The sequence below is a fragment of the Phalangium opilio genome, unplaced genomic scaffold, assembly GCF_054372755.1.
Source record: "Phalangium opilio isolate 3A_F unplaced genomic scaffold, DU_Popi_V2 ptg000094l_1, whole genome shotgun sequence".
In the NCBI taxonomy this organism is placed as follows: Eukaryota; Metazoa; Arthropoda; class Arachnida; order Opiliones; family Phalangiidae; genus Phalangium; species Phalangium opilio.
In genome coordinates, this window is record NW_028324199.1 from 6,467,169 (window position 1) to 6,539,257 (window position 72,089).

Sequence of the window (72,089 nt, forward strand, 5' to 3'; positions counted from 1 at the left end):
CAAATTAACATAAGCGTCCCTCCACAAGATGTTTTTTATATAAGCCTATTCGCTAATATGTCTGGCAAACTGTAGTATCACCTCCCGCTGATAAAATTCTCCTGAGTCCGTTTAGTCTAATTGAATAAATTAAAGTTATAATTAAAAATGCATTGTCGAAGCTTATACAAGATATGTGTGGGAAATAACCCACTGATGAAATTTTCGGAAGTTCGTTTAATTGAATTAAATAAAAATTGCACTGACAAAGCTTAAATAACAAATTTATAGGAATTAATATTGTAAGGCCAAAGTAATTGAGTCAATTAAAAAATTAATTAGTAGCTTTATTAAGACGTGGAGGTAAAAACACAGTTTAAATTAGGCAACACGTTCAAACCTGTAGTCAAAAAAGCCCGCCAAGATATTGTATAAAAGCGCGAAGATTAGCAGCAGATTATCACAACGAAAATTTATTTTCATAATGAGCCGCACGCAAGAAACTCAGGCTTTATTTGATTCGCAACCCTCCTCTCCGGAGATTATATCTAGTCGTCTTAAACGGAAGACCCCCAAGGTCGCAAAACGCGAGCCGACGGAAGAACTCATAAACTCTGACGATGAATCTTTCGTTCAGGAGGTACTTCAGAAACATATAGTCGGCAGAAACGGCATTGAAAGCTCCTTCCGAATCAGGAAAGACGGGCAGTATTTCGAAACGAAAGTCCCTCCGCGCTTCGGTGAATTTTACGTAGACGTGGCTGTGTATAAGTTCACGGATATCAAGCACGCGCAGGCCGACAACATTTGGGATTGCACGCATAAACGCCTTAAAACGGTGTTGGAGGCAAAAAATAAAGAGGGCATCAAGCTACTCAACGCTTTCTACCGTCTGGTGGAAGCTGTAAAGAACGACGAGGAGGCAAAACAACAGCCTCCTAGCAAAGTAAGTAACTGTTTATGAGTCAATCAAACTTTATGTCAATCAAATTTTATGAGTCAAAACTTCGTTTTTATTTATTTTCTGATAGAAATTTAAAAAATGAGCAGCGATAGCAGTAGCAGTGACGCGGAAAGTAGCGGGGATGAGGGAAACACGCAGGTGAACCGGTATTATTCAATTGAACGGCAATTAAACAAAACGAGTCGCAAATGGCATTGTAAACAAATCGATTTGCGGATAGCTTTTAAACATTTGGATGAAATTCCTATGAGAGATTTTCTTCGAATTTTTCGAAAAATTCTTGACGAAGTTATCCGCAAATTAGTGACAGATAACCCCAATTACAACCGAGTCCGATTTGTTTTAAGCTCCCCAGGATTGACGACGCCGGTCAATATTAAATTTATAAAAATAGACAAATTCACTAGTAAAAGAATTGTTAGGACTATATCTAGAGTAGCGCAATCTAGTCGGGACTTTGTTTTAATGGCGAAGATTTTCAGTTTGACATTATTTTTCTAAACGTTGATGCCTATATCGGAATTTATTATAAATCCCTTAAAAATAGAACTTTGGTTAATTTGGATTATTTCGTAAAACAAAATAACCAATTTATTTTTATGGAAAATAATGATAACCTCTGTTTTGCGCGGAGTTTAGTTCTGGGTAAAGAGTTGGCCGATCGCAATTATTGCCGACAACAAAGGCAAGGTCAGCTTTATAACCAGGATAATTTTAACAAACTGAAACGCAACAGCGATATTCAAGGCAATATTGCTAAAATCCTGCATAGAAAAGCAGGTGTTCCCAAAGGCCTAGTTACTTTAGAAGATATTCAAAAATTTCAAAATTATTTAGCACCCCATTACCGGATCGTAATAGTCGATGCTGCGAATAATTTTACCGTGTATTTTAAAGGACCCCGCGCTCTTAAATTCAATTATCTATTAAAAATTGGGGATTATATCCACCCGGCAAAAACTTGGCACGGAATGATGGGTGGTTGTGTTTCTTGCGATTTATGTTTAAAATCGTTTTACAAATACGATTTGTTAAAAATGTCCCGAGGATACACAGCCCTTTATCTGTTTTCGATGCCAAAGAGAAGCTTTTCATATAGCCAACGATGACATTTTAAAACGTTGCGACAAATGCCACCGCTATTTTTTCCCCGGCCAATGTTTCGAAACTCATTTAATTAACGGGACCTGCAACAGTCAAAAACGATGTTTGGAATGCGGGCGCGTTATGGGGGAAAATCACGATTGCCATCCCAAATGCTCTCAATGTAAAATAGTTCATCCGCCAGGAGAACATTTTGTTATGCCTTTGGAAACCAAAATGAAATCCTCGCGGTTTATTTATGACGACATTGAGACTACCGTAAGAAATAATATCCACGTCCCCATTTTATTAGTTAGCGACGTACAGACTGATAATGGTTTTGAAACCAAAATTTTTTACAGCCCCCGTTGCGTTGATCAGTTATTAAATTATTTATTCAGTGTGGAACAAGTAGTTTTGCCTGGCCAAAAACGTAAGACGTATCAAGCGCGCTTCACTAACACGCAAGTCGTAGCGCATTATGCAAAAGCTTTTGATAATTTCCTTATTTTAAACGCTTTAATTCATAGGCATGTGACACCAGGCATTATATTTGATGGTAGTAAAATACTTATAATTCATCTCGAGGGATCCCAGATTAGATTTCTCGATAGTTTTAATTATATTAGTCAGCCTCTGCGTAATTTCTTAAGCATGTTTAGCCTTGGCGATGTTGCGAAAGGATTCTTTCCATTTGATTTTCATACCGAAGAAAATCTTGATTATATTGGCGCCATTCCCGACGCTTCGTACTTTAACGTTCCTCAAATGAAAGCCAATGATTATCGAGATTTTTAAACTTGGTACGCGTCGAAGGAAGATTCTATTTATAACATCAAAGAGGAGCTTATTAAATATTGTATTCAAGACGTCCGAGTTTTAAGACAAGGCGTTGAAGCTTTTAGGAAGATTTATGTGGATTTAACAAAACTATACCCTTTTTGTCTTAAAAATATTACTTTGGCTGGTGCTTTAACTACTATCTATCTTAACAACTACTATAAACCATATAGCATGGGTATTGTGCCGGCTAATGGGTACAACGCAAAATTTAATCATAGTCAGATTAGCTTAAAATATCTTGCGTGGGTAGAAAAAACGGAAAATATAAAATTGCAAACGGTTTTAAGCTATGGAGGAGAATATCGCGTCGGCCCCTATTTAGTTGATGGCTACAGTCAAACTCCCCCTAAACTTTACGATTTTCACGGTTGATATTACCATGGTTGTCCCTGCCAAAAACTCAATGTTTATAATAACCAACTCAAGGCCACCAACAGATTTCTGTACGAACGGACTCTAGATCGACAATTGGTTATTAAAGATAAAATGCCCGGCTACGAGTATACTTCTATATTCGAGTGTCAATTTGTTAAGGTTTTAAAAGAAAACGCCGAAGCTAAGGCTTTTTGCAAAAGTTTAACGTTTCGGCCTCAAATATCAGCTCGTAGCGCTCTCTATGGGGGACGAACTGAAAATTTTGTCCTTAACTGCCACGTGCAAGGCGAGGAGAAAATGTTTTACAATGATATTATTTCTTTATACCCGAAGGTTTGTCGCGATTGTCCATATCCCAGCGGCCACCCCATTATTTACAACAGAGATTTTGACAAGTCGCCAGGTTGGTATTTCGGGATTATGAGTTGTCGTCTGTTGGCCCCCCCAGATATTCACATCCCTTTAATTCCTTTTCGCAACAGGGGTAAATTAGCTTACGCGCTCTGTTGCACGTGTTTAGAATTAAGAGCGGAAATCTGCGATCACACTGTCAATGAGCGGGTTTTTGAATCAGTCTGGCCAACGGTAGAAGTTTATGCCGCTTTAGAGTATGGTTATAAGATCCTCGATATATTCGAGGTATATCACTACGACAAAAAGGAATACTTCTTCTCCCAGTACATGACTGATTTTATCGCCTTAAAGTTGAAAAATTCCGGCTTTCCCGCCCACGCACAAACGCCTCTCGAAAAAGAAGCGTATGTTGCGGATTTAAATGCCAATGAATAGCTTTCTCTGACTGTGGCGGATATTCAATCCAATCCTTCTCTTCGAAATATTGCTAAAATAAATTTAAATTCTCTCTGGGTTCGCATGGCCTTGAATACCGGGAAAATTCGTAGCATCTTTATTAACAATTATTACGAGTTGATACGTTACGCGACTGATTTTACCCTGGAATTAGTCGATTTGCGTCCGATTACTGATTCAATCGCCGTTCTATCCTACAAATCAAAAAGTGATTACGTTTCGGACTATAAACTGGGGTCGGCAATTGTGGGCAGCTCTGTTTCATGTTATGGGCGACTCGAATTGAATAAAATGCTGCTTCAATTAAACCGGGCAGCCCTGTATAAAGATACAGACTCAATAATCTACCGCCATCTACCGGGAGAATTTGATAATCCGACCGGGAACCATATTGGTTGCTGGGCTGACGAACTCGACGGCGAATATATAACTTCTTTTTGTAGTACCGGTGCAAAAAGTTACTCGTTTCGCACTAACAAAGGAAAAGAAGTCAAAAAAAATTAAAGGATTGACTTTAAATCGAGAAAATTTGGAAAAGATTGATTTCGAGACCTTTGAAAGTGTGGCGATGAACCCAGAAAAAGAAGTTATTGTGAATGTCCCCTTTAATTTTAAACGGGACAAGTACAAATTGCAGTTAGAGACCGTTAAAATGACCAAGACATTTCGTTCAACATTTGATAAGAGAGTGTTGAACAGTGACTTGCGAACCAGTAGACCATACGATTTCAAAGAGGCAGCACCTTCTTCGTCTTCTCTTAAAAACAATGAATTATGAGACAAGACGACGACATACTTTCGAAGGCTTCTGGGAATCCTGAATTCCCATCGAAGCCTTGGCCAAAGATGGTTTCTATCTTGCAGATGTAGAAACACAAACGACGCGCTGCACTTTCTGCGGCATTACACTTTATCAGTGGCGTTGCACGGATATTCCATCAAAAGAGCATCGTCGGCATAGTGTCCGATGGTGACGAAAAAGCCGGGTAACAACAGGCCACTGAGACAGTTTGCCGTCAACTTCTCAACCGAGGCGGGTATTGATGTTTGTGACAATAGTCATCTAGTCCAGTCATGCCCGCTAAACACCGAAAAGCGGTTGGGAAGCGAGGAAGTGCAGGTAAAGATCCATCTGTCGTATTTTGTCCTGTAGTGCGTGTTTACCTTCTCCCTCCCGAGTCACGCGTTAACATCGACTTGCTAAAAGCCCAAAGGTTTCGGCAGCGGATTATGGACTTTGAAAAGATTTTTTTTAAAAAGAAAACAATATTGTTTAGTATTTTTGCTTATAGTTTTTGTGTTACTTTTTTAGTGTGTTTTGTTTTAAAATTTAATATAAGGTTTAATTTTTGTTTATATATAGTGTTTTGTGTTTATTTTTTAAAGTTTTTTATAGTGTGTTTTTTTTTTTAAATTTAATATAGGGTTTATTTTTCGTTTATATAGTGTTTTTGTGTTTATTTTTTAAATTTTTTATACTGTGTTTATTTTTTGTTTGGTTTTAATATTAGGCTTATTTCTGTGTCAGTTTTTTGTTTATATATAATATTATCTATAAATATATATAAATAGCGTAAAATTAATAAACAAATCATTATCAAACATGGATTCGAAAGTGTCAGTCTCGCATTCTTTGAAATTTCAAACACTTGCGCAATTTTTAATTGCTGGACCTACACAAGCTGGTAAAAGCTGTCTTTTGAGCAGTTTATTGCAAAATCACGAGCTTATGTTCGACCCTCCTCATAAAAATATTATTTATTGCTACGCCGCCTGGCAGCCAAACTACGAAAAATTGAAACAATTGATTCCGGGAATTCAGTTTATTCAGGGTTTGCCACACCCCGATCCAGATTTTTGAGAAACTTATCGCGATTCCTACCTGATACTGGACGATTTAGCTAGTCAATTATTTAAGCAAGCCCATATTGCCGATTTAGTTTGCGTGACGTCGCATCATTTAGGGTATACAGTAATTATTATTATTCAACAACTTTTTCCCAAGGGTAGCCAGTCGCGAATAATTTCCCAAAATTCTTCCTATTCTATAATAATGAAAAATCCTCGAGATGTCGCTTCTATTAGGTATCTAGCCCAACAGATTAGTCCCGATAACCCGAAGCGTATTACGGACGCGTACAGATTAGCCAATAGAGAACCGTATAGTTATTTGCTAATTGATTTAAAACAAGAAACTCCGGAAAACTTACGGTTAAGATCTCGAGTTCTACCTCACGAAGCGCCTATGTATGTTTATGTCGATTAAATATAATTGTCATTTGAATAATGGCACCGCGTGTTAAACGTCGATCAGGAAAACGCTCTCGCCTCGTAGTAGCGCGTCCCTCGGCAAAATTTGCCAAATTTGTCCCTTATTTACAGAGTTTGCGTCAAACTAGCTGTAAACAACGGCGAACACTCTTAACAATAGTAGCGCGCCTCAATTAAAAAGTATTCAGACAATTCAGGAAATACTTCCGAATGATTTTAAAATTCAAATAAGGTTCAGATTTAAAGGATAATTTTAAATAAGGACGTCCTACCAATCGCGTAACCCTCTGCCTTTTTATAATTAGTAGAAGAATCGATAAAAAACCACTTGATTTTCTACTTCACCCTCCCTTTAACAACCGTGGCCGTTCCAGTAAACAATCTACCCTTTAGAGATCCAGCGTTCATGGGCTGAAGAAGTCACGCCCCGCTCACGTCAAGAAAGACTTCCTTGAGAGGAGCTCGAGATTTCTAACTGTGTTAGGAAAGGGGGAAAAATTTAACCCCCTATCCATGGAGCTAGAAGGAGTTTTTATCCCAGCAGAGACGTACGCTATACCAGCCATTGTAATTGTTCACTTCCTAGTCTAATTTAATATATATATATTATTATATATATATATATATATATATATATATATATATATATATATATATATATATATCTGCTATATATCAGTACATTTTGTTTTAAAACCGTCCGTCAAAGTTAATAACCATATATCAAGGCATTCTTTAAATCGGCAAAACTTTTGACAAAATACGCGTAAATATCCTCCTGGTCGTGAATCCATCCATTTTCATTCTCAAATTGAGGTAGCGCTTCCCGCTGATTTCGTTCAACTCGATCTCCGAAATTTGTGTCAAATTCCGAGCAGCTTTGAGAGTGGCAAATTTGCTTTCGACACTCGATGTTGTCGCAGGCGGAAGTGACGTCAAACAAAATAGTGGCGAGGTCGTTTAATATTAATTCACGCATTCGACAGACAGCTATCCCTTTAGCCTTGAGAGTCTCGTCGATGAGCGGCTTTAAATTGAGCAAAGTCTGCCAGCCTGTTTTGTCAAGGCTGAATCCTTCGCTGTTACTAAAGTTGAGAAAATAACGACTGCCACTGCCTCTTCTAAAGTAGCGAAGATCAATTAGACGCTTTTCTTTGGAATTAACGAAGCATTCCAGCTTGATGCGCTCTTTAACGGGTAGCCAGATATGATAGCGGGGTATTTTCCCGTCAAAAAATGACGTAATTTCATTTTGAAACCGAAACAAGGCGTCCCAAGCGTTAGGCTTTAATATAGTTTTTGTAGGCTTATCCGATCTTTGAATTAAAATTTTAGGTTCGATAGACTCAACAATGCAAATGTCGAGCTTCGGTGTGACGGTGTGAACTTGATGCATAGTGACGAGCGACTGATATTGTATTTTAAAGTTTTAGTCTTTTATACGTTGGGGTGATTATAAATAATTTCTCTATTTTTAGATATAATTAATTGATTGTTTGGAAATTCGGCCATGACAATGCACGTGACGTTTTCGGCTAGCTTAGCGCTAAATCTTAATGATAACCTCAAGTTACCAGTCTGGGGCATGGAATTTAGACCTAAAGACGCGAGATGTTCTCTACTCAAATCGAAAACGACGATAAAAAACCTTTCTTATATAAATCGTAAGAAATAATATTCCCTCGATCAAGACCCAATATCTCAAGCCCCTCGAATAAGGAATTGTAACATCTAACGTATTGATCGTCGGCAAAATTAGGCGTAAAAGTTATATCCGGATAATTTTGAGAGTTTAAAGAAAAATGCATGAAATCGAGATTGAAATGTTGGAGGTCCAGGGGGTTGGAAGTTGCTTCCCCCACAAAATTACTATAAGTATCGAAAGCGACAACAGTTCGCGATGGTAATTGCCCGGTAAACAAGCTGTCCCTAATGAAATCTTGCGTTCCGGCGGTTATTAAGAAATTTTTCATAACAATAGAATTTACTTCGTAGCGAGCGATACCCCGAATTTAACATCTGCGCGTGAGCTAATTGCAATTCGGGATTAACCTCAATCTCACGCGTAAACAAGGTGCATTCCGTTAAATCAATCTTATAATTTTTACCCGCCTCATTGTGAATAATGGCGAAATCCGAGGAGCTTCAATGAAGTCTAATACGAACCTCGATATTATCTAGTATGAATTTGGGTGTTTTAAACAAGTCCAGAAATAATTCGCTAATTACATCGCACGTCTTTGATTTTGCTACGCGTTTACTGCGACGGCCGATACCATTATCTTCTTTATTGATATTGGCGTTTTCGAGAGCCGTGGCCGGATCGATAATATTATCCAAATAATATAACATAGAAGTTAACCAGGAATTGGCCGCCGTTTGCCCATAATTTAAAAGTATTTTAAAATAGGCCATTTATGGGAACATATTATTAGGTTGCTGGACGGCGACGCCATTTAGAAATAATTCTACTTATAAATAGCGAGGCAATTATTAAATTTGTCACCGAAACTTTCTTTTCCGCCTCTGGAACAACCGTGCCGTCGCTATAAAACACGCGAAATTTTGTTCTTAAAAGAGTTTTAGTGAAATCATGATAATTGTTAGAGGGAGGAATGATAAATTCCACATATTTAGCATTTGTTAGCGGGGCAATTGAATCATGAGCGGTTGTTTTAGTCCCGACAATATTATTGTTCACCACCGGCTTTTCAAATACTTCAAAATCGGAGAGAACACTTTCGTAGGTCGACATGTTTAGTCTAGAAAATCGCGTTTAGTGCGTCGCTTAAGACGTCTGTTCGGGCTTGTTATAGCAGTCCTCTTTCGTTTTCGGCCCGTCCCACTCTGAGTATTGACAAACCGATCCACGCCTTTATGTAGTAGAGAATTTATAGATTGTTTTACGTTTCTTTTAATCGATTCTCGAAGTGATATTCCGGGGTTTTGGGCATCGCTAATGACTCTGCTTGTTAATCCAACTGCTTCGAACGCTAAAGTACTAATGGCCAGCCTAATAAAGGGTGTAATTTTGCGCAGTAAAGAATTGAAAATACCGCCGACACTGAAACGATCGCCGGATTGGAAAACGTTCGCGTGTAAAGCAGGAAGTATATCTATTAGGTACCATCGCTCAAGTTCTATTGACGTCTACGCCTAAAAAACAGTTTAATATATACTTTGCCTAAATTAAACGGGATATTTTCCCCGTAATCCGATTTTAGTTCAATTTCAATTTCTTGTATATTGTTAATTGAAACTGGATAAAAATCGATATTATTAAATATTTCTTCATTCTCCTCGTCTAGAAGCGAGAAAGCCGGCATTTTTATGAAGCGTAAAAGAGGGGCTTGACCACCACCCACTACTTGTTGACGGATAATATTGGTATGTCAGTGCGATTTTAATTTAATTCAATTAAACGAACTTCCGAAAATTTGATCCCTGGGTTATTTCTCACAGAGATCTTGTGTAAGCTTTGGCAATGCATTTTTAATTATAACCTTAATTTATTCAATTAAACTAGACGAACTCACGAGAATTTTATCAGCGGGAGGTGATACTACAGTTCGCCAGACACATTATCGAATAAGCTTATATAAAAAGCACACCTTGTAGAAGTAAGCTTATGTTAATTTGGCTAGATTTGTTTAGCGCCGAAAAATGTGTTAATTAGCTTCTTAATTGTCTCAATTAATTTGACCTCTCTATTAATTCCTACAAATTTATTATTTGGGCTTTGACAGTGCAATTTTAATTTAATTTATTCAATAAAACGAATTTAATTCAATTAAACGAACTTCCGAATATTTGATCAGTGGGTTATTTCCCACAAAGATCTTGTATAAGCTTCGACAATGCATTTTTAATTATAACCTTAATTTATTCCATTAGACTAAACGGACTCACGAGAATTTCATCAGCGGAAGGTGATACTACAGTTTGCCAGACACATTAGCGAATAGGGTTATATAAAAAACATCTTATGGAAGTAAGCTTATGTTAATTTGCCTAGATTTGTCTAGCGTCAAAAATGTATGGTAATTTATTTCTTAATTGTCTCTATTACTTTGGCCTCTTTATTCAAGATATTAATTTCTACATATTTATCTCTTAAGCTTTGATAGTGCAAAATTAAGTGGTGTTAATTTTAGAGTGTGTTTGTACGCGCTTCTTTTTTTGCATGCGGAGACCGCATAGAACGATTACAGACAAAGCTTTTAATATTTTAATTAAGCTTACTATTAAAGGTCAGTTTTTTGGATAGATGAATATCATTTGCTATTACTTACCGGTGGAAGTGGCGGTAATTAATTTATTTTTTCTAATTTTTGTATTTTTGACGCATGTGATACATTTTTCTAATATATTTTTTAGACCCTCGCCCCGACAAGCCGCGGTACCGGTGGATCCAAATCCACCGGTATTTAATTGTAAATTTTGTATATATATATTTTTGTTTTATAATTTAAATTGATTATATTTTTAGTTTTAGTATATTTTAATTTTAGTATATTTTTATTTTTTCTTTATCAATTTATATATTTATATGTTATATGTTTTTTGTATATATCTATCATATTTGTCTTAATATTAAAAAAAATGTTTTTATTTATTCATATTTAGTTGTTTTATTTAAAAAACTTCACCCTACAATGAACGGCTTATATCTATATAAAGCTCCCTTAAAAGACCCGATACAATAATCTCTAAATTTTTAATACGCAAGCTCCACCTCATATTACAAAATTTTTGTTTTTATTGAATTTTGACTTACATCGCTGAAGGCTTATCTCGAAGAAGGTTTTTTCCCATCTTAGCTATGGGGAAAGAAATCTTTTTCTCCGAAAACTTATTTCTAGCGGCGAAGCGCAAACAAAATTGGCGGGACACTTTAAACAACAACATTCTGTAGACGGGCGAGCCTAGGCTGGCAAGCAAACGGTCAGAAAATTGGCAAGCGGATGGACACGAAATCAACTGGTAAACGGTGAATAGACGCAAAATCGGCTTGCGGATGGACAACATAACGGCTGGCTAATGGACACGATATCGGCTGGCGAATGGACACGATATCGGCTAGGGAAATGGACACGATATCGGCTGGGGAAATGGACACGATATTGTATGCCAAAATAGACACGATATCGGCTGGCGAATTGACACGATATCGGCTGGTGAATGGACACGATATCGGCTGGGGAAATGGACACGATATCGGCTGGGGAAATGGATACGATATCGGCTGGGGAAATGGACACGATATCGGCTGGGGAAATGGACACGATATCGGCTGGGGAAATGGACACGATATTGTATGGCAAAATAGACACGATATCGGCTGGCAAATGGACACGATATCGGCTGGTAATTGGACGGTTCCAAACCATTCGATCGAAAAATTAATTCAGAGGCCCCATTCGACCGAACTCCCGCACTTTTGGCGACTTTCGTAATGTGGTAAATAGCTTCAAATGACTGCACTTAACGAAAGTGTTCATTGCTATTTAATCCCCGATAATAACAGAGGAGCAAAGAAATGTTTTAGAACGATTTGATGGCTTATCTAAATATAAGGGAAAGATGAAATTAGCCATAATCCGTGTAATTTTCTTTGATATTATTGTAAAATCATGCTTATATAGATAAATTTATATTTAAATCTGGGTAAATTATCATGTTACAGTTAGTTGTTGAGATATAATGGATTTTTAAAGAAAGTTTTGCTTGTAGTTCAAATTTACATCAGCAGAATCGTGGAACTTTAGTGAAGAATAGGTTTCGTTATTATTTGGATTTTCTAAACCTTTATTTCAGTCGAAATCCTCCCCTTTAGGCCGTTCACGTAGAGTGTGGGAGTCGTGATCACTTGACGAGCATCCCGCTATCCATTGGCATTAAAGGAAACTACACATTTCCGTAAACTTTTATCATTTAAATAAAATAACATTGACGTCTTTGAACTGGTTTCTTCAACACTTTTCGAACAAAATTGGGCCCGTCCGGGATTCGAACCCGGGACCTCGCGCACCCGAAGCGCGAATCATGAAAATAAACCAACGGGCCGATGTGAGATGCTAAATTACTTTTGGTCTTAACCAATTGACGTCTTTGAACTGGTTTCTTCAACACTTTTGGAACAAAATTCGGCTCGTCCGGGATTCGAACCCGGGACCTCGCGCAACCGAAGCGCGAATCATAAACCTAGACCAACGGGCCGATGTAAGATGCTAAATTACTTTTGATCTTAACCAATTGACGTCTTTGAACTGGTTTCTTCAACACTTTTGGAACAAAATTGGGCCCGTCCGGGATTCGAACCCGGGACCTCGCGCACCCGAAGTGCGAATCACACCCCTAGACCAACGGGCCGATGTAAGATGCTAAATTACTTTTGATATTAACCAATTGACGTCTTTGAACTGGTTTCTTCAACACTTTTGGAACAAAATTGGGCCCGTCCGGGATTCGAACCCGGGACCTCGCGCACCCGAAGCGCGAATCATACCCCTAGACCAACGGGCCGATGTAATAAGATGCTAAATTACTTTTGATCTTAAGCAATTGACGTCTTTGAACTGGTTTCTTCAACACTTTTGGAACAAAATTCGGCTCGTCCGGGATTCGAACCCGGGACCTCGCGCAACCGAAGCGCGAATCATAAACCTAGACCAACGGGCCGATGTAAGATGCTAAATTACTTTTGATCTTAACCAATTGACGTCTTTGAACTGGTTTCTTCAACACTTTTGGAACAAAATTGGGCCCGTCCGGGATTCGAACCCGGGACCTCGCGCACCCGAAGCGCGAATCATACCCCTAGACCAACGGGCCGATGTAATAAGATGCTAAATTACTTTTGATCTTAAGCAATTGACGTCTTTGAACTGGTTTCTTCAACACTTTTGGAACAAAATTCGGCTCGTCCGGGATTCGAACCCGGGACCTCGCGCAACCGAAGCGCGAATCATAAACCTAGACCAACGGGCCGATGTAAGATGCTAAATTACTTTTGATCTTAACCAATTGACGTCTTTGAACTGGTTTCTTCAACACTTTTGGAACAAAATTGGGCCCGTCCGGGATTCGAACCCGGGACCTCGCGCACCCGAAGCGCGAATCATACCCCTAGACCAACGGGCCGATGTAATAAGATGCTAAATTACTTTTGATCTTAAGCAATTGACGTCTTTGAACTGGTTTCTTCAACACTTTTGGAACAAAATTGGGCCCGTCCGGGATTCGAACCCGGGATCTCGCGCACCCGAAGCGCGAATCATACCCCTAGACCAACGGGCCGATGTAAGATGCTAAATTACTTTTGATCTTAACCAATTGACGTCTTTGAACTGGTTTCTGTAATGCCGTTGAAACAAAATTGCACCCGTCCGGGATTTGAGCCCGGAACCTCGCGCACCCGAAGCGCGAATCATACCCCTAGACCAACGAACCCATGTAAGATGCTAAATTACTTTTGATCTTAATCAATTGACGTCTTTGAACTGGTTTCTTCAACACTTTTCGAACAAAATTGGGCCCGTCCGGGATTCGAACCCGGGACCTCGCGCACCCGAAGCGCGAATCATACCCCTAGACCAACGGGCCGATGTAAGATGCTAAATTACTTTTGATCTTAACCAATTGACGTCTTTGAACTGGTTTCTTCAACACTTTTGGAACAAAATTGGGCCCGTCCGGGATTCGAACCCGGGACCTCGCGCACCCGAAGCGCGAATCATACCCTTAGACCAACGGGCCGATGTAAGATGCTAAATTACTTTTGATCTTAACCAATTGACGTCTTTGAACTGGTTTCTTCAACACTATTGGAACAAAATTGGGCCCGTCCGGGATTCGAACCCGGGACCTCGCGCAACTGAAGCGCGAATTATAAACCTAGACCAACGGGCCGATGTAAGATGCAAAATTACTTTTTATCTTAACCAATTGACGTCTTTGAACTGGTTTCTTCAACACTTTTGGAACAAAATTGGGCCCGTCCGGGATTCGAACCCGGGACCTCGCACACCCGAAGCACGAATCACACCCCTAGACCAACCGGCCGATGTAAGATGCTAAATTACTTTTGATCTTAACCAATTGACGTCTTTGAACTGGTTTCTTTAATGCCGTTGGAACAAAATTGGGCCCGTCCGGGATTCGAACCCGGGACCTCGCGCACCCGAAGAGCGAATCATACCCCTAGACCAACGGGCCGATGTAAGATGCTATATTACGTTTGATCTTAACCAATTGACGTCTTTGAACTGGTTTCTGTAATGCCATTGAAACAAAATTGCACCCGTCCGGGATTTGAGCCCGGAACCTCGCGCACCCGAAGCGCGAATCATACCCCTTGACCAACGGGCCGATGTAAGATGCTAAATTACTTTTGATCTTAACCAATTGACGTCTTTGAACTGGTTTCTTCAACACGTTTGGAACAAAATTGGGCCCGTCCGGGATTCGAACCCGGGACCTCGCGCAACTGAAGCGCGAATCATAAACCTAGACCAACGGGCCGATGTAAGATGCTAAATTACTTTTGATCTTAACCAATTGACGTCTTTGAACTGGTTTCTTCAACACTTTTGGAAGAAAATTTGGCCCGACCGGGATTCGAACCCGGGACCTCGCGCACCCGAAGCACGAATCACACCCCTAGACCAACGGGCCGATGTAAGATGCCAAATTACTCTTGATCTTAACCAATTGACGTCTTTGAACTGGTTTCTTTAATGCCGTTGGAACAAAATTGGGCCCGTCCCGGATTCTAACCCGTGACTTCGCGCACCCGAAGCGCGAATCATACCCCTAGACCAACGGGCCGATGTAAGATGCTATATTACTTTTGATCTTAACCAATTGACGTCTTTGAACTGGTTTCTGTAATGCCATTGAAACAAAATTGCACCCGTCCGGGATTTGAGCCCGGAACCTCGCGCATCCGAAGCGCGAATCATACCCCTTGACCAACGGGCCGATGTAAGATGCTAAATTACTTTTGATCTTAACCAATTGACGTCTTTGAACTGGTTTCTTCAACACTTTTCGAACAAAATTGGGCCCGTTCGGGATTCGAACCCGGGATCTCGAGCACCCGAAGCGCGAATCATACCCCTAGACCAAAGGGCCAGTAAAACAATAGAAACTATACCATCATTTTAACCAATTGAACAAATTATAATTGAGCCGAACTGTTTGCTAAACTGCCTTTAAAGATGTTCAGGAAATTAAGACAAAATGTATACTTAATCTCAACGTTACATCAAAATAAAAACAATCTTTGTAGATCTACACTTATAAAAACACATCATAGAAAAACTGTACCCCCCCCCCAACCCCCAAATAAAAACGTTCCCAAGAGAAGACTATCTTGCACCAATGTCTTCTGGGAAGACGATACTTACCGTCCATGTCTTTTCCGATCCTAATCTAGTAGGCCTAACTACACTGGGGCCACTATTGTATTGCCCTTGAAGACCTCCCTGGTATAAAAACATCTTTAAAATTCCTTACACAAACAGGCCCCCCCTAGTACGTCAGTGGTTATTGTAATTTAGCGCAGTTAGATAGGCATTTTTCTGGGAAAACAGAGACAACTGACGTCGGTTGAGTCTGAGACAGTGGCTCGTGTAATTATGTATATGAAGGCGCCGGTGTTTTCCAAGTATACACAGATAAATATCTAACGATTTTATTTACAAAGTTGTTATTCGCGGTTTAAGAGAAATTTGCTTGTACTTTCTTGGAATGCAATTATGTCTAGTTATGACTTAATCTACTTTAGTTTTCAATCTTAAGTAAATATTAACTCTGAATAAGTTGAAACAGAAGTGGTATGATACTAGAAGTATTGAGCTAACCAAATTCTTCACTCGGCATTAGTGAATATTCTTGATAACACAAGAGTGGTTGGCCCTCTAGTAGCGGTTTCTGAATTTCCCCTCCAAAACGTGAGACGCTCGCGGTGGTAGACGGCCGAACTAGATTCAAGGAGCCGGGTCCGTGTTCTGCGGCTTTAGGTTGAGGGGAAGGGGGTCGGAAATGTTTTTGGAACTCGACCAATTTTTCTCTCTCTAGTTTTAGCGCGTGGGAAGCGGCATAAAATCCTCAAATTTGTTCACTAGTGCCAGGATCTATTACCAATGCTAGAGCCCTTCACTTCTAGTCTCATACCACTTCTGGTATTATTTATTTTAAATGTATCTAGCAGGGTCCTATAATTCCTATAAATCCTATATTTTTGAACCTGTAAATTAAGGGGGATGTTAATTCTTTGGGAAATCGATTTTGAGTCGAAAATGTTCTATACTTCTATCGCCTCCATTTTGTTTACCACAAGGGACAATGCTGTTTTCGAGTTAAGATTTTTGTTGGAGTATTTTACGGATGACCCCTTAAATTTAATTAAGAAACTGATTTAAACAAAGATTTCTAATTTAATTTAATTAAGGGGTCATCCCTAAAACACTGAGTCAAATCATAACTAGAAAACAGTGTCCCTTGTGGTAAACAAAATTAATTTCGATAGAAGTATAGAACATTTTCGACTCAAAATCGATAATTTCCCAAAGAACAAACACCCCCCTTAATTTATGGCACCAGACTTATCAAATTTAAAACTATTATTGTTTATGTTTACAAAAATATACAAATAAATTTATAAGAGAGTTATTTCTAAGGTCTTATTGCAGAAAAGGTGCCCTTTACTCAAGGTCCTTAAAATCGCAAAGCTCTATTTAGGTTAGCTTGTAAAGCGGTTTGTAGAGAGGAAAATTTTCAAAATCGTCGGGGGGCAAGAAAACGGTGTATTTCCTGCCGCGTGACGCGCTTGGTTACGGATTTTCGAAGAACAAGGAGTCGCTTTGAAAAACCTAAATCCGATGACAGTCCAGCTTCTTTGGAGTCGCAGTAACGGCAATCACGGGAGAGAAGCCAGGAAGTTCGGGAACTTCAACTTTAGTAACGTGAGCGGCGGCAGTTATCCCTAACGGCTTGAGCAGAGGGTTATTTATTGTGAGTAAGTTGAAATTGCTTCTTAAATTTTCTTGCAATAAACCTGTAATAATATCTAATGGGTATATTTCTAGATGCGAATCAGATCATGTGCTAATCAAATTCATCTTCAAGTTCCTTCAACATTCGGAGTGTTTCTGACAAAAAAAACAAAGGCTTAACCCATCCGGATTGGATTCAAATTGCGACGGATTCGGCTAAGGCTTCTCGTGGCTTCGCTTAACTTTTATTGGAAGGTGATCAAAATGCCTCTTAAATGCGCCGTTCTTGAATGTAAAAACAACTTCGTGTCAACCAGAAATCAAGATGTTTCATATCATAGATTCCCTTCTGATAATATTATCAGACAATCTTGGTTAAGTAAGTGCAACTTACTAATAAATGAGAGAAGCAATTTCAACGTAAAATATGCCAGAATATGTTCGCATCATTTTACTATTTATGATTATGAAAGAGACTTCAGAGCTGAACTTATGAATACTAAGCCAAAGAAAACATTATTAAAATCGGCCATTCCGACGGTTAATTTACCAAGTTCAGGGGTTTTGCCAGTTTGTCAACCCATGGGGAGAGTATCGAGAGACACTTCCCGCAAGGTTTCGAGAAACAGTATGGCCTATGTTAATTGCCGTTTGCTACAGGGTAAAAGTGATACATGTTTTGATATTGAACATGAAGAAATTTCTAATGAAGAAATCCTTAAAAAACGCAATAATTCACCTGAAACGTCATTCAACAGTTCCTCCTTACAAACTCAAGTACCTAACTTGCCAGACACAAATAGAGGAAATAAATTGGGAAGCTGTGATACTACAAAGAAAAACTGTGATTCTACAGAATCAGTTTCTAAGTCACTTAACCATGATAGTATTATTGAAAATTCTCAAATATCATCCATGAACAATAACTGTGATACTACTTCTACTCCAGTTAAAGGCTTTAAGCATTTTTCTAGAGTTAATCTATTTCATAATGGTTCTCCCGTTATCACCTCTAAAACCCATGTTCTAAATACAAGCCCACTATTGGATGTAACCTTAAATAGTTCAATTGTGTCAGTCAGTGAATGTTTTACAAAATCTTCAGGCGTAAAATCACAAGAGTCTCTCGATTTCAATTCACAAGGGGCATCTGGCTTAACAGAGGCACAAACATTTGCTTCTGATCGTCCATTAGGTTCTATTCCAAAAGAAGGATCTCAAATTAAGAGTAAATTTAACAATCACGAATTAGTCAATACTTTTTTAAGTAGAAAATGCACACGTTGCCCTAAAAACACTTTTCATTCGAGAAGGAATTGCCCTTGCAGAATTAGGGAGGTTTTAGAGAATGAGAAATTAAGAGCTGGCCTCAAGAAACGAGACAAATGGGTCAGTAAAATTTGTCATAGGTTAAAAAAGAAAGATAGTAAACTAAAAGATATTAGCGTTAGTTTTAAAATTGGAAAAATTGAAAACCGTTCAATTAGAAAAGACAATAAGAGACTTACAAAAAGAGTATTAGAATTAGAAAAATTAATGAACGAATATGAAGCAATTCTTGCAAAGGTTTACAGCGAGAGCCAAACTAATATTTTAAAAGGGAAAAAGAAAGTTAGATGGAGCAAAAAGGACTTAGCCAACGCAATTGCCTTGAGGTATTTGAGTAAAAGGGCTTATGTTTACCTACGAGAAAAGCAAAAGCTCCCTTTACCCCACTTGTCTACTCTTAGACGTTATGCGGCAAAATTAGATCTAAGGCAGGGTTTGCTCCATGACGTCCTTAATATAATGAAATCAAATGCAACCCACATGGCAAAATTAGAAAAATTGGTAGTTTTAACTTTCGATGAGGTGCACGTTAAGTCAGTAATGGAGTATGATGTTAAAGAAGACCAAGTTATTGGTCCACATAGCCAATTACAAGTCATCATGGCCCGTGGTCTGTTTCACAGTTGGAAGCAACCAATTTATTTAGGGCTAGACCAGAAAATGACCAAAGCTATTCTATCATCAGCAATTATTGAACTTGAAAAATCAGGATTCACGTTAGTAGCTTGCGTAAACGATATGGGTGGAGGCAACCAAGGTCTTTGGAGAGAACTTGGAATTTCTGTTAATAAAACCTGGTTCACTAATCTAGCTTTACCTACTAACCCTGATGGACTTGATGACGTCATCTATTGCTTTGCTGATGCCCCACATCTTCTTAAGTTGATCAGAAACTGGTTCCTTGATACTGGTTTTATGTTTGATAATAAAACCATAAGCAAGGACCCTGTGGTGGAAATATTTAAGAAAGACTCTGGAGAAATTAGAGCTTTACCAAAATTGACGAAACTTCATTTCGATTGTATAAAAACCCAGCGCCAAAACGTAAAGCTAGCAGCTCAACTACTGTCCCATAGCGTGGCCACAGCTGTTAAGAGAATGGGTTTGGAAAAGACCAATGGCACAGCAGAATTTATTGAAACAGTGAATCAGTGGTTTGACGTCATGAATAGCTACGTAAAGGAGAGTACTCCAGTTACTAAGAGTGGTTATGGTATTAGTTTTGAGGAGCAGAATGAAGTTTTGGATAAAATGACAGATATGATGAAAAAATCAATGTGTGTAGGAAAGAAGACTTTACAAATTTTCCAAAAAGGTGTTATCATATCAAATAAGTCTCTTCAGAGCCTGTGGTATGACCTACACAATAAGTACGGGGTTAAATACATCCTCACACATAGGTTAAACCAAGACTGCCTTGAGAATTTTTTCTCGCAACTTCGAAGTAGAGGCGGCCTAGATGACCATCCTACTCCATTAAATGCAATTTGCAGAATTAGAGTGATAATTTTAGGTAAAAATCCAGGAATAGTCCAGTCTAATACTAATACCATATCGCAATTATCTGATGAGTATTTCGTAACCAATGTGCTAAAGATTTCAGAGATAAGAATTGACGATAATGACATAGATTTAAATGAATACATTGATGATACGTTAGATACGGTTTCTCCAGTATGTAATTTGATTATCCCAACCAGTTCACCACAGAAAAAATATCCTAGGTCAGGTGTTTGTACTGTTCTAAAGGACCTCCCAGTTAGTAATAACTTTATTTTGAAATCTGGTAATAGCAATTTTTTCTCTAATCAAAAGATTGTTTTGATATCCCCCAATAAGAATCTGGAGAATGTCAGTGTTTTGACTTCTCACGTAGAGGGAGGAATGCAATATCTTGCAGGGTGGGTTGCAAATAAGTTTTTAGCTAAATACCCAAATATTGATCTCAAATGTCAAACTGATTCTGTGATAGACCACGACTATGGTATTCCCTCTTGGGTAGCCCATTTAAGTTATGGAGCAATTGTAGCTCCTTCTAACCAATTTTTAAAAGATACCAAATTATTTGAACACTATTTTTGCCAATATCATAAAGGTGAACAGGATTCAAAATTGCTCTTTCTAAGAAAAAGCAAGTGTGTTGTGAATGATCTTACAGATCAAATATGTCTCAAGATCTCACTATATCCTAGGGATATTATATTTTGTTATATCAAAATGCGAACCTTGATTAGGATGAAATATATCAATATGAGTACAACCAATGAAGCTCAGGAAAGGCAGAAAAATAAAAAAATTAAAAAGCTCACTAAATAATTGTGTTTATAAGGTTTTGCTTATCAAAATGTCTTGGTTAAAAAACTATATCTCATTTAAAAAAACTAAATATATCATTAAAAATAACTAAATATCTCATTAAAAGACTAAAGACCTCATTAAAATATTCCTAAATTTGTGAAAAAATATTTCTAAATTGTTAAAAAATTAAATTTTCTCTTGTTAAATACTTTTTATATTAAATTTGTCATTAAAATATTCCTCAATTTGTGAAGAAATATTTCTAAATTCAATTGTTAAGAAAAATTAGTTTCTCTTGTTAAAAACTTCTTATATTAAATAAGTCATTAAAATGTTCCTCAATTTGTGAATAAATATTTATATTTTAAAATTGTCAAAAAATTAAAGTTTCTCTTGCTAAAAACTATTATATTAAATAAAATGTTCCCTAATTTGCGAATAAATATTTCTTAATTGTTAAAAAATTAAAGTTTCTTTTGTTAAAATTTTTTTATATTAAATTGGTCATTAAAATGTTCCTCAATTTGTGAATAAATATTTATAAATGGTCCAAAAAATTAAAGTTTCTCTTGTTAAAAACTTTATATTAAATAAAATGTTCCCTAATTTGCGAATAAATATTTCTTAATTGTTAAAAAATTAAAGTTTCTTTTGTTGAAATTTTTTTATATTAAATTGGTCATTAAAATGTTCCTTAATTTTTCAAAGTGTTAAATTATTTTATACTATAAATACCGTAAAACAATTATAGCTAACGTCTTAACTTTATCTCGGCTAACGGAGTTCAGAGACAGACGAAATTGCTAATATGAATAAGCCTCCCCGAAATCGTACAGCTCGTAACCAAATACGTCATTCCCAGAGGCGCGAGAGCGAACTAAGAGATTTCGAAAACTGGTCTTACTCGTTGGGCGAAAGAGCCCCCGTTGCCCTTTACTATATATTCTGTATAGGTTATTTATTTCAAAGGAAGCTCAAGGCAAAGGCTTATCTTAGGATAAATCTATTGGTCGAAAACCCCAAAAAGGAAGGAAAGACTACAGGCCCAAGTTAGTCGAATGAAAGAAGGGTTGTAATCGAAAAGGGCTTTTATTTGTAGCTGGGAATTAGCGCGGGGCTAATTGGTGTCATGGTAGATCGACGGATTACGTTAAGGAGGGAAGGACAGCACAAAGGAAAGAGATAAGAGAACCGTGGTGCATGCTTGTACAATGTTATATTAAAATTCCCAATCCCGCTAAGGATTAAGTCAGCTAGCTCATGGACGTGGAATAGGAGACCAACTCATGATTGACAATTCTATATACCTCTATTCTTATATATACTTGTAATTGACCATGTTGGACACGGGTAAGGAGGTTTAAGAATAAAACTGAAAGAATAATAGTAATAAATTAGGATTAGACTAAGTAGGCCAGGACGAAAATAGAAATAAAAGCCAAACGAACAATTTTAATTTCATTAGTAGTTATTAATTATACTCCATATGAATAATTATGATAATACAAAATTAACAATAAACAATAAGATGACGACTCTTTGGCTATATTGCAGCGTTGAATGTTTACTAGTACTTCACAGATATTACTGATAATGCAAAATTAACAATAAGGACTAGCAGCATCGCTTCAGAGTTATAGAAATAATTTCCTGGAATACTTCAATTTATATTTTGTAAACAAGTCTTCAATGCAAATTGAAAAGTCGAAAGCCAACGAATATATTTACTTCAAAAGGCTCTAGGTCTACTCCGGAACCCATAAAGTGCCTGAGAACATGTGATATATTTCAAGCCTGCACCTTAGGGCATTACAGTGTGCTCCAAAAGGGGGGGGGGGTAATTATATAGAATCGAAGTACAGTGGAATGGTTCTAAGGGAAATCAATCACGGATCTGTTGAACAATTGAAGAAACCCTGAGATCTCAATGGACACTACAATTAACCCATTATCTTTTAACGTTCTTATGACATATTTGGGTTCTTGTTATAACAGTAATCAATAGCTTTCTTCCACTAAGTTTCTTTGTTTCTTCCGTAGAGAAAGTTCGAGGGGCTAATCACTCTCCGCGTCTCTGCACACCAATTAAGGCGTATGTAATGGAACTTAGGAATTATTTTAGTGACATTGCCCTCGACAAAGACATCCCGTCACGTAGCGCAGTCTTAACAAAGTTCAATTAGTTATTTCGGGAGATAATACATCTAGGAAATCCACGGATATAAAAATAAAACCCACGCGTTGAGAGAGTCGAGTAATAATTAGAAAGCATTGCCACTAATTAACTCATAGAGGGTGAAGTAAGATTTTCTTAGGCTATACTGTCTTAATAAGGGACGAACTCAACTTTCTCGACTTTCAATTCTAAGAAGATTTAAACATTAAATTACATAGTTTATTACTCATCCGAAACTTCATAATTGTTTTCGCTAATTTATTTTTATTAACTTGGTTATTAATTTCAAAAATATATACAGGGTGTTTCTGATAAGTCTGGTGATGATGGCATAAATTAAGGGAGATGTTTGTTCTTTGGGAAATCGATATTGAGTCGAAAATGTTCTGTACTTCTATCTCCATTCATTTTGCCACAAGGCCTGTTCTCGAGTTATGATTTGATGGGTGTTTTAGGGATGACCCCTTCATTAAATTAAATTAGAAATCGTTGCCTAAATCAGTTTCTTAATTAAATTTAAGGGGTCATCCGTAAAATACTGTGGAAAATCTTAACTCGAAAACAGAGTGTCCCTTGTGGCAGCAAAATGGAGGCGATAGAAGTATAGAACATTTTAGACTCACAATCGATCGATTTCCCAAAGAACAAACATCCCCCTTAATTTATGCCACCAGACTTATCAGAATGGAATATTTTCACACATTTTTTGTTAGGATCTTATTTAAAATTAAACTGTTTGGAAGACCAGACTTAATTTAAAATTTAAGTCCATTAGACTCACGTAATTTTTGAATCTTAAGATTAACATTTTTTGATCAATAGACCAAATTTAGACTTTAATTTTAAGTCAAACCTTAACCTATAACATTAAACTACACTTTCGATTTCGAAGCACTTTTACTATCGCTAAGTAAGCGATTAGACCAATGCAACGAAACCATATAGAAACTATAGATCCATGCAATTACCAATGGTGCCACTAAACCCCTAGCAATTTTTTCTTTAATATTCTACAGTATATTAAATAATGAAACTTAATCTGAAAATTCCGCTCCATTATTCCCATTATTAAAATTTAATCAAAGCGTTAAATTTATTTTCTTTGTTTAAAAAACGCTCTCACTTGTTTTCTGAATTTTTCCGCTTAAAATTTAAGTCTCTTGTATTTTTTTAATAGCGAACTGATTTCCTGATTAATGACTTTGCTTAACTTGAGCGAAAGAAAGGAAAAGTTTTTAATATTATTCTCAAAACTATCCGCGCAATTAAACGCGTAGAGAATCGTCGTAGCTCACCTTTTACTGTTTTATTAACTTGTCGTGGGTTGAATTTCAAGATTGAATTTTAATCAAGTTATCTTGGAAGTAAAGGTTTTTTTTAATGTTGCAGGGTTTCTTATGATTTGAGTTTTCTATCTGAGGATAGGCCTAAATACATAATTTTCACGAATGAAGTACTGAATTTGGTTTAATCCGTTTTAGGCCATTTGAAGTAAGATCGAAGTTTGTTGTTAGAAGTACGTGTCCCTGATAAGGCTCAACTGTTTTATATTCAATTGGAAGAAATAGGCTTGACAAAGTTCTATTTTTTCTAACTTTCCTGTTTTTTGGCCGTTTTTCTTATATTTCAAGGATAAACTTCCAATATTTTCCTTTATTTCAAGGATAAATTTTCTATATTTTCCTTTATTTCAAGGATAAATTTCCTATATTTTCCTTTATTTCAAGGACAAATGTCCTATATTTTAATTTATTTCAAGGAGAAATTTCCTATATTTTCCTTTATTTCAAGGAGAAATGTCCTATATTTTCCTTTATTTCAAGGAGAAATTTCATATATTTTCCTTTATTTCAAGGATAAATTTCCTATATTTTCCTTTATTTCAAGGACAAATGTCCTATATTTTCCTTTATTTCAAGGACAAATTTCCTTTATTTTCCTTTATTTCAAGGAGAAATTTCCTATATTTTCCTTTATTTCAAGGATAAATTTCCTATATTTTCCTTTATTTCAAGGATAAATTTCCTATATTTTCCTTTATTTCAAGGATAAATTTCCTATATTTTCCTTTATTTCAAGGATAAATTTCCTATATTTTCCTTTATTTCAAGGATAAATTTCCTGTACTTTCCTTTATTTCAAGGATAAATTTCCTATATTTTACTTTATTTCTAGGATTAATTTTCTGTACTTTCATTTATTTCTAGGATTAATTTCCTGTATTTTCCTAAATTTCAAGGATGAAATTCCTGTAACTTCCTATATTTCAAGAACAAATTTCCTATAATGTCCTATATTTCAAGGACAAATTTCCTGTACCTTCCTATATTTCAAGGATAAATTTCCTATATTTTCTTAAATGAAATTTAGTGGTAAATTTTCAGTGGTCACCCTACCCTGTATGTGGGGTTATTTTCTTTTTAACGTTGACTTGCTCCAAATGTTGTACATAAAGCTCAGCTTTTTCCTTTTGACGTCTACTGTTCTTTCCAGACAGACCGAAAAATATGAGTCGTATATATCCTCGTCTGCTCTGAAAATATGTAACGATTATTGTACCCTTTTTCACCTTAGTTCTTTCGACCGAATGGCTGCTGCTAGATAAGGACCCGCTTCCTTTAAATCAGTACCACCATAAGTTTATAATATATGTTTCCATGATAAGTATGACACTACCTATAGTTCGTAATGCTAGAGACTTTAAATACAGCAGAACGACAGACGAGAATTGAAGTACCACTCGGTGGGTTAATTAATTTTGCAGGACTTCCATCTAGCTCCTATTTAGTCTGCATTACTAATTAGGCCTTTGATGCCAGCGCCTCATTCACCAGGCGTACGTCGCTTTACCTCGAATCTATGACCTACCTTAATCACTTCAAAATTACAAGCTCCAGTTCTAAGTTACCAGTGACAAACTTATGGCCAACATATCTTATGAACTTATGGTATACCACGTTCAGAATCAAAAAAGCGAAAAAATTCTCTCTTTCTCTCTTAAAACAAAAGTACGAGAAACAAGATTAAACTTTTCACCAAAATTCTGACACTGAATTCTAACTGTTTTTCTCTATCGCATATCGCAATAATTACACCTAATTTTCAGCCAATTATATATTACTAGCTTTGTTAAAAAGTTTTTACTGCTTCCCGGGTAATTTTCCTAAGCCTTGGTTGTGTTAAATTAAAATTCGGGTTTATACTCTCATTTAAAAGCCCGGTTTTCTCTACTTCAGTATAATTTAGCCCAAATTTCAGCATAAGTTCATTACAACTGTTTAAATAAGTTTGCCACTGCTTACTAAGAGACCGAAGTGACGTAGGTGGAACGTCATAGATTCTTGTAAAGCGACGCCTGGTGAGGCGCTGTCAAAGGCTTAGCTGGTGTGTAGAGACAGAACATTGATGTCAACAAAGACTTATTTAATCAAGATATGGATGGCTTAAAACAATACGGACCATCCAAATTTGGTGCAGGACTGATAACATTCAAGCCTAATCTAACGTCTATGCATCCTCATACACCCAATCAATGTTCCGTCTTAACCCTAATATTAAGCAGACGATACTGCAACCCCACCGCGTTTTTGAAAAGGATCCATTTATACAGCGTTTCAGATAAAATTGCTAAGCCTCGGTCGGGTTTATATTTAATTTAAGATACTGTACATTTTTATTAACCTAAATGAATTCTTGAATTCAATCAACGTTAATGAGAACATAAAGTGCAAACACATACAAAAAAGAAATGCTTTTTGGGTTTAGAGATTTTTAAAGGTATACTATAGGTACAAAAAATCCTTTTAAAAATGGGAATAAATAATTTTTGAGCTCGTTTTAAAAGGTGTTTGCTAAGACTTTTCCGCGCGTAAAAGGCACTTACCTTTTAGGCTTGGAGAGTTGTGAGATGGAGGCGATGGAGGAGTAACGTTCGCGGGCCTTGTACGGCATTGAAACTCTCCCAGAGTACCTCGCGCAGGCCCCTACCTTTAGTCGGGATTGTCATGTGCTGACCCCTAGCGCCATTTAAAAATAGAAGCTAGTTCTCATGAATGCTGGGAGGACTTTGTTACCGTTCCCAAGATGGCGGTACAGATGCTACGTTATAGGTATGGAGATTACTACTCCATTTCACCAGTCTCCTCTAAGCCTTAGGTATGCTGCCAAAGTCCTGCTTTCCATTTTTTCACCTAAAAATAAAGTAACTAAAAAGTTTGACATTCTGATGTAGAAGCTTCAAACAACGGCACATGCTCAGCTTTACTTTTAGATATAGTTACTTGTCAATGGGGAAAAGGCTTAACATACATAAATATATTCGGTATATATAGTTTTGTGCATGTAGTTCCAGTACATTATTTAAAGGGGATGTGTAAGAAAATTAAATCAGCAACTATGAAACTGATTTTATCTTAGTGTAATTGTTGTAGTGTTTTCCAAAAAGGGATTATAATTATAGGACCGAAGTAATGTGGGATGGTTCTATGGGAAATCATAAATTTTGAGTCGAAAATGTTCTATACTTCTGTTCCATGACCAGCCTATTTGCCCCCACAAGGGATGTATGCACCCCTTAACACAAGTTACGAGGGACTGCGAGGGTTTTACGGATGGCCCCTTATTTAACTTCTATCGTCATTTTGCTTTTGCCCCAAATGGTTGTAGAGAATTTTAGGGATGACCCCTTAATTAAAGTAGCATTGTGTACTGTGTGGGAGATTCTGAATGGAAAATTTTAACTGGTTATACAATTTATTGATTTAAAGATAGGCTTAGAATATTATTAAATTAAATATTCATAGATGAATAAATTAAATTATTGCTTAAGACCACAAAATTCACCCTCCCTTTCAAGTCAAAGATTCTCCCCCCTTTTCAAAGTTTAACATATCCCGAACCGACGCCACCAATTTCTTACATACAGGGTGTTTATGTTAAGTCTGCCTCATATGAATAGACCCAGCCAACAAATCTTTTGAATTTTATTTCGAGCTCGGGTTTTTAGGCGAGAAAGGGATAACCTGATTGGCTTGATTTTGCCATGCGCAGAAGTCTTGGAAATAGCACAGGTCCACAGGTCAAAAACCAGTTTATTAATTGCTCGGACCAGTTTTTTTATTCAAAATCCGTGGGTTACTGGTCCTTGGGACCAGTTTATTAATTGAGAATTTTTATGAAAATTCAGGAGGGACCAGTTTAAAAATTCTAGACATTATAAATTTCTACTCCATGAATATAGTCTCCTAGCCTTGACATTTTCTAATTCTTTCCTTCCTTGCTACAACCACTGCCCACTCGATCACGCTTTGGCTTCACACGCTTTGCTATAGATTATAGAAGCCCCTCCACACAATGTTTTTCCTATGTAAAAGCGCGTGTTGGTAATTTTGAGCTTTTTCGCTCGAAAAATCCCAGGAGCCAGCTTTTAACATGACCGGCTATGGGAGGAACACCGTTATTTTGCCCTAATTTTGAAACTATTGGTGCAAACCTCTCGAAATTTTAAAGAGATGTGAAAAAACAACGTTTGCTATGTTTTGGAAATTTTGAAAAGTTTCCCTTCTTTTTTTTGTATAAATATTAGAACGAAAATTAGCCCTACTTAAAGGGCTTGGTCTTGGAACGGTTTAATAAGTTTTTCCGTTTCACTTGTTCGAATCTCTTGAAATTTTAGTGAGAGGCACATTGAACGGTTTTAAGTTATGATGCAAAGTTTCGAAGTTTTCAAAGAAACAATTCACTTCCAAAAAATTCATTAAAATTGTGCTTGTGCATAATCCTACAACCTATTTAGTCGCTTAGGGAAATTTTAGGAAAAGGACTATCCGTTTTAAAAGTTCGAAATTTTCCACAATAATTTAAAAACTTTAAATATGCCTTTCACTAAAATTTCAAGAGACTCGAACCAGTGAAGCTGAAAGAAACAAATTTAAACTGTTTGAGACTAAGCCATTAAAATATGGTTCATTTTCGTTTTAATGTTGTTACAAAAAGCTTTGTAAGAGAAAAACTTTGCAAAAAATACCAAACATTATTTTGCAAATCTCATTAAAATTTCAAGAGATTTCAACCAGTATTTTCAAAATTAGGACGGAAATGTTAAGAGTTAACTCTGATTTTTGACATAATTTTGCATCTATAGCCCAATCGAATGGGCTGTGCGTCAACGAAATACTCCCTTAATTTTTCAATAGGATTAGTAAAAAATAAATTAGGGATAGGGTCACTGGTCCCAAGGACCAGTTTAATATTGTAGACGCTGGGGGTCACTGGTCCCGAGGACTAGTTTCAAAAAAATCCTTATTTCCAAGACTGCGCAGAACCCGTTTTACCCCAAGAGTCCGACTCTAATCCAATCAGAAAAATAAGAGATTTATTTTCTTCGCTCAACGACAGATGGTACTAGAGTAAACTTTGTTAGTCACGTGATCCTATCCCTTAGATGGAGACTATACCAAGCCAACTTCTTTATTTCTTGGTTGGGACTGTTATTTGGGTCAAACTTAGTAGGGGAAGTGCCAGCAAGGAACATGCATGGGATCTACAAGTTCATATGAACTCCCAAACACTAGCTGAAACAAGGAATTATTATATAAAAAGGACTTGGTTTGCCCAAGCCTAAAAAACAAAACGATAAGAGTTATTTCCAGTTGACTGAAGCGCGGATATTTTATTTTTCTATATAATTTTAAAGACAATCTGTATTTTACTACTCTTTAATTCAATCTCCTGATTTTACTGGTAATGGATTTATTTCCTATAAATTAATTGAAATAAAATATCTTATCTCAGATTTTTCAACAACAATTCCATTTTCGTAAAAATTTTATCATGAAAAATCTGAGATAAGTAATATTTTATTTCAATTAATTTATAGGAAATAAATCCATTACCAGTAAAATCAGGAGATTGAATTAAAGAGTAGTAAAATACAGATTGTCTTTAAAATTATATAGAAAAATAAAATATCCGCGCTTCAGTCAACTGGAAATAACTCTTATCGTTTTGTTTTTTAGGCTTGGGCAAACCAAGTCCTTTTTTATATAATATCTGTTCCTTCAGTCTTTATTTGTATTAATCTATTATAAAATAATATTTGCCTGAAATGCGAAATTTTTCTCTTCTAGGACGAGGTTAAAAATGGCTCTACAGTTCTACTAATTCTTATATGATACGGCTCACAATTCTTTTTAGAACCCGAGCTTTATAGTCAACTTCAAAACAAACCTGCCACGATTTTAAACTATCAAAGCCGTATCTTTTACAGTCCACTTTGTGATTGCAATTATCCATGACATTGCGTGCACTGCCCTTGTACGTTTACAGTGATTGGCACCGTGGACAGTTATTTTAATTAAAATACCTAGGCAGGGGAGTGCCAACATGAGCCAAAATTTTCCACTGGAGCGGGGGCAAAATGGCTGCCTAATGTTAAAGTCCCATAGAGTTGAACATTTGAGCGGGGGCTATCGCCCCCGCTGCCCCCGTAGTTGGCACGCCCTTGTACCTAGGCCACAGGTCCAGTTTTAAAAATATCCTTATTTCCAACACTGATCCATCTATCCTTCCAGCTTTTACAATCAACCATTGCATAGACTCACTCAATAGTCTGCCTAAGCAGGGATTTATAATAGAAGCTTACGCTTCCTGGATATTTCACTCACCTTAAAACGCGCACAACATTTATTCCTCGTCTGAAATAGTACCAGCCTGGCACGCGCGTTTGTGACGTAGAATTTGAGGCAAATTCAGAGGGGGGTTGAAGTATTTCACGTGATCGAGTTCTAATTTTGAATAGCGCGCGCGCACGCGCGCCAAAAGAAACATTTTGCCTCAATTTCTACGTCATCAGCCCCCCCCCAGTCCCCACCCGCGCGAATTTTTGTGACATAAATGTGTTTAAAATCAAAATGCCTTACTGAAGGCTACAGGGAAATATCCATGAAGCGTAAGCTTCTATTATAAATCCATGGCCTAAGTAAGGCAACTTAAGCCTTGGTCGAAACTAACATCTAAAATATAAATTAAAAAGGTATCTTAAGTATAGAATTTCAACCGTGACACATAATTAAACGAAAATTAGACCCGCCAGAGAAGTTTTTAATAAATATAGTGTTATATTTATTGAAAAATATCAAGATAAAGTTTCAAGGCGGTGAAATGGCAAATTAGCGTCGTCTACTGTAGAGTAACGAACAATTAGCGTCGTCTGCTGTAGAATAATCTTTTGAGGTACTTACATTTTTAATTAAATTAACATACTTAGACTTAATTAAATTTGATGAAACTTGAAAAAGGCACACCTTGAATAGTTACTTGTTAATTTAAAAGTATTCCGAAAGCTAACTTCCATGTAGTTTTTAAATGATTCGATGTACAGGAGCACCAAAAACCCCATGTTATTCCTATGGGAAAATCGGCGAAAATCTGTGCATTTTCATTTAACATTACGGGAGGGTGTGGGATCTTATCTAGAAGGGCCTACCGGCCCTCTAGAATAGTCACTCATGTTAAGGACAGACAAACTTATCAGTAACACCCTGTATAATGTTTTAAGTTTTACAATGTGTTATGTCTATTAAATCGCCTATAAAAACATATTTTCCATGATGTATTAAAAAACGACTTTAATCTTTAAACGATAAGATAAGAAATTGTTTATGTTTAAATACGAGTAGTTTTAATCGGATCGTCTCATACGTCGACCGCCATGTAACTTTTGCAACCAATGTAAATAAACACTGTTAAGTTTTTATTCCCGACCACATTCAATACGGAAGATCAAGCATACATAACAATGGCGACGGAGGCATTTTACACTTTACGTTAAAGAGCAGCGCTACCAGACAACAACAAGACATTTCTACTGAACACCGCTACGACACCTCTACCTCGCAAGACATGGCAGTCGTCTACGGCAGGTTAGAGATCTTTGACAGCAGAGTCGAATCATGGACCCAGTATGCTGAGCGCCTCGATGCATATTTCAAAGTTAACTCCATTACCGACAACGATAAACAGCGAGCGATACTACAAACGGTATTGGATCCCAATACGTATGCTCTACTACGGAATCTGATCCGACCACTCACGATCCCAGACAAGACCTATGCTGACTTGGTGACAGTGCTGAAACAACACTTCGATCCGAAACCTTCAAAAATAATGGAGCGATTCCATTTCAACAACCGGAACCGAAAACAAGGGGAGTCCGTGGCAATCTACGTTTCCGAGCTCAGAAAACTGTCTGAACATTGCAGTTTCGGTACAAACCTCAACGAAATGATCCGAGACAGGCTCGTATGTGGAATCAATGATGAAACCATGCAAAGAAGATTACTTACCGAGGATGACACTCTCACTCTGGAAGCCGCTACCCGCATTGTTCATACAATGGAAACCGCCACGCATAACACTCAACGTATTCAGAATGGAGAGAATCAGTCTGACACGTCCGCGAACTACGTCTCAAATCGAGACTCGGAATACGAAGTTGCCACACGACGAAAGCCTTTGAGAAGAGCAGATCGATCACAGTCTATGCCCAAGTTTGTTCCTAGTGCCAGACAATGCAATAGATGCACGTCTAAAAATCACAAAAGTCACGAATGCCCGTTCCTTGAAGAAGCATGTTACAAGTGTGAGAAAATTGGTCACATTGCCAAGGCCTGCCAATCAACAGCTGCCGAGAAACCGAATAAAGCGTACGGTGTAAACTCTAGACTTCAATCCCGAACACACCATATCGATCAAGACCAGCCAGTAGCACGGCAGTATGATTTCCCGGTCAACAATATCACAACTGAGAGCACAGACCCAGACACAAGCACACCACCACCCGATGTAATTACGTGTCAGATTAATGGAATTAACTTGAACTTCGAGGTTGACACAGGTTCCGGTCATACGATGATCAGAGAAGACGAATTTTGCCGAATTCCCAACACTGGAAAACTCGAGCAATTTAAGAAAAGTATACGTTCATACACTGGCGAGACAGTAGACGTCCTTGGAACAACGACAGTATTGGCTACGTTTAAGTCAAAGGAAGCCGAATTACCAGTCCTTGTCGTCAGGAGTCAAGGTCCCAATCTGTGTGGCAGAAAATGGCTACATTCTACGTTGAAGATATTGCCGTCTCTCAACGAGTTCGGGGTCAATCATATGAGTCCGACCAACATGCGACTAGACACCATTTTGAAGAAACATGATCACGTGTTCACGCCAGGACTGGGAAGACTGAAAAATGTACAAGCTCATCTTCATATCAAGCCTGATGCAATTCCAAAATACTGCAAAGCTCGAACAGTACCATATTCCATGACCGAAAAAGTGGAAGCTGAGCTGCAAAGAATGGAGAAAGAGGACATCATCGAAAGCATTCCGTTTTCTAAATACGCATCTCCAATTGTTCCAGTTGTGAAGCCAAATGGGAGCATTCGAATTTGTGCTGATTTCAGCTCAACGTCTAATCCAGCTATCAATACCGAAGTCTATCCGCTGCCAAGAGCCCAAGATATATTCTCCAGACTGGCAGGATGCAAATATTTCACGAAGATCGACTTAAAAGAAGCTTATAATCAGATTGAATTGGACAAGGAATCAAGAGAAATCACAGTGATCAATACATCGAAAGGGCTATACCAGTACAAGAGGTTACCATTTGGACTGTCATCGTCCTCCGCCATATTTCAGCGCCTTATGGAGATGGTTGTACAAGACATGGACAAAGTAATGCCGTTCCAAGATGACATCTTACTTGGCGCGAAAACGGAAAACGATCACTTACAACAAATAGACAAATTCCTCACCATCATAGGGACTAACGGATTAAAAGTACGACGAGAGAAATGCCACTTCTTTGTGTCTGAAGTAGAGTTCCTCGGTCATCGCCTGGACGCAGGACTTCATCCATTGAACAGTAAAATGGAAGAGATTATGCAAGCCCCAGAACCGGAAAACGTCGAGACCTTACGCTCTTTCTTGGGAATGATTAATTATTATGGTCGTTTTCTACCGAACCACGCATCAAATCTGGCGCCATTGCATAAACTCTTACGGAAAGACACCAAATGAACCTGGGAGAAGGAACAGAAAGATGCATTCCATCAAGCGAAGCTGGCCATGAAAACGTCCAAGATGCTGGTACATTATGATATGAACAAAGAAGTCTATCTATCATGCGACGCATCGCCCTACGGCCTTGGAGGGGTCATATCACACATGATAGAAGATTCAAGCGGCAAGCTGGAAGAACGGCCGATTTCTTTCGCTTCGAGGAGTTTAACTGCAGCGGAAAGGAACTATTCACAACTAGAACGAGAAGTCCTCGCCATTATTTTTTCCGTTACGAAGTTCAGGGATTACCTTTACGGGAAGAAATTTACATTGACCACGGACCATCAGCCACTAATATCGCTATTTTCACCAGAGAAACCAATACCACCGATGGCCGCAGCTCGTATACAACGTTGGGCACTTTTACTATCAGCCTTTCAATACGAGATCAAGTTCCGAAAGGGATCAGCGAACCAAAATGCTGACGCTTTGAGCAGACTACCTTTACCGATCACAACCACCAAGACCCCAGTACCAGCGGAATACGTATTACTTATGCAAGAAGTTGACCGGAGTCCTATAACCAGCATCAAATTGGAGGAACTAACAACCCAGGATCCGATCTTAAGCAAGGTTTTGCGATATATGCGCCAAGGATTTCCTACTACTAAGCTGGACTCAGATTTGGAAGTATATAAACGAAGACAAATGGAGCTCTCAAACTTCGACAACCTTCTCTTCATGGGAAACAGGCTCATCATACCAAAATCATGCCAGGGAGATTTCTTGCGAGAGCTGCACAACACTCACCAAGGGATAGTTCAAATGAAATCGTTGGCTCGCTCAAGGTTATGGTGGTCTAAAATCGATCAAGATATAGAGACAACAGTCAAACAATGCAACATATGCCAAGAAAATGCATCAATGCCTGCAGTGAAGTTCCAACCTTGGCCGGAAGTCCACCAACCCTGGGAAAGAGTTCACGCGGACTTTGCAGGACCAATTGAAGGCAGATATCTTCTCATCATAGTCGATGCCTACACTAAATGGATGGAGGTCAATATCACTCGATCAACTTCAACAGACGCCGTCACTACTTGTTTAAGAGACCATATTGCTCGCTTTGGAATCATGCGAACGCTAGTGACCGACAATGGGTCCTGTTTTACTAGCAATGAATTCCACAATTTTGTCACATCGAATGGAATTACTCATCTAACCTCTGCTCCATACCATCCCCAATCTAATGGACAAGCTGAAAGGAGTGTTCGAATTATCAAGACTGGACTGAAGAAACTCGATGGAGAGATCACGGACGAAATTAAAATCGTGAATGCCGGCCTAAATCAATTTCACTCTGGGAGTTTGGAGACACGCCTTGCACGTATCCTATTAAATTACCGAAGGACCCCACTCATTTCTGGAAAATCGCCTGCCGAGTTAATGCTTGGAAGAAATATCATAACACGGTTAGATCTATGTCATCCGAACTTCAAATCTACTTCGAACATAGCCGACGAAATCAACAAGAACACAGCATCACGGACTAATAATCCAACAACCTTAAAGTTTACTATTAATGATGCAGTCTATCTCAGGAATTTCGGGAGAGGAACGAAATGGAAATCTGGTGTTATTAAGAGACATATTGGAAAAATGATGTATGAAGTAGCAACAGAAAACGGAAATGTACGGAGACACCAAAATCAATTGCGCCCACAACTGAAGTCGTCATCCGGAGACGATAAAATAGCAGAGATCAGACCGACCACAGATCCCTTCAATTGGATGTTAAAAGCCAATGAGACCCCAGATCCAGTTGCGTCTCCAGCAATTCATTCAGCGTCTGTCATTCCTCGGACGACTAGACAATCCATGCACCCATCAGCCGTCAATGCAGACAATCTGAAGCCCAACCATCATTCCAATCGAACATTAGATCCTAAACCAAATGATAAACAAGAAGAGGCAGAGTCAGCTACGTCCAAACAGCATCCAGGAAGATGTGAAATACCAACACCCACAATCTTGCAAGAGGTCAATCCTATGTCGAGAGAACGACCTAGAAGAACTTGTCGACCACCGGAAAGATACACTGAAATGCCTAATGCCCTATATAAGTCATAACGCCATAAAAACATTAAGGGGAGAGTAATTGTTATGTCTATTAAATCGCCTATAAAAACATATTTTCCATGATGTATTAAAAAACGACTTTAATCTTTAAACGATAAGATAAGAAATTGTTTATGTATAAATACGAGTAGTTTTAATCGGATCGTCTCATACGTCGACCGCCATGTAACTTTTGCAACCAATGTAAATAAACACTGTTAAGTTTTTATTCCCGACCACATTCAATACGGAAGATCAAGCATACATAACACAATGGGAGGAAAATCCCTTGTTTTTCGCTTCAGTTTTTAAGATTTCTACCCTCAGCTCGCTCTCAGGGTCTGAAGGCTCGTCCTTAAGCCGCCCTCAATGTCCTAGCTTTCTCTTTTCAAACAGGTTTTTAAAGGGTTCTTTTGGTTTCCTCGTGAGTTGTGGGTAGCCTAGAAAGAAGTAACGACAAGGCCATAAACCCTGTCTCTTCTGTGTCTTCTTATATGTCAAATTCTCGTTCTGTCTCGTTTCCCGCGAGACTAAACTGTTACAGTGATGGATTTACGCGCCGAGTTTCGCGTGGTGTCTTGGCGCCATTTTGAAAGAGATATAAACGTACCCACACGTGTACTGTAGGAGTGAAACGGATATGCATAGCATTAAGACATTGCAAAGTTACTTATAAGTAAGAATTTGAGTATCCACAATTAATTAACGCTAGCTTTGGCTAATTTGCTTAATTCAGGGAGCGTAGCGGTCCTATAATTCCTATAAAATCCTATACTTTTTAACCTGTCCTATATTATCACCTTTAATTTCGTGAAAGGTCAGACTATAATATCAGCTATATTTTTCGACTTAGTTTGGGATGTTTTCGTTTATAGTTTAGCATCAAATTTATATCAAAATTTAGTTAGCTCTTTTATAAACGAGATCACATTTGACTAGACATGTCCGAAATTGCTTCAAAGGCTCGCTCAGAATTTTTTGTATACTATATTTTAATTTTAATTAAGTTTCTCTGAATTTTCAAAGTAAAATCCAATTTATTATTTTTTGATATTTTTCTACATATATAAGGTAGCCCCTGTATGTTATCTTCCTCGTGAACACTGGTGTGCTGCGTGATAAACATTTTTACAGGGGCCATAGGTTTAACATGGGGGTATTTTCCCCTAAACTGTATCTTTGCCCTAAATCTCGTACCATAGAAACAACATTACGCGGGAACGTGGCGTGGGAACCTTTTTCTGCCAGAGAGAAACATTTCTGGAACACGCGTGGGCCGAGAAAGCTTGGGGGCGCTTGATAAGACCGTCCTGTCCGACTTTTAATTTCCCTTTTTTTATATATATATTTCTTAAACTATACTACATCTGTATATAGAATAATCCCAACTTTAATGATCCCAAGAAGAAAGCTAAGGCCTAGACTGTTTCAAATAAATCAAGTATTATCCGTAATAGGCCTAGTGAACCAAATAGTAAATAATTGAGACCTGAGGTGAAGTAAACTATGGGTTTTGATTTTCGTGTCCGTATTGAAAGGACATTAATGGTTCACGTTTAAATAATCAGGTTTAGATTTTATAATAGAAGAAAGCATCATGGTAATAATTAAATAAGTGAAAGGGCTAATCGTAATCGGGTTATAGCTTCGGAGTTTTTATTCTTGTTATGGTGCGCATTAACTTTCAGTGCGTCTAACCACAAGTCAGCTTTTCTGATATTTAACGTTAATACTCATTTTGGCAAGAATATCGTTGAGGTGAAACGAGACATAGTGTTTATACTGTGAACCAGTTGTGAATGTAGCTATGAGAATATAGGTTTAACAATTGAAGCGTAGACAATTAGGCCTTTTCAAACACATAATGTTTATATCTCTCCAAAATTTATAAACTTCATTTCCTGTTTTTTCCCCCATTTACTGATTTCCATGTGTCTAAGACATATCTTTATTGGATGTAAATGTCGTCTGCTTTACTGTGTATTCGCTATGCTTGGAATACTGCTTTAATAATTCGTAAATTTTTACTTCAAAAAAAAACTAATTCTATATCTAGGTTAATAAGTTTGTAGTAGTAGTCGACCTGTTGACTCGGAGAGGTAATATTTTGGTTTTTCCAACTTGTTTGAAACTTTAAGTGGACAAAATGAATTGGCTGAAGTTCGGATATTCCAATTTCAACAAGAAAACATCTTAGTTTTTATTAAAAATATTACATTTAAAATGTTTTTGACCTACTTCCAAATTTCATGAAAGCAAAAACCATAGATATAATTGTTTTATTTATGCTCTAGAGTGGCTAATAGGCCTTTAGCCGATTCGATAAATAAGCGTTCACGATGTGGCAAAAAGGGGAAAGAAATCAGGTTTACTTGGGAGGTAATGGAAATAGTGCAGACACCGGTTAGGTAGCACCTACCTATAAGTTAAGTTCGCCGATTTGTCTTATTCCCCCAAAATTCGTAGGCCAGAAACTAGGTTTACAGGATTGCGCCACACTCGCGACGTTTTCGAAGATAGTTTGTATTCTGCAATTTCAACCTTAGGTATATTTGTTTTGCAATTGGGCATTGTTTCATTCCAAGACTTCACCAGGTTTCTTTTGGGTGACTTCTTGGGTTATTAGGTCGAAGCATAACCTCCTGGATCACGCGACTCGCGGACGCAGGCTGCTCGCGCTATAGAAGCCCGCTTAAAGAATTATTTTCCTATGTTAAAGCGCGTATCGAGGATTTTCGCTCGAAAAATCGAGAATTTTAAGCCGAAAATCCAATCCGTCAGCTTTTAACATGGCCGTCTATGGGGGAAACCATGTTTTGGACAAAACTTTATTAGTACGCGCCATCTACTCATTAGTAACGTTCGTGCAAATTTTCAGCCTTCTAGGGCAAGCGGTTTGGGCTTGGGATTATCAGTCAGTCAGGACTTTGATTTATACAGTGTGGAAGAGATCAGAGCAACACCTACCTTTGTGGAAAACCCCCAAAACCCCTGACGGACTACTTCACTGCAGTACATTTTCGATCTCGTATACAGGGTGTGACATGTGTCATTGTATGCAAATGAGAACCTGCAACAAGTACCATAGTGAATATCGTTTAATGATACGCACTTTGAAACGTTAAAGACCTACGATTAAGCTTAGGAACTAAGGCATCACACTACAAATTAAAGGGCTGTTTGGTAAACCCATCAGCGTAAATGTTCGATGTGCCTACCGTCGTGGTGTAGGCACTCTTCAAGACGATTGTCCATTTTTTACGTTTTGTAGCATTTGAAGAGTGATTCCTTATCTAGTAGGCCAAAGCATAAGGGTTCACTTTATGCTTTCGCCTACTTAGATAAGGAATCCATACGAGGTTACGAAGGTCAGAATTATCCGCGGCACTGAGAATTTGGCACATTATTCAATCAAACGTACGCGTCGTTACTAGCAGCTTAGTTCGTATAAACGTTGTAAGTACTGTGTCGTAGACGAATGGCAGCCTACTCCAACCGAGAAAAATTGGACATGACGTTTATTTTGGGTGAATGTCGCGGTAACGTTCAACAAGCGGCATTGCTTTATGCCGAACGCTTCCCACACCGAAGAAGGCCGGTTCGAAGAACCTTCACGAACGTTAGAGACAACCTACGAGATTTCGGGAGTTTCGTCGTGCAAGACCGTCAACGTAGAAGATACCGTATAATTGGTAATCATGAGAGGGAAGTCGACATTCTAGCACGTTTTGAAGCCAATCCTCATACTAGTAGTAGAGCGGTCGGAGAAGAGGTTGATCTAAGCCATTCAACCGTTCTTGCCATTTTACATCGGCATCACTACCGGCCCTATCATATCCACCTCCATCAAGCCTTAACGGACGATGACTACCTAAGACGTCAAGACTTCTGTCTCACCATGCGCGAGCTAATTGAAGCCGATCCATTGTTCTTAAGAAAGGTTCTTTTTTCTGATGAGGCGACATTTCACAGGGATGGTACGGTAAACCGACATAACTTACATTACTGGACCCAACGAAATCCATACTGGTTACATTACCATCAAATTCGATGGAAGATAAATGTTTGGTGTGGCATTCTGGGGAACAGAATCATCGGACCTTTCTTCTTCGAGAACAACATTACTGGTGACAGGTATTTGCACTTCCTGCGCCACGAGTTTAGTGATGCGATAGACGCATTACCATTAGCAGTGATGCGGGACCTATGGTTCCAGCAGGATGGTGCGCCACCACATTGGGCGGTCAATGTTCGCCAATGGCTAACTGAGCACTTTCCAAACCGTTGGATCGGTAGAGGTGGACCAATTCTGTGGCCAGCAAGATCCCCTGACCTAACCCCACTTGATTTCTTCTTATGGGGATATGTTAAGGGGGAGGTGTATGCAACAGAACCTTCAAATGTAGACGACTTGAAGGCCAGTATTCGAAGCGCAATTGAACGAATTACTCCTCAAATGCTAGAAAACGTAATACAAGGCATGGACAATCGTCTTGAAGAGTGCCTACACCACGACGGTAGGCACATCGAACATTTACGCTGATGGGTTTACCAAACAGCCCTTTAATTTGTAGTGTGATGCCTTAGTTCCTAAGCTTAATCGTAGGTCTTGAACGTTTCAAAGTGCGTATCATTAAACGATATTCACTATGATACTTGTTGCACGTTCTCATTTGCATACAATGACACATGTCACACCCTGTATACGAGATCGAAAATGTACTGCAGTGAAGTAGTCCGTCAGGGTTTTGGGGGTTTTCCACAAAGGTAGGTGTTGCTCTGATCTCTTCCACACTGTATAGATATAGATTGAGCTGAGAAACAAGATTATCTTAAATATTAAAATAAATACATAATTAATATTATATATTTTCCTCGTTAATAATTCACCTTATTGCGCGTTACATCGTTTTAAGAAAGAACAATAGCAAAATGTTGAGCTACGAGACTTCAATTGAAGTTGAAAATGCAGCTTATGCCTGTTGTTTCGCCATACAGAATTCGGTAGTATATGAGGGTTTAGAATCCCATAGATGTCTAAGAACAGCGAAATTGCTTGAACCTTTTAGGAATTACAGAGTGACCATCTCTTCGGCATTTGAAGTCAACTGCATAATAAAACATCTATTTAAAAAAACTGCGTCATAACACAACAAATATTCAAATTATATAAAAAGGACTTGGTTTGCCCAAGCCTAAAAAACAAAATGATAAGAGTTTCTCCATTTGACTGAAGGGCGGATATTTTTTTTTCTATATAATTTTAAAGACAATCCGTATTTTACTACTCTTTAGAATTTAATTCAATCTCCTGATTTTACTGGTAATGGATTTATTTCCTATAAATTAATTGAAATAAAAAATTACTTATCTCAGATTTTTCAACAACAATTCCATTTTCCTAAAACATTTTATCATGAAATTTATTTTTTTTCAAGGAAGAAGTGGTTTAAATTTCAAATAATTCTCTCATTAAAAACATATTATAAGCGGTCTATTCGACTACAAAAGTGAGGACTTTTATAACCTTTAATATAGGGTTTTGTTTCTTCTTTATGCACAGGCACAATTATTGGATGGTTTAGGGAAGATTTTAGAAGTGTTGGTTGAGTTGCATAAAGCAACGCAGGGTAGCTTAGTTATTTCATCATAATGGTGAAACAAAAAGAGTAAAGCACACATGAATTTAACTATCGACTTTGTAACAATTCTTTTTTTTTGGTGAGGGGTGAAAGATTTCAAGAAATTTAACGTTAATTTTTATTTTCAGGAGAACTGGGTTAAGTACAGTTGAATAGTCATGTAATCCGACAGATCAATTTTTCTATATTCATTAACCTCGAGGTACGAAATTGAAAAATTCGTGTTTCGTTAAAAACGGTATGAAAACTTCTTGTGTTTAAAAGCTTTTGAGAAAAAAATCTTCAGAAATTAGAAAAACAATGTGTCAATTAGATTACATTTATACGATATCCCTTGAAGAATAAATTTCATGATAAAATGTTTTAGGAAAATGGAATTGTTGTTGAAAAATCTGGGATAAGTAATTTTTTATTTCAATTAATTTATAGGAGATAAATCCATTACCAGTAAAATCATGAGACTGAATTGAAATCTAAAGAGTAAAAATACGGATTGTCTATAAAATTATATGGAAAAAAATATCCGCGCTTCAGTCAACTGGAAAAACTCTTATCATTTTGTTTTTTTAGACTTAGGCAAACCAAGACTTTTTTATAATATTTGTTCCTTCAGTCTTAATTTGTATTAATCTCTTATAAAAATAATTTTATGCTTGTCAAACGTCATTCATTCGAGGTTCCAGTAAGACGTTCGTGAGCATATTGGCTCGTACTGAGTGCCTGGCATTATTTTATGGCAAAGTTTAAATGACTTGGGAGGCGAGTGGTAAATAATTTCACCATTGGTGTGCGAGTGGTAACATAATTCGCCTTTGGTAGGCGGGTGGTGACTTTCTAGACCATTGCAGGCGCTTGGTAACTTAAGTCATCATTGGTAGGCGGGTTTTAACTTTATTGACCATTGACAGGCGGCTGGTATTGTAATTCACCATTGGTAGTCGTTTGGTAACTTAATATAATATGAAAGGGTTATTTGTCAACTTAACTTGAGAGCACGCACCAGAAGGAAAATTTGCAAAATAGCTTTGAGCTAGCTACAATCAATAGTTTCATAATTTAAAAGCATTCCAAACCTTAACTTTAGAAAGAACCAATGTTTTATTTTAATCAAAATTAGGTTAGTTGTCAACATATTCCTACTCGCTTTGCAGTTTATGAGCTCTTCCATGGTGATACCATACTTTTTAATAGGTATACTTTAGTGACATGTTACAATGAAGTTCAACGACAAGTTCATAATACTCATTACCCTTTAAACGTTTAATGGATTTTTCTTGTCTAGGAACTTCTAAAGACTGAGTGGCAGATTCCAGCTATAGCCTTATAAATCACGCGACTCGAACGTAGGCAGCGATTTAACAATAGCCACGTCCGAATTTTCAGGCTGTCTGCCTAGTCACGTCATTTATGGGTCCATGGCCCTGCGGAACGATATAGCAGTGCCCTCAAGTTCACAAAATCAATAGAAGAATTCAAAAAACGTGTTTCGAAAACCAAATAATTTGGTCAAAAGACTAATAAAAACATTCATTTTTTAGTCTTTTTATTCGCTACAGAATAGTCAGTTTTTCGAAGCTCATTATTTGGTATTCTAAGATTTTGAAAACGGGCACTCTCTCACAAAAACCGAATTTACACCATTAGTGCACAGTTTTTCTTCATTTAGGATTGTTTTATTAGGGAAATAGTTTATTCCCAATTTTCAAACATTGCTACCACTCTAACACCAGGTAATACTTGACTAAAGAGATTTATTTGAACCTCTTTTTCTTCAAATCTTTAGAAAAACCAACGCAACATGAAAACAAAAAGACGATGCTATATTTTTTCAAAGTTATTCCGTCTTTAAGTTCTTTTAGTTTGTCTAAAATTTAGTCCTTGGATTTTTAACATATTGGTATGAGAACTGATGCAAGTTTACGTGTCCCGCTATTGCCAGTCTAGCTTCAATGAAGGCAGATCTCACGGTTAGCGTTCTGAAAATTTATAAGAGACCTCATCATCTAGGCTACCATCGACAGCTATTTGATAGTTACATCCTTTTAGGAAATAATCGGCAATGGATGTAGTGAGTTGGCATCGAGTGTGCTGGTGCTCTTGTGGAAAAAACTTCCAAATAGTAGCAGGCATTTGACGCTGGAAATCTGAGGAACTTCGTTTGTCCTGGAAAAAATATTCCATTACATTTTCCACATTATTTTCATTTTGCATAGATTTTTAAAATACTTAGATATCTGATCCCCATTTTATATATTTTCTGGAAAAACTATGGAACGTTTTAGCATAAATGGAATTTTTAATGGATTTTGTTCACGGGTGTTCCAATAACACCGTACAAAGACATACTAAGTGCGGAACATTGTTTGGATAATTTGTCTAACATCCATCTTACTGTAACCACATAAATTGATTGCAAATCTAGGATTTTAGGAAAAAAAATTAATTAATCGTTATATTTCCATCATTAACACTTTGCTTTCTACTTGATTACATGCTACAAATGAAGATCAAACCCACATTTGGCGCGATAAAACAATTTTTAGAGCAATATCTAAACGTCGTACAAAAATAATCGCAAATTTGCAAACAAAGTCTTCTCTTCTGGGTCTACCCTTTTAATTTTATCAATCGTCTTTGGAATGATAATATAGTCTAAGATATAATAGACCATTTCATTATATTGACATGGGGGAAGAGAACTCTACAGGGCGAAGGGGTCCGTCAAGAAGCGCCGCTAGAGGCCATGCGTGTTATTTAGCTCCATCTGGCAAGTCCTCTAGGCGAGTCAGAAGAAACCCCTCCGCCCCAGCGCGTTGGTTTATCCGCAAGTAATTACAAGAATGGTCTATTGACAGAAAGTCGAAAAAACTAGATTCACCTGAAAATATGCAGATGGGGCCAGCAATCTTGGACCATGTGCTACAAACTCTGGCGCACTTGTTTAAATCTCTGGCCCCTAAATTTTGGAATATTTTCTCTATAACAGGTGCGTTGGAGGAAAGGAATGATCCAACCCATTTATCCACCACAGGAAGATTATCTTTCTCCTGTTACGTCCCTTGTGGGGGTTTTACTGAATATCTAAAGGTCTCATGTAGCTGGTTCGTAATCAGTAGCCGCGTAGTTGTTATAAGCGAATAAACAGACTTATTTTGATGAAACGAAAAAAAAATTATTTATTCATAAACGGAAATAATAAAAAAAAAACACTTTACTAAGTAATAAACGCCAAAGGGAGGTTAAACTGATTTTTAACATATTGCGGTGATAGCGAGCGTTTTAGGGTTACCGAACGTATTGCGGTGGTAGCGAGGGTTTTAGGGTTAACGTTCGGCTAAAGCGAGTGGCCGAAGGGGTTACTAGCGAAAAATCAGACTAGGGGGTCCGAAAGCGAAGCGTGTATCCTTAGCGAGATACCAAAAAACTACTGACTCTTTTTTCTCCTCGAGTCCTAGCTCTCTTCTTTTCTCAGGGTGGTCTGAAAGGCTTAGGTAGAAAGGGGCATAGGTAAGCTTACAGTGCAGTTTCGGGGGGTGTTTGGTGACGTCTTTTTACACGTTTCAGTGACGTCTTGGGTTTTTTGGGCTCTTTGGCGTAAACAACGTAGTCTTACAAATTTTTGAGTATAGAGAAAATGAAATTGGCAGAAGGCCATAACTAAAAGTTTAAACTAAAAAAGGTTCATAATGTGAAGTTGCGATTTCACAGGCTCCCCCGCGATTGAACTTTTGTTCAATCCAAAAAAGTCACTTATTGTTTTTCTGTGTTAAATTTATAAACGATATAGAAGCTGAATAGGTCTTCTAAGCTTGGTTCCACCAGATAGTCTCACCATACATGCTCGAACATTTCCGTCGCGTCCCGGAAATACTTCGTCTATTACACCTAGATCCCGGGTGAGACGAGGCTTCTTTTCTTCCCCGATGAGGACTACGTCTCCGGGTTTAATTGGCATTGAAGGGTTGTTTTTTGTTCTATGATGGGCTGATCTGAGTTGCAGAAGGTATTCTGCTCTCCAGCGTTTCCATAATCCATCGATTATGGTTTGGCGATAACGTAGGCGTCGTGTCAGCTCCTTTCTACTTGCGGGAAGTTCGTTGATTTTAGGAATTGTTCGGGACGGTAGACTGGTCATCCTTGCGCCTAGGAGGAAATGGTTTGGGGTAATCGGTGCTGGCTCGTGGACATCCTCAGAGGTGAACGTGATTGGACGGGAGTTAATGCAGGCTTCCGCTTCCGTTAGAGTTGTGGCAATTTCGTCAAAGGATAGTTTAGCTCGTCCCATGGTTTTGCGTAAAGCGCTTTTGACTGATCCGACTAACCTCTCCCAAAATCCGCCCCACCATGCGGCGCGATCAGCGATGAATGTCCAGTGAATTTGTTGATTAGCGAAGTACCGCGAAATTTGAGGGCTAGCTAAGTTTTTCCATAAGTCATTAAGTTCCGTATTAGCGTTATCTGAGTAGAGGTGTTTTATCATACCACGACCCGAAACGAATCTTCGAAAGGCAAGTAGGAAAGTATCTGTAGTCATATCGGGCACGAGCTCCAGATGCACAGCTCGCGTGACGGCGCAGGTGAAGAGCGCGACGTAACATTTTTTCTCTTCTCGCGTGAAGAGTGGACCGGCGAAATCCAGCCCGCAACTTTCAAAAGCGGGTGTTTCGGTAGATCGAAACTCCGGTAGAGGGGCCATTACCGCGTCCGATGCTCGTACTTTGAAGTAATGGCAAATGTTGCCATTTTTAATTACTGAGCTAACGTATGCACGTGACTTGGTCACGCAGAACTTTTCCCGCAAAGCGGCGGTTGTTATTATTACTCCGGCGTGCATAACCTTTTCATGCGCGTTGATTACGAGAAGCTTTGTGAAAGGGTGTTTCGGCGCGAGAACCCAGCGGTGACGTTCCGCGTACGTCAGACCGCTTCCTTTCAAGCGTCCGTTTACCCGTAAAAGTCCGTCCGAGTCTTAGTACGGATGTAGAGTTAAGATTTTAGAATCATTTTGAATCTTCTGTTCTTTAGCGAGTAGCTCTACTTCCTGTTGAAACTGATCTTTCTGGGTATGGCGAATCCAGTAGATTTCGGCTTGGAGAATATCATTAGCGGTTAGTTCTCCGCTGCGTCTTTGGTCTTTGAATCTCAAGTTCTGCTGGTAGCGTAGAATCAAGGCCGTGAGACGATAGAGCTTTGTCAAAGAGTTGAAAGCGTTGAGGTTTATCGGCGATTCTCTTGGCGGGCTCGTCACAGACAATGTGAGTGTGGTGGTTCGTAACTCGTCTAGGACGGGTTCGAAATCAAGTTCTGAGGGGGGATCGGTCTTTGAGCAGGTTTCAGTTTCGGTAAGCCAGCGTGGCCCATGCCACCAGAAGGAATCCTTGGCTTGTTCAGCCATGTTGCTTCCACGCGTTGGACGGTCAGCGGGATTTTCCGATCCTTTGCAATGATGCCAAAGTATGGGGTCAGAAACTGATTTGATTTCTCTTACGCGATTAGAGACGAATGGCTTCCAGCGGTCGGCCCTTCCTTTTATCCACCCCAGAGCGATTTTAGAGTCGCTCCACATCAAGGTCTTCTTGGGTTTGATTTCCAATTGAATCATCAGATGTTTGACCAGCTGCGCGGCAAGAAGGGCTCCCATTAATTCGAGGCGAGGGAGCGTCAGCTTTTTAAGGGAGCTACTCGTGATTTTGACGTTACGAGTGTAGAAGCGTAGTGTCCCTCCTTGTTACGGTATTTGAAATACACTACGGCAGCGTAGGCCTTCGGGCTAGCGTCAGAAAAGCAATGTAGTTCCAGGCTTTCTGGATCGAGATCGACGGCTTCGTTAAAGTAGTGACGAGGAATGGCAATTTCCTGAAGATTTCTTAACTCGCAGCACCAGTCTTCAAAAATTCCGTTTTCTTCATCCGGGAGCTCCTCGTCCCAGGAGAGCCCCTTTTCCCAAAGTTGTTGGAAAAGTATCTTGGCTCGTACCGTGAAGGGCGAAATGAAGCCAAGCGGGTCAAAAACTTTTGCTACTGATTTCAGGACCCATCTTTTTGTGTTCTTCCGATCCTTAATGAAATCAAGCAGATCGTCAATGACAAAAGTAAATACGTCATTTACATTGTCCCAAGCGAGTCCAAGAATTTTGGTGGGTGCAAATGAAGTTTTAAGAGCGGGTGGCTTCGTTGTTAAGTTTTTAGCGGTCAAAATTTCTTTTAGCTGGGGCGAATTAGTCTGCCATTTTGTCAGCGTCATGCTAGCTTCTTTTAATAGTGTTATCGTGTTGGTGATTAGATCAAGAGCCTCCTTTTCTGAGTCTGCATTAGAAACCAGGTCGTCTACGTACATAGAATCGTTTAGTAGTTGACTTGCTTCAGGGTAGGTTTCTTTGTACTTCTGGGCATGTAAGCGGATGGTTGCGGCCAATAAAAAGGGACTTGAAGTTGCCCCGAAGGGTACTCGTGTCATTCGATAGATGCTGAGATCTTGAGGTGCGTACGGGTCATCGACATTTACCCACAAAAACCGTAGCGCGTCTCGATCCTCTGGTTGAATCTCTATTTGCAGGAAGGCTTTAGTAATGTCGGCAGTAAAGGCTACTTTCTTTTCGCGGAAGCGCAGTAAAATGTCCAATAACTCGGGGTTCAGATTGGGTCCTGCTTCTAGGCAGGAGTTGAGGCTTGATACTCCGAGAGCGTGTGATGACGCGTCGTTGACTATGCGTGTTCGGGTCGAGGTGCTAGCTTCTCTCGTGACGGAGCGGTGCGGGAAGTAATAAAGCGGGTAGCCAGTTTTCTGTGAAGGATCTACTCGTTCAGCGACTCCGGTGTCGAGTTGCTCTTTGATGATTGCGTTGTATTCTTGGAACCTAACGGGATCTCCTCGAAGTTTGTTAAGTAGATTTAGGATGCGTTTTTTCGCGACGGAAAAATTGTCTCCTAGCTGATGATCTCCTGACTTGAATGGTAACGCAACAGTATAGCGGCCGTTATTGAAACTTGTTGTTTTTGAGAACTTTCCGAGTATTTGTTTTCCCCTTTATTCATCCTCGTCGGAGTCTTTGATTCCAAAGGATTCAAGTTCCCAGAACTTGCGGAGCTGGTCGGAAACGGCGTCTTCTTCAGGGATAACGGTTGTGTGTACGTGCATGATAGTGATAGCATTAAGCCCAACACCAAGCGAAGCGACGGAAGCGGGTCCCTGAAGAGTCCCACCAAAAACTGTATCCATAGCGATGAGCGTGGGGCTTAACCTCTCTACTTTGCCGCTCGCAACAGCCCAGAGGTAGTTTGCTCCTATTAGAACCTCGATAGCGTAAGGTTCTTGAGTTCCAACTTCTACGGTAGCCGTGTCAGCCATCAGCAGATTCCTTTTTTGAAACTCTTCCGTGATCTCCATTCCAGGCACTGAGAAAACCGCTCCGCAGATAGTGGGCGTTTCGTAGGCTTCAAAGAGAACCTTACTCTCGTAATTGTGACGGCTCACGAGTTCTAGTTGTACTCTTCGTCTCAGTACTCTTTGCGGCGTTGAGTTTCCAAAATTATTTGTCTCCAGTACGTCTTCACTGATAATTGGTAGATTTAGCGCTCGCGAAACGCTTTCCTTTATAAAGGTCACGTGACTCCCCGTGTCAAGGAGACATCGGACATTTTTTCCTTCTTCTTGGTTTGGACGTTTAGCAGTGGCTACAGCCGTGTGAAGGAAAACGTATGTCGAATCTTGTTTGGAGACACCAGCGGTCATTTGTGCTACTTGATTAACTGCTTCTGAGCTCGCTGGATTAGGGGCGGTGCGTTGGTCCTCGAGTTGGTCGCAAATGCTAGAGTGATGGCGTCCTTGACATTTTTTGCATGTTTGAAAGCGGGACATGCAATTTCTCGACGGGTGATTTTCCCGTAAACAGACGAAACAGCGTTTCCGTCTGAGTAGAACATCTTTCTTTTCAGGTACAGTTAGTTTAGTACATTGCGTGGTGGTATGCTCGCTTTGGGAGCAGTAAAGGCAAACCCTCTGTAGCGGTTTTGTCTTGCGATTATCTCGTTGGCGGTCTTCTTTCTTGAACTGCGTGTTTTCGATCAGATTCTGGCGCGGCTGATCTTGTGAGTGCTGAAGCACGTTCCCGGCTGGATATTTCTCGTTGTAAAAAATCCATTAGCTCGCTGATTTGTAGGGAATTAGCGTATTGCCGGCTAAAAGCGAGGGTAATATCTTCAGGGAGACATTGAGTGATTATAGGGCAGAGTAAACTTCCGTACGTTTGAACAACGATTAGCAGATCTTCCAGGCTTCTAATGTGAGTCATGCAGGTGTCATACAGTCTCCTTAATCCTTGAACGTCGTTAGATTTCTTTACCGCGGGAAGATGAAGTAGAGCGAACATGTGTTCATTTACAATAACTTCTTGTCGGCCAAACCGGTCTTGAAGGTTAATTATAGCGGAGTCGTAATTAGCGTCGGAAAGGCTTAAACCTTTCAATGAGAGTAAAGCTTCACCTTCTAGATATGATCGTAAGTAGGTGAATTTGTCAGTTTTTGACAGGGTCGGGTTGTTGTGAATGGCGCTTTGGTAATGTGCCCAGAAGTCTTTCCATTCCTCTATTAATCCCGAATAGCGGCGAATTTCCAATTTGGGAAGTCTAACGGTAGGAGTGGCGCCGTGTTGGAACGATGCTGTAGAAGCGTTACCGACTTGAGCTTGAGAGATGACTGACGTGTTAACTAGCCCCGTAGACTGTAGATTTTGGGGATTCGTAGCTACTGTAGGCGCGTTTGTTGCTCCGGTACCTGTATACGGTGAGCTTACCGTTGAAGATGAGGAACTTTGCGTCGATGTACTTGGGATAAGCGTAGTTAAGGCCGCCGCTGCGGCTGACGCGATTGCAGTTTGTTTGTTTAAATCTATAGCTTGGCGACCTCTAGCTTGGGTTACTATTAAATCGTCAATGTAATCGAGCGATTGCTGATGGTCTTTTTCGAGTTCATCTGCTGCGGTGAACAGCGGTTCCATAGCCTCATTGATATTTACAAGTACAAGTTCCTTACTTTGTAGAACATCCAGATATGCTTGTACAGCGGCGAAATCTGGATCTTGTTTCTTTAGTTCCACTTCCAAATTGTTTTTGGCGCGTGTTGCCGATTGTTTCGTCGCAGTCCGTTTAGCTTTGAGTCGTGTAAGCTGATCCATCGCGAAAGTCTTTGTACTGCGCGTCACTAATTAATTCCCGGGTTTCGGCACCAAAATGTTACGTCCCTTGTGGGGGTTTTACTGAATATCTAAAGGTCTCATGTAGCTGGTTCGTAATCAGTAGCCGCGTAGTTGTTATAAGCGAATAAACAGACTTATTTTGATGAAACGAAAAAAAACTTATTTATTGATAAACGGAAATAATTAAAAAAAAACACTTTACTAAGTTATAAACGCCAAAGGGAGGTTAAACTGATTTTTAACATATTGCGGTGATAGCGAGCGTTTTAGGGTTAGCGAACGTATTGCGGTGGTAGCGAGGGTTTTAGGGTTAACGTTCGGCTAAAGCGAGTGGCCGAAGGGGTTACTAGCGAAAAATCAGACTAGGGGGTCCGAAAGCGAAGCGTGTATCCTTAGCGAGATACCAAAAAACTACTGACTCTTTTTTCTCCTCGAGTCCTAGCTATCTTCTTTTTTTCAGGGTGGTCTGAAAGGCTTAGGTAGAAAGGGGCATAGGTAAGCTTACAGTGCAGTTTCGGGGGGTGTTTGGTGACGTGTTTCTACACGTTTCAGTGACGTCTTGGGTTTTTTGGGCTCTTTGGCGTAAACAACGTAGTCTTACAAATTTTTGAGTATAGAGAAAATGAAATTGGCAGAAGGCCATAACTAAAGGTGGCAGAAGGCCATAACTAAAAGTTTAAACTAAAAAAGGTTCATAATGTGAAGTTGCGATTTCACATCTCCTACTTTGTTTCTCTTTTCAAACTTTTATCTTCATCAGATGAAGTTGACACCACTTTGTCAGAATTTAATGATTTTACTGCATAACTGATATCATTTTCTACGTCTGCTGAACTTTCAATTGGTGATGGGTAATGGCAATCAAAAATGTCTAGATTAGAATCTGTTGTAGTAGACGTAAGGGTAGAATATTACATAACATAAAAAACTATGTTAAAAAGAAAAAGTGATAAAACACTAAATAACAAGGTATATAAATAAATAGATTGATAAGGTCATCCGTGTCCTCGAGTTACTGAGCAAAATTCACACACTGATCTTATAACCCAGTTCAATGATCAGTTTGATTTTGAAAGTTTTATGGACTTCAATTTTTATGACGGCTTTAAATTAGGGATTTAAAAAAGGTATTCAGAAATAGCAAATGAGTTTTTGTCAATTATTAATTTTATTTGGTCAATTGAACACGATTTAAAAATATTAAAGAAACGTTTTTCATTCTAACTAATTTGTCAATGCTTAGTTTTACTGATCAGTTTGTTCAAAAGTCTATTATAATTTGAGTAAAACAGAAGCGAATAATAGAAGTCAACAAAGCCCCATAGACTGCATTGTGAATGCGTATTCCTCATAAATGGAAAGAGAGACAGTATTTTTAAGGACCCGTTTTTAGCACCCCTTCTAGAAAACGTTCGGAATGGAAACGCAACCTGGTGGTGTTGAATAAAACTACACAAAATAGCGCTCTCCCGTAATGAGAGTTCCTCTCAGTCCGCGTCCAATTTTGATTTAAGTATCATTAAAGAGATGAAAGACAATTCAACACAGAATAATTTATACTTAATTAATAAACAGAGTATGAAAAGTAAGTCAGTATCTTGTGAATTGAAAGAAACTATTGACTTAAGTGACAAAAAAGTCCTAAATCGTGTTAAGCCTTTGCAAATAAAAAACAATATGCTGAAAAATCAACCCAGTGCTGTACAATTTTGCCAAATATACCTCCTAAAAAATCAGAAGTACAGCAGAAAAAACCAAAAACAGCGGAAAAATCATCAAGTGCTTCCATCTTATCGAAAAGCAAATACAGCGCCTTTGCGCTTCGTGACGTTTTGAGGGCCAGTAAGACGTTTCCCCAAGTTCCCCAACTACAGTTTCGAAAACAGCGTTAACTTCAAAATGTCACGTTTAAATACAACAACCTTTTACGTCACTGTGACATCTCGAGCCCATCAAGTAAACATCAAAAAACAGCGATTTCCTTGAGATTTTCGTTACTGAACGTACCCAAGGTTCTTCAGCTAGGAAATGAGGAGGTTCCAAAATTAGATAATGAAAATAAGACACTAACAGAGATTGTTGCTACGGAAAAGATAATCACACTCAATAATAATGAGAATGACGATGAACCTTTGCAAAATATTGCTAATAATGCTAATGGGGTACATCCAAATCAAAATGTGGAACTAAGAAAAGCATTGGACACCATTTCTGGTCGTTTAGGCCATGCACTCTGCCCTGGCGTTAATGAAATGAAACTTAAAAATGAGAGTCAAATGGGGCATTATGTTCCTCCTAAAAGTTTAAAATCTATTTCGTATCCCTTTCAACGTTACCAATCCGTAAGGTGCGAGGCATATCATCCGTATTATTTGAAAAAAATCCTGAAAAACTGAAAATGAAACAGGCAAATTTTGCGCAACATTAACTAATGAAATTAGTAAAGCCAAAAAACGGAAGGCTACTGAGACCCTAACCAGAAAATATAAACGGCAACGCATAGCTAGTAACTATCTCAATGAAGTTTCTAACACCTAAAAGTAAAGCAAGACACTTGGGAAAAATACAGAAATCAAGGTTTGAAATGAAACGGAAAATATCGAAGCTTGTAAAGCAAATTGAAATGAGACAAATTGTGCTTTACAATCCATTATCAAATGAGATGTCTAACATCGTCAAAACCATTAATGATGAATTTCCAGGAGAACTGGAGAAAACATTTGAGTCCACTGAAGGCTTCACTAAGAAGCTTTTGAAGGAATTGTGGACAAGGGATTCAAACCTAAAGCACTTAGAGGATCAAAGAGATTTCCTTGTTGATCAGGCTGATTCATTAAAAACCAAGAAGAAAAGAAAATGGAATGCAATTACTCTACGAATCGCTCTCGCAGTTTATTGCCGAAGTCCAGCGGCTTATAAGGCATTAAGAGGTTTCAACATTTTGAATCTTCCTTGCGAGGCAACACTAAAAGCAAAATCTAAGAAATTGAACCTCAATCCTGGAATTCAAGAACAGTTTCTGGCACAAGTACAGTTGAAATATCAAAGTTTTAAAGAAGAAAAAGAACGGATGAATGAACGTGTTCCAATGGGTGATGAAATTTTAGTTATGGATGAGGTGAAAGTCATAGACAAAATTATGTGGAATTCAAAAAACGACGAATTTGTTGGCTACGCCATGAACGAGGATGATTACGCGCAGCTCACTGACATTTATAAAGGTGTTGCTCCAATAACCCCATCGCCAACGCAGTACATCTTGCAATTTCTCTGGCGTGATTTGACATCCAGTTATGACATAATTGGACCTTACTTCACCTCCTACCCACTTCAACAAAAGTCCTTGGTAACTAGTTTATATGAAACAATCGAAGCTTTTCATGCATATGGATTCAAGACTATGGGCATTGTATGCGATGGAGCAAGCGAAAATTTAGCGTTATATAAAGTTACCATCGGTTTATCTGGATCTTTTGGGTTTGAATTTAAGGATGGAAAGTACAACTTCGATATCCAACCCACGTTTGAGAACCCCTTTTCAGAAGACTCGAGAAAAATACACTGGATAATCTGTCCGTCGCACCAGCTAAAGAACATGATTGGCCAGCTATTTGCGTCAAGAGCGGATGGGCCGAAGGAATTCTGCCGTAATAATATTCAATTTGGGTGGCGTCAGTTAGAAGAAGTCCGAGAAAGGGATAAAGAGAGAACGAAGGTGGGGCAATTACGTAGAGCTACGTACTTGGAAGATAGCTACCTCGTAAGAGACGCGTGGACCAAGTTAAATGTTGCACCATCAAAGGTTATGCAGCAAGATGAGTTCTTTGTGAATTGTATGAATACGCCATAGGAGAGAAGGGATCAAAGAAAGTAGAGAACAATCCATGGAGGCTTACAAGTTCTTAAGAGCCTGTAATCAGCTATTTGAATATGGTTTTTTGGCCAAGAAAATTATTGACAGTGAGGCGTCTGAAGTTAAGAAATCAATCTATATGGGATACAGTTATTTTGAAGAATGGATTTTGGAAATACTTTCAGATAGGCCTGATTATAATTTCAAAAGCCCTCGTCAAGAAAGATTTCTCTCTTGGCAAACTTGGGATTTATTAAGAATTTCAGTTTTTGGTCTCAAATACTTGGTGAAGGACTTTTTCCTAAGGTATCCCACTCACTTCTTATCACCAATCAGAATTAATGGCAGTTCCATCGAAAGCTTATTTTCTCAAATAAAATATGCAACTGCAGGAAAAGTGACTTCTTTAAATTACATTTCTGGACTGAAGTCTACCCTAGTTCGCAAGAATGTGCATGGAAGCCACCGTGGAAACAAAGATTATAGGGATCAAATGTTATACATTAGAGAATATGAATTGTAATTTGAAGTTTCGCTATACAGGGTGTTTCTGGAAAGTCTGGCACAAATTAACAGGCATGTTCCTTCAGTCAAAAGGAGTCCGAAATGTCCTATGACGTTTTGGGGTAAAGCGCTCCGTTGCGACGTTATAGGCTCTCAAAAGTAGGCCGAAAAACAAGGAGATCTTGCAGAATTATAGCACTAGTATTATGGTTTTGACCCAATTGTTTTCGATTATTGAACATAAGGCAATGATCGAAATAAGTTCAAACCTAATGGAAGACCGTGAACGTGTTAAACGGCCAAAAGCGTTAATCCCTTTGTTTTTATTAATGATTGTAATTAAAGGTAAGGAAAGTAGCTCAGATATCGGTTACTTGTTTGTTCAGATGTACTGGTAACTGACCAGTCTTTTATTCTTTATTTCAATTAGACGCATTACTTTTACAATAATTCGAATGAACCCCTTAAATTTTACCATAATTCGAATGAACCCCTTAAATTTTACAATAATTCGAATGAACCCCTTAAATTTTACCATAATTCGAATGAACCCCTTAAATTTTACAATAATTCGAATGAACCCCTTAAATTTTACAATAATTCGAATGAACCCCTTAAATTTTACAATAATTCGAATGAACCCCTTAAATTTTACAATAATTCGAATGAACCCCTTAAATTTTACAATAATTCGAATGAACCCCTTAAATTTTACAATAAATCGAATCGATTCCATTAATTTTACCATCATTTGAATCGAACCCATTTATTTTACCATCATTTGAATCGAACCCATTACTTTTACAATAATTCGAATCGAACCCATTACTTTTACAATAATTCGAATCGAACCCCATTACTTTTACAATAATTCGAATCGAACCCCATTACTTTTACAATAATTCGAATGAAACCCAATTACATTGTTCTACAAAAATTGTTCAAAATGGGCACCATCAACGTTAAAGAAAAGTTGCGCGCGTTGTTTGAAAGATTCACGAACACGTTCGAAAACCCCTGGCGTGTTACGGATGCTATCACATCCATCAATTATCCTTTGTCGTAAGTCTTCGACATCGCGAACTTCACTTAGGTATACCAAGTCCTTGAGATGGCTCCAAAGAAAAAATCGCATGGGTTGAGATGGGGAGATCTTGCTGGCCACGCAACAGAAAGATCCTTTATATTACCCTTACTCCAGACATTGGCAGAAAATTCTACCACCCAGGCTAATGCAGTAGCCCAAAATGTAGCGATAAATAAAGCTATAGCTACTAGTTTGGATAAGTTAGTTAGGGATCTACCCAGCTTAATAAATAGAAGTTCAATTCCTCAGACGGCAAAAGTCCCAATTGAACCGCCAGAAAGGTTAGCTTTCATGGGATCTTCTAGCGATAACGCCTCAGAGTTTTTAGCTGCTTTTGAGGAGTATGCAAAATTTCACAAGCTATCAAATGAAGACAAGTTAGCGGCATTGCCTCTCCTTTTACGAGGGCATGCCTTGTATTGGTACAGGGATTTACTTCGTCAGTATGACGATATTTGCAACTCAGACCCTGCCCATCCTCATTTAGCTTGGAAGACATTTAAAAGGCATTTTAAAGCTCAGTTTAGAGACTCCGACGCTGATTCTAAACTCAAAATAGAGATTTCCCAAAGGAGTCAGAGAGATAAGGAATCAGTAGAGGATTTCTTCGGGGATGTAATGAAGTTAAACTTAGGGATGACCCATCCTCTTACCGAAAAGGAGTTTGTTCCAATTATAAAAAGCAATTTGAAAGACGAACTTAGAACTCCCCTTCTCTTTTTGCAATTCACTACAATGGAACAGTTAAGGAATTCCAGTAAAACAATTGAGAAGGATATTGAAGTTAGGAAAAGGAATTCCGGGAAAAGAGGAAATCTCCCCCTCAACCTAAGGCAACTGCAAGGGCTGAGTCCCCTTGCCCAGCTAACAGGGGCTCCTCCCATAGTCATTGTTCTCCCGGGCATTGTCAAAGCCCTAGTAATCCTCCTGCTTCTCCTCAATGGGAATATCCCTTACAACCGTTGGACTCTAGAGCCAAAGATAGGGCTAACAACTCCTATAGAGGTCAAAGATCCTTTACTAGGAATAATAATCAGAGATCAAAATCTCCGGGTCGTCAATTAGCTTTAGCCTACCCATCTACACGTGTTATAACATGCTTTAAATGCCAAAAACCAGGTCATCTAGCACCCGACTGTCAAGAGAAAAAGATTAGCAAGTCGGGGGAAGCCCAGACGGAAGAGGTCTCTCGTGGTCCCTCTCCCGGTGCCCAATACACAACAGCAAACGAATACGCGGACGACAACGCCTTAGTTGGCGCCGACCAAGACTTACATAAATTGATTACTCAAGTGGAATCGGATCATGCGAACTTAAAAAAGGCCTTAATCCAGAAAGGTCTAGTCCTTAACGAATCTAAAACCATATTACTCTTTAAATTTAATTGTTTGGTATTATTTTTAGTACTTAAGCCGTTGGATCATACTCTGTAAATATCGGTATCGGTAACCCGGTAAAGGGTTAAGCCTGGTATCTGCCATCTCTATTTAAACAGTTTAAAACCGCGTGCTTTTTTAAATTTTCGGAAAAGCTCGATTTTTGGCAGCCCTTACGCGGGAAAGGGGATGGTTACTTAAACAAGACAGTCCGGTATGCATCACGCGCGCACCTACCTCGACGCACAGCAGAGGAGCCAGACGTCACATGATCCGTTAAGTAGGAAATTCAAAAGGGTTAGAGTTAGAAGGTCACACCGGCTTCCTGAATGTCCGTAGATTGGGTAGGATTTTACTTTTCCTATCTAACCAAACCAACACTGGTTTCTGATTAATTAGACTACGTGGAGTTCTAAAAAATAGTGAAAAAAATTCTAAACCCGCCGAAATTGGACATGTGCGACAAATTCAACATAAAAATGCGCGAAGAAAGCCGACAGAAAGTTGAATGCTTTGAATGCGAAGACAAACTCGTTGATTACGACAAAAAATTACCAAAAACATTGTCAGGAGACTCAAAATGTTAGACAATGAGCCGTCAAAAACTGGAGGTCTAGAGAGCAAGCTGTATCTCTGCGTTGGATCTCGAGCAATGGTTAGGAGAAACATCAATATAACGGGATTCCAAAAGAACGAGCGTGGGAACATCATTGGTATCCGGGTCGGAGTAGATCGGGAACAAACGACGAGAACAATAAGCCCGACTTTGTAGTCGAGTAAATGAGCGTCAATATCTTGCTAATGACCAATTTATCCGTGAAACGAACGCAGTTCCCCTTTATTTTGGCATACGCCATTACTATTCGCAAAAGCCAGGGAATGAGTTTAAAATTCGCTATTCTGGATTTGGGATCAAATTTATTTGGAACTGGCATGGCATACGTTGCTCTATCGCGAGTAACTTCCTTGGCCGGTCTCCATCTCTTGCAGTTAGACCCGAATAAAATTATGGCAGATGGACGAGCCATTGCGGAGTATAACAGGCTGCGTCAAAAACACAGACCTGATCTTCCATTTATAGAAATAGTGGGGTCGGAAGCAAAGAGAGGTACAAAAAGGCCAACGTCGAAGAGCATTCTAGAAGGTGAAGGAGAGCGATCTGATGAAACGGCAAAAGAAAGACCAAATAAAAAGATTAGACTAGGTCTTCAGAGTGTAGACATTTCTCTTTATCAAAACTGGCAGTTTGAGATAACTTAATATTTCCTGAAATATTCCTAACTTACAATGGTTGCAGGACACTGTATCTCTAGAACCTTCATTCCAAAAAGATTATAGAGTGCTGTCAGTTGTGACGTTGGATCCAAGATTAAACGTCATGAGTCTACCTTTAGCAATGGGCGGCCAAAACAGTTACCGTTTTTTCTTTATGGAAAAACAGCATGGGTGACGTCACACCGGCGCTTCTGACAGCACTCTATAGTCCTTGATGGGTGGCTGCCAAAGTAGAAAATAGACTTACCCGGGAGTAATCGAAAGGGGATACTAAAAGGCTAGCTGAAATTCTCATCGCTGCTGCTCGGGTTCGGGTCCACTTCCATTTTCTCGTCGCTGCTGCTCGGCCTCTCATCGCTTCTCGGGCTCTTGTGTACCTTTTTCGTATTTTTTTTTCGCATTTTCTTCTTTTTTCATTTTTGCCACTTTTTTAAAAAATAAAACTTCATTCACGTTAGGAATCCGCGATAAGTTTAAATAAGTATTTAACTCACATTTTTTTTCTGGGCAACTACGGGCGAAATGCCCCGCTTTTTTGCAATTTGAACACATTTTATCTTCTGGCCGAATTCGCCCCGTACGAGGTGGTCCTCGCCCTTCCCCTTCTCGCGCTCCACCTCCAAAAATATTGATATTTACCTGGCACCAAAGATGGCACCCTTGAAAATTCATCTCTGGCTCCATTTGTCTAAGCCTAAATCAATAAAGGAAATTATTTTGAAGTAAAACATACAATTTTGGAAAAGGGGGAAATTTATTCAGTTGATTTAACTTGATAATAACAAAAACAGGCGCACATTTATCCGCTCAAATAAAAACTTGAAGGTCTTACCTTTTCTGAAAAATTTTGTTGGCTTTTTTGGAATATTTGTTGATTTTGCTGCATAAATTTTGTTACCTTTCTGGAAAATTCTGAGATATAAGTGAGGCCTAACAATTTTTAATCACGCGCGATTTGAAAACGCGCTCCTATTATCACGTGACAAAATGTAAAGGCAACGTTGTAACATGGCTGCCAGATTCCTTGGAGTTTCTACTCCTTGGATCTGGCAGGGTATATATCCCTCCATGTTACAGGCTCCTCCTCCCTACTTTACTTTAGTGATATCACCAGTCTGGGAAATAAGGATATTTTTTAAACTGGTCCTTGAGACCAGTGACCCCCCCTAGTCCCCGAAATAATTAACTGGTCTCCGGACTGGTCCCAGCCTTTGTTCTCCTACAGATTTGCAATTAATAAACTGGTCCTCAGGACCAGTAACCCCCACTTCTTGAATTAAAAAACTAGTCCAAGCAATTAATAAACTGGTTTTGGACCAGAGGAAGTGTGCTATTTCCCAGACTGGATATCACTGCTATCAAAAGCGCAGTCGTCAGTTATCTCTCAATGAGAAATGTTTTGTAATTAGTTGGTCAAGAACTGTAAAGTGTACGGGTTAAGGCGGGATCTTTATCCCTTTGTTATTTACTTCAATAAAAGTTAGAAGATTTATTTCTTCTATTTTTGGATGAAAAAGTAAGTTGTCTTAATTCTTTTTATGGCCCTCGGGAGAATCCCTCTTTATTTTAATTAATTACTACCGAGGGTTACATAAATGGCGCCCGAACAGGGACTCGAATTGACGTTGAATTGAAATGACTAGGCCTTAAGCCTCGGTCTGTCCCGTAGATTAAATTGTTTACCATTGTCGTTATATCCGCCCCCCACGTGAAGTTAAGCCTTGGCTCTTCACGTTGGTTGGTAATTAAGGATAATTATTTTAATCTTAATTAATCATTACTAATTTAAATAATAAATTAAAATAAAATTATCCTTATGATTAATGTATCGAATTAAAGATAACTTACATTGGTTATTTTGTATAATCTTAATTAAATTTAACTAACTGGTATATTGGTAAACTTAACCTTAATTATGGCCTACTCGGACGATAAACAATCATGGAGATCACCTCAAACATCTGAGGATGAGGAGGACGATTCTACCTTACATAGAAGGGAGGATAATACGAAGGAAGATCTGTTTGCCTCCATGGGAGACGATGCCGACACGCTAGCACCGCCAGAAACAGATAATCCTTTGGAGGGTTTAAACCGGATTCTTCGCATCGAAGAAGAGAAGAATGAAGAAGACACTAATTCGAGAAAGAGGACGGCCGCCTCTTCAGTATTGGGATTTTCTCCCTATCAACTCTTCCCTCATAAGAGCATTCCTGCTCCCCAGGGAAGTTCAACTCCCTCAAATTTCCCTCCTCAAACTGGGATTGATTCCCTTGTTCCTCCCAAATCAGCCTAAAGTTAGTTTTACAACCACATTACCTAATCCAAGAGTTAGAACTATCGGAACCCAAATGTCTCCTTCTCGACACGTCCCTCGATTGGGACCAGACACGACTGACGAGGAATTAAGATTAAAGATCCTTTATATTACCCTTACTCCAGACATTGGCAGAAAATTCTACCACCCAGGCTAATGCAGTAGCCCAAAATGTAGCGATAAATAAAGCTATAGCTACTAGTTTGGAAAACCGCTGGAGGATCTGAGAATAAGGCGAAAGCGTCTGGTTCAGATTCCGCAGGTAGATCTGGTACTTCTTCCGAGGGAACATAAGAGGATCCATCATCATCCTTGGATGAAGATGAGGTTGAGGAAGAGGTTTCTCCAGACGACTCAGTTTGTGCTTCTTGGTCTCTCAACAGTCGTTGTCTTCTTTCTCGTCGAGTGTCACGACGTTCGTCACCAGTACTGACTCCAGCGTCCTGAAGTATAGGTACGGACTGTGACGTTGTAGAACTTGACGTTGAAGATGACTGGCTTCCGCCCGGTTGGCAGACATCTTTGTTTGACTAATACAGCTTTAAATGAGCGATATTCTCGATCCCTTTCTTTTCTCCAGTCTCTGGGTCTTCTAACTGATATCGCAATCGGTCGATCTTCTTTGCGATTTTGTAGGGACCATCCCACTTGGGACATAACTTAGCGGCGACGTCACGTGCCGCTTGAGACAAGGGATGCGTCTCCTTCCAGACAAGCGCACCAACGGGAAATTCAATTCCTACCCGCCTTTGATCGTAGTAGCGTTTCTGGTTTGCTTGCGCTTTCTTGGCAAGTTCTTTAGACAAAGCAAGTTGCTTCGCTAAAGCTGAGAGCGATGCGGACCTTTCAACAAAGTCCGCTACTGGCATACCCACGTCCAAGTCCCAGGGAAATATCGGTTCCCTACCCATGTTTAGGTAGAAAAGAGTTCTTCCTGTTGTGGTGTGTGTAGTCGAGTTGATGGCGAACTGAATAAATGGCAAGTTCTCGTCCCATCTTCGGTGATCTCGACCAACGAACATTGAAATAATTTCGCCCAGAACTCTGTTTGTGCGTTCCACGATGTTACTCTGTGGATGATACGGAGTGATGTATAGTGGTTTGACTTTGAACATCTTGAGAATGTCCTTCCAAAGTTGAGAAACGAATTGTGTCCCGTTGTCGCTCACGATGGCTTTCGGACATCCGTAGCGAACTATCACGGAGACGAGTTTCTTCGCACACGTTCTGGCGGTGATGTTCTTAATTGGGTACAGTTCGACAAATTTGGTAGCATAGTCCGTAAAAACCAGGAGGTATTTATTATGGTGACGGCTTCTTGGTAGAGGGCCCATTATGTCCACTCCCAGCAAATCAAAAGGCTCAGAAATGGCCGTAGGCTGCATGAGACCTGGACGTTTTCTATTGCGGGCCTTGTGCATCTGACACAAAGGACATCCGCGGACGTACTCGGTAACGTCCTGCCGGAACGATGGCCACCAGTATCTGGCCCGAACGTTATCGAAGGTACGATCTCGACCTCGATGTCCAGATAGAGGGTGGTCATGGAACAAGCGGATGGCGTCCCGCCGGAACCGCTGTGGCAAATAGATTTTTGCGGGTTGTCTACCATAGGCCTTTCGATATAAGACATCGTTCTTTAGTTCGTAGTACCGATGTCGTTGAGGATTATCTCCTGATAACTGGACTATGATGTCATTGGTGGCATGTTCATCTTGTTGGGCTTTTCGTACTTCTTCCAGCGTGAAAGAGTGGTACAATACGTGATTGGCGGGAGGAGCAAATCCGCTACTGGTTGAGGACGAAGTCGACGTCATTGAAGAGGATTCCGCTGGACTAGAATCTTCTGACGAGGACGGTGAAGTCATGTCTTCCAAAGACATGGCTAATAGCGAGACAGGCGCTCTTGATAATGCGTCCGCAACCTTGTTCTCAACTCCCTTCTTGTGTATGATCTTGAAGTCATACGTCTGCAGGTACATTGCCCAACGAACAAGTCGAGAATTTGGTTCTTTCAGGGTGAACAACCACTGGAGAGCTTTGTGATCGGTGATCACAGTGAACGGTATGTTCTCCAAGTATGGCCGGAACTTTCCAACTCCCCAATAGATGGCAAGACATTCCTTTTCCGTCGTGGTATATCTTCTCTGGACGTCGGTCAGCTGTTTACTGGCATAGGCAATAGGTACCTCGACGTCATCTTGGATTTGTGACAGGAAAGCTCCAAGCCCGGCGTCGCTAGCATCCGTTGTCAGGATACACGGCAACTTAGGGTTGTAAGCCGCTAAAGGAGGCGCCATACAGATCGCATCCTTGATGGCCTGGAACGCTTCCTGCTGTTCTTTCTTCCACCGGAACGGAACGTCCTTTTTCTTGAGATGGATTAATGAGGCACCGATCTTTGAATACTGCGGGATGAATCGTGAGTGCCATCCCGCCATGCCCAGAAATCTTTCTTTCACGTTCTTTGGGACGGGAAAGTCTACTATCGCCTTAGTCTTGGAGGGATCAATATGAATCCCTCGTTCATTAACTATATGCCCTAACACGGTCGCTTCGCTTTGCGCAAAGCGACATTTCTTTGTCTGAAGCGTAAATCCTGCTTCAGACAGTCGGTGAAAGACATATTCCAAGGCTTGCAAATGGTCTGCCCAAGTACTGGATGGAATGACGATGTCGTCCAGATAGACACAGATGGAAAAGTGATGTCCATCCCTGAAGACTTCATTGATGGGTCGTTGAAACGACGACGGCGCATTGCATAGACCGAATGGAAGTACTTCGAACTCGTACTTTCCCGCATGCGTGATAAAGGCGGTCTTCGCTTTCGCCTGCGGATGGAGGTCTTTCTGCCAATAGCCGCTCTTTAAGTCCAGTGCTGTTATGAACTTCGGGGCACCCATTTTTCCTAATAGTTCTTCTATTCGCGGAAGCGGATACGGATCTTTCACGGTCACTTTACTTAAAGCGCGATAATCAACGCAGAAACGGATCTTTCCGCATTTCTGGTGGACAAGTACCACAGGCGACGCGTAAGGACTAACGGAGGGCTTCACGATTCCGTCGCGGATCATTTCGTGAAGATGATCTTCAATTATCCGTTTTTTCTCGTCACTAACACGATACGCGCATTGACTAACGGGAACAACGGTGGTAGTGTGTATCTCGTGATAGACTAAGTTAGTACGTCCCGCTTTTTCCGAAAATAGTTTTGGAAATCGCAATAATAAAGTTTTTAAGTCTTCCTTCTGTTTAGGACTAAGTGTAGGCGACGCGACAGCTTGTTCAATATCCTCGATAATCTGAGGGGTCGGTGTCTTTAACCCAGGGAGATTAAGTACGAATGGAAACGTTGTTCCGTCAATCTGACAAGTTTTTGTACCAAAATCCAAAACGGCACGATGTTTATACAGGAAATTGTTTCCGAGAATAAAATCGTTTGGCAGTGAGGGAACCACGTGAAACTCTTGGTTTAGTTTCAAGTGTCCTAAGCGGAAGTCTATTCGCGCGCGTCCCTTTGTAAAGGTATAACGTCCATCGCCTAACACTATGCATTGAGTCTCTTCTTCTTTCGGAAGAACTAAGTCTGGTTTTAAAGTTCTGACTAAATTGCGCCACTGATATAAGCTAATAAAACATGCATCAGCGCCTGAATCTAGTCTGGTCGCGAAAGTCCCATGCGAATACACGGCGTCTATGGCCACGAGAGGATCAACCTCAGAGCCAATTTCCATAGGGGGCTTTACTTTCTTCGCGCGGCGCGAAGACGATCCCCTTTTTGTCTTCCCGCTTTCGCGTTTTCCGAAGCCTGTCTTCGCGCGACTTCTTGTTTGTCCGGACAGGTTGCGGCATAATGCCCTAATTGTCCGCACTTATAGCATTCTGCGCGACTCAAATCGTTTTGCTCTGTCTGAGCTGGTGTAGGTCTATTGGAAATTCTTGCGTTTGGTATCGCAACCTTTGATGTCGCACCTCCCCCCGGCGGTTTTGTTAAAACCGCGGCGGTGGGAGAATTTCTTCTCCCACTGGAATTACGCGCGGTAGACTTTGAACTGTCTTTAGGATACAATGAGCTAGAAGGGGTCGCTCGTAAAATTTCTTCGGTTACGCGGCCCTTCTCTACGAAACTCCGCATTGTCCTTATGCTATCGTGAACGACATGGATGCGTATTTCGGGGAGGATATTTCGCTTGCAAATACCGACCAGTTCAGAGTCAGTATACGGAACGCGTAGGTTCTGATTCATCGCGGTGATACTCGCGATGTACGCGTCAAAAGACATACCGGCGGGTTGTATAAACTGCGCTATTTCAAGGCGGAGGGATTCCTCCGCTCTACCCGAAAAGAAATAGTCTCTAAACGCGCCTTTTACTGTACGCCACATTAGTGTCTGATTTGGCCTATTCAAGTCCCTAAACCAGATTAATGCACGACCCCTTAATATTTGGGGTAGAAGCGCGATAATGTCATCTCCTGTCATGCTGTGATAATCCGCGAATTCCGTCAAAGTCCGAAGGAATTCCGGCGCGCTCTCACCTTCGACACCACTAAATATTAAGTGAGGGGGCGGTTTTGGCTTACTTTTGGCGGCTGGTCCAGTGCCTACATTTGCTAACGTAGTTGCTAGAGTTTGAATAGTTTGTAGCCAAATATTTGACGTTGCACCTTGCGGTGGCGGCGGCGGAGGTGGGATTCCTCCAGCCGCTTGTCCTTGCGAAGGACTAGTACCGAGGCTTGGAGGGGTCGATGAGTGATCCCCCTCGGGGAGTATGGGATCCCGGTAACTGCGCGTTAATCGCGGCGATTAAAGCATGCGGATCGGCAGGATTCATGACGCGACAGTTAATTCAAGCAATGGCACAAGTAATTGTCACAAGTACGCGTTAAAGCACAATTGGTAATTGTCAGTCGTAACGAGTCCTGGCAAGCTCGCCACTTTATGTAACCGTAAAATTTAAATGTAGGAAAGGGGCCTAATTTCACGGCGCATAAAGATATTTAATTAACACTAAGAATTAAAGAAATTCCCAGGTTACCCGTTTAAAGGTCTTATTGACCATGACTAACTTATATTTACCAAAGATCCATGGCGAGGAAGGATAGACTCAGAGTTGGATAACAAAGAACTTTTATTAAACAATAAGCTGGTGTTTTTCGCGAACACGGACTAGGCTGCCGTGTACAGATTGTAGGCGGGGGTTTTTATCCCCGCGAACTAATGTTTTTTAATAGTTTGACAGCGGTGGCGCTTAAGGCGCCACTTCGGAACAATTTAACATTATGAAAAATTTAGTATAAAAAATACAAAATTAGTAAAGCAGACGACGCGGTTTCTTTCCGGGAAGGAGAAGCTTGGTGTGGACGGTTACAGTTTCAAAAACGAAATGCAACTAGACGAAGGGAGGGGTACACTTGCTTCCTAAGTAGATTCGTTACCTCTTCAGGCTTGAAAACAGAGTTCAAACATTTGAACTTATCGGCCCCTCCTCGACTCAATTTGTAAACGAGCGAATCCAGCGATGCGGGTATGAACCTAATAGTCTTAAAAGCGTAAATTGCCAAGAGAAAACGAAATGTAGGTTTCGGAATTCGAGGGGATACCAAATAAAAATGGTGTGTGAAGTCCCACTGGGTTTTATTATTAATTTAAATGTTTCAGCTTTGATAGTTCTGTTGTTTTTGAAGAACATGATTACTGTCTGCCTCAAAATTACAAAGCTTTAGCTATGATTTTAAAGTCATATAAAACTAAAATATCTCAACTTCAAGCGAGTGCCAGTGAATGTAAGAAAATCAAAAACTTGAATATGACACTTATGAATGAGAACTTAGCATTAAGAGAGGAGAAGGCCAAGCTTGAAGACCAGCTGAACAGACTTAATGAGATCAAAGATGAAAATTAATCATTGAAACAAGAACTTTTAAGTAAAAAAACTGCTTATTTAAGTTTTTAGGCGAAAGTGAAAAAATTGCAAAACTTAAATAACGAATTGCATAAGTTTTCGTTAAAAAAGCTTCTGTCTCTGATTCAATGATGCAGTTTTATACTGTGTTTGATAATATTAATGATTTTAATGATTTATATGAGTTCATTGAACCCGATTTAAATACCTTAAAACTCTACAATGGAGCTAAAGTCTTCAAACGTAAATACGACAGGAACGAACATAATATTATGGGTCGCCCTATGCAGTTATCCTTAAAATATCAGCCGTTTTTGGTACTTTTTCGATTTAAGGTTGGTTTTCTTCATTTTGCTCATAGGCTTGGCGTTTCGAATTTATGTGTAACGCTGTTCGACGTATTAGAGAAAAGTCTAACTAAACTAAGGATCTGGCATTCAAGAAAAGTCGTTGATGAACACATGCCTCAAGAATTTAAAGTTAAATTTAGTAATACAGGGGTTATTGTTGATTCCACGGAGCTTTTCATTCAGAAGCCCGGTGATTTCAAGACCGTGAGCGACACTTGGTCTTCATACAAGAAGCACAATACGGCCAAGGGCTTAATTGGATGTACTCCAAACGGTTTCATAAGCTTCGTTTCGGATTTAGTGCCAGGACGCATGTCCGACTGAGAACTGACTTGAGACAGTGGTCTATTAGAAATTAAGGAGCTGGAGATTCGGTTATGGCCGATAGAGGCTTTTTAATAGAAGACTACTTAAATGAAAAAGGTGCTGCTGCGTTAAATATGCTACCATTTTTAGGGAACAAAGCACAGCTCAATTTAGTGGAAGTGGAAGAGGTACGAGGGATGTGTGGAATCTATTTGAATCTATGGAGTTTCTAAAGGACACCATGAAGCCAAAACCGTAAGTAAATGTTGTTAAGTTATGTCCAATTCAAGAAGGGGCTTAGTTTGTTTTCTCCTTAAAACCAATATGAGTATAATGATAAGATCCACTCTTGTATAAATAATATCTGAAACTGTTAATAATTTCAGCACAATAAGCAATATGACTTTTGGGGTCAAAAATGCCGCTTCAAACAGCACGGAGACAAGACCGAAACTTATCCTCATCGAACAACCCATGCCTTCTACATCCGAAGATGGAAATACCAAATCCAACTCTAGCAGCGCTTTAAAAAGTAGTTCTGTAGGTGGAAATGCGAATGTATTAGGGTCAGATATTCAACAACATGAGAGGCTGGACTCCTCTATTAGGAAAAAACTAAAGTGCAAAAAAAAAGACTCATATGAGCAGACTTTATTGAAGATATGGAAGGAAAATTGCGACAAAATCAACCAAGGTTGTGAAAAGGCTCCGGCGCCATCAGCCTCTAAAACATACAGCGCCAATGTTTGTCAAGTTTAGCAAAAGATCTGGATTCATTAAAACCTTGTAACCAAAGGAAAGTGAAACAGCGGTTTTTGCCAACTATGGATGACATAATATCAGAGGAAGAACAAACAGGTGTCCAAGATTAATGTGTTTGGATTAACATAATTATTTTCCTTAGTTTGCAATAAATGAATTCCATAAATGACTAATTGAGTATTTATTCATTATCAATAATATAAACATTTTATCAAATGTATAATCTTTATTGTCTCAAATGTTTAAAGCTTGAAACATTTCAATTTCGTTTCTGCCAAGATAGCTTTTGAGATCCCATGAAATAATCTCGAAATTTATCTCGTTCAATGCCATTATTCATCTTATGAGTTGTAGTTGCCTGCCGTTGTAATCTAACCACAGTATTATTCGGATTTTTCTCCATTCTGCAAAATTACCTTCTTCATCAGTATAGTCCGATAATTTTTGAGGACAATTGATCCTTATATTGGCTTCCTCATCTTTTGTCAATAAATAATTGTGAAGGCAAACCACTGCTTTTACCACTGCTTCTGCGTTTTTGGTTCTAGAGGTATAGGGCTTCTTAAAACTCGAAAATGTACACTTGATATACCGAACGCATTTTCAATGCATCTTCTTGCCCGAGAAAGTCGATAGTTAAATAAATCTTCATTTTCAGGCAAAAATCCTAGGGAATATGGACGCATCAAATGTTTCTGTAGTGGAAAGGCTTCATCGCCGACAAAACAAAATGTTAGCTCATCACCATTAGCCTCAATGATTCGAGGGTCAGGTAAATAGTCATCATCTTCGATGACCTTGCCCAAATCAGATGCAGCCAAACTCCTCCATCGCTAATTCGTCCAAATTTCTCAAAGTAAAAAAAGTTAAAGTTGTAAAACGCATTACTCGAAGTTAGCAAAACAATACTATGATGGCTTTTGTAATTAAAATATTGTGATCCAGAGTTTGGATCATTCATACTTTGCGCATGCATAACCTGAAAAGAAAATGTAAGTAGCTGGTGTTATTTTTAAAGTAAGTAATGCAAACTTTAAATATTTACAGGTGCTTTACCAAGAACATACTTTTGGAACATTTTAACCGTAACGTCTCTAACAAATCCTCTCAAGAAATTATTATACGCTCCCAAATTCTTGTAATTTCGAAGGTTTTCTTTCGTAAACGGAAATATTCCATTGATAAGGTAATTATAAATATCCCCATACCTTACTTTCGGTAGAAGATTCAGGAATTGGAAATCTGTGTCTGGTCTAACTTGTAAAAAATTTGTTCTTTTGCTATATCAGGTGCAAGTTATAGACGATGTAAGAAACCATGTTGACTTTTAACAATCATATAGATTCCACGTGATTTCTTACACACTGTAAATTCAATTAATATTTATAATCGCAATGCGTTTTGTCATGTTGCTAGACAATAGATTATTTGAAAATAATTAGTCGTGAGAATCTGCGAGTATATCGGTCAAATTAAAGTATATTTACATAACATACCCTCTTTATTTACAGTGATAAAGATGTGTTTAGGCTTAGATAGAGAAGTTTACTTTTATATTTTATGGTTAATAAACCGTGACCTTTAGGCAGAATTTAATCGGAGCCTCCGAGATATCTCGGAGGCTCCGATTTAATAGTATTTCACTTCCAATAACAGGCCTCACCGACACCTCATTTAACCTTTCACGTAAATCAAAATCCATTACATCTTTTATTTCTGGATGGCAGTTTTTCAGTGTTGAAACAATCATCTTGTACAGGGTTTCTGAGAAACACATTGGTATGGGTCCCCCGTGAATAGCGGAAACAGCAACCGCTTGTCCAGCATAGAAATAGAAATCATCATCTGACGCTTTTTTATCCAAGGTTAGATATCTTTCATCATCCGGTCCTTCAAATTTGCACGATGAAAATATCTCTTTCAACAACAATCGAAGAAATTCTCTCTTGGGACCACCTAAATCGACTGCTCCTTCTTTGTTCTTGAAGCCATCGGAGAAACATACAGACATTTTGTTCATTGGTTTGTATGAGCTTCGTTTAAAACCTCGTAAAGCCCCTTTCAAAACACTTTTTCGGTTGATATTAAACTTTAAAATATTAATATATGTCAATTGTAATGACAGCTCAGACAAAATATCCTTGACCGTTATAGTTGATTCGACTTCAACGGGTGCAATCGCATCATTAATGTCAGGTAGATCACGTTGACTATTGTCCGATTCATTACTATGGTCATCATCATAAGCGAATGACAAATAATCATTCAAAACAGCAGAATCGTAGTAATTCCCATCAGAGGTGTCTAAGATGTTCACAAGTTCAGCACGATAATAAGGAATACCTTGATTAAGAGAACTTTCTGAGGTTGACAAATATCTACTTGGCGAATTATTAGTTCCTAATGGTACGTCATCTATAGACGGCTCGATGGTTTCTGTGACTACGGTTGGTGGTTGTGGCAACATACTTGTTAAAGGCAAAGCACTAGTCGAATCGCTTGTTTCTGAAGGAGAAGCCGTATTTATTGGCAATTGTGATAGTTCATTCGATGATCTTCCAGCTAAAAATAAAGTTCAATATGTAAAATTTGCCCATAGAATGTGGCCAAAGTGGACATATTTTTATACTATAATAGTGTAATTACAAGTACCTACAAGCACCCACAAGTACCTACAAGCACCCACAAGTACCTACAAGCACCCACAAGTACCTACAAGCACCCACAAGTACCTAAAAGCACCCACAAGTACCTACAAGAACCCACAAGTACCTACAAGTACCTACAAGTACCCACAAGTACCTAGAAGCACCCTTAAGTACCTAAAAGCACCCACAAGTACCTAAAAGCACCCACAAGTACCTAAAAGCACCCACAAGTACCTACAAGCACCCACAAGTACCTACAAGCACCCACAAGTACCTACAAGCACCCACAAGTACCTAAAAGCACCCGCAAGTACCTACAAGCACCCACAAGTACCTACAAGCACCCACAAGTACCCACAAGTACCCACAAGTACCCACAAGTAACTACAAGCACCCACAAGTACCCACAAGAAACTACAAGCACCCACAAGTACCCACAAGTACCTACAAATGCCTACAAGTACCTACAAGCACCCACAAGTACCTACAAGCACCCACAAGCACCCACAAGTACCTACAAGCACCCACAAGTACCCACAAGCACCTACAAGCACCCACAAGTACCTACAAGC

General features: G+C 39.2%; 3 protein-coding genes and 8 non-coding genes across 11 annotated transcripts; all 11 read right to left on the reverse strand.

The window, feature by feature from the left end:
- Nucleotides 1-12,625: 12,625 nt before the first annotated feature.
- On the reverse strand, nt 12,626-12,697 carry TRNAP-CGG (transfer RNA proline (anticodon CGG)). The gene has a single exon. It is a non-coding gene; the product is annotated as a tRNA-Pro (tRNA).
- Nucleotides 12,698-12,778: 81 nt separating this feature from the next.
- On the reverse strand, nt 12,779-12,850 carry TRNAP-CGG (transfer RNA proline (anticodon CGG)). Its single transcript has one exon. It is a non-coding gene; the product is annotated as a tRNA-Pro (tRNA).
- Nucleotides 12,851-13,087: 237 nt separating this feature from the next.
- TRNAP-CGG (transfer RNA proline (anticodon CGG)) lies at nt 13,088-13,159 on the reverse strand. The gene has a single exon. It is a non-coding gene; the product is annotated as a tRNA-Pro (tRNA).
- A 237-nt stretch (nt 13,160-13,396) lies between these two features.
- On the reverse strand, nt 13,397-13,468 carry TRNAP-CGG (transfer RNA proline (anticodon CGG)). The gene has a single exon. It is a non-coding gene; the product is annotated as a tRNA-Pro (tRNA).
- Nucleotides 13,469-13,552: 84 nt separating this feature from the next.
- On the reverse strand, nt 13,553-13,624 carry TRNAP-CGG (transfer RNA proline (anticodon CGG)). Its single transcript has one exon. It is a non-coding gene; the product is annotated as a tRNA-Pro (tRNA).
- Nucleotides 13,625-13,858: 234 nt separating this feature from the next.
- TRNAP-CGG (transfer RNA proline (anticodon CGG)) lies at nt 13,859-13,930 on the reverse strand. Its single transcript has one exon. It is a non-coding gene; the product is annotated as a tRNA-Pro (tRNA).
- An 81-nt stretch (nt 13,931-14,011) lies between these two features.
- On the reverse strand, nt 14,012-14,083 carry TRNAP-CGG (transfer RNA proline (anticodon CGG)). Its single transcript has one exon. It is a non-coding gene; the product is annotated as a tRNA-Pro (tRNA).
- Nucleotides 14,084-14,470: 387 nt separating this feature from the next.
- On the reverse strand, nt 14,471-14,542 carry TRNAP-CGG (transfer RNA proline (anticodon CGG)). The gene has a single exon. It is a non-coding gene; the product is annotated as a tRNA-Pro (tRNA).
- Nucleotides 14,543-45,033: 30,491 nt separating this feature from the next.
- LOC149639997 (uncharacterized) lies at nt 45,034-46,777 on the reverse strand. The gene is made up of 2 exons (XM_089850847.1): nt 45,781-46,777; nt 45,034-45,089 (listed from the first exon to the last, which is right to left on the reverse strand). Exons 1-2 carry the CDS (start codon nt 46,775-46,777, stop codon nt 45,034-45,036), a joined length of 1,053 nt encoding a protein of 350 aa, XP_089706973.1.
- A 135-nt stretch (nt 46,778-46,912) lies between these two features.
- Nucleotides 46,913-47,584, reverse strand: LOC149639998 (uncharacterized). The gene has a single exon (XM_089850848.1). It carries the CDS (start codon nt 47,582-47,584, stop codon nt 46,913-46,915), a length of 672 nt encoding a protein of 223 aa, XP_089706974.1.
- Nucleotides 47,585-47,604: 20 nt separating this feature from the next.
- LOC149639999 (uncharacterized) lies at nt 47,605-49,800 on the reverse strand. Its single transcript, XM_089850849.1, has 2 exons — nt 49,026-49,800; nt 47,605-48,884 (listed from the first exon to the last, which is right to left on the reverse strand). Exons 1-2 carry the CDS (start codon nt 49,798-49,800, stop codon nt 47,605-47,607), a joined length of 2,055 nt encoding a protein of 684 aa, XP_089706975.1.
- Nucleotides 49,801-72,089: the final 22,289 nt, after the last annotated feature.

Bases quoted from the DNA above. Each gene is read 5' to 3' on its own strand.
- LOC149639999 (XM_089850849.1), bottom strand. From the start codon at position 49,800: ATGTCCCGCTTTCAAACATGCAAAAAATGTCAAGGACGCCATCACTCT. The intron at 48,885-49,025 runs GCAAGTTCTGGG...CATTCAAGTCAG, and splicing joins CGCCGTTTCCGACCAGCTCC to GAGATCATCAGCTAGGAGAC.
- LOC149639997 (XM_089850847.1), bottom strand. From the start codon at position 46,777: ATGCACGCCGGAGTAATAATAACAACCGCCGCTTTGCGGGAAAAGTTC. The intron at 45,090-45,780 runs GTATGGTGAGAC...CATCAAAATAAG, and splicing joins CGACGGAAATGTTCGAGCAT to TCTGTTTATTCGCTTATAAC.
- LOC149639998 (XM_089850848.1), bottom strand. From the start codon at position 47,584: ATGGGAGCCCTTCTTGCCGCGCAGCTGGTCAAACATCTGATGATTCAA.